The sequence below is a fragment of the Meles meles genome, chromosome 16, assembly GCF_922984935.1.
Source record: "Meles meles chromosome 16, mMelMel3.1 paternal haplotype, whole genome shotgun sequence".
Classification (NCBI taxonomy): domain Eukaryota; kingdom Metazoa; phylum Chordata; class Mammalia; order Carnivora; family Mustelidae; genus Meles; species Meles meles.
Window position 1 is genome coordinate 56344583 of NC_060081.1, and position 69453 is coordinate 56414035.

Genomic DNA, 69453 nt, shown 5'->3' on the forward strand with positions numbered 1-69453 from the left:
AAAGAGTGAAGAAACAATTAAATATCAGATGAATTATGCATGAATTAACAAATTATGAGTTATCAGGATGAGGTCTTGTGGGGAGAGAAACAGGAGATTGAGGAAGTCGTCTGGGATATGGGATCCTCAGGTCTCCCTCGGGATGGATGCCCCTGCACAGTCGTCTCAGGGTTCCTTTCCGGACACATCGCGAGTTGCTTAGCAACTGGTCGCCCGGCCCTCCGCTACCATTAGAGGGCGCGCGGGCGGGGAGACGTGAACGCGCACGCGTGCGCGGCGCGGACCGGCGAGGGCAGCACGTCACTTCCTGTTTCTTTAAGGGAACGTGGCTTTTCCCTGCAGCGCCCGTCTTCCCGTCTGCGTCTCCGCTGCGCCGGCAGGAGCTGGAGTCGGACCCCGAGCGCAGCGTCGCCATGGACTCGGCCCTCAGCGACCCGCACAACGGCAGCGCGGAGGCAGGCGGCGCAGCCAACGGCACGACGCGGCCACCTTCCACGCCCGAGGGCATCGCGCTGGCCTACGGCAGCCTCCTGCTCATGGCGCTGCTGCCCATCTTCTTCGGTGCCCTGCGCTCGGTGCGCTGCGCCCGCGGCAAGGTAGGGTCGGAGGCAAAACCGCGCGCGCTTTCCATCTCCCACCTGGGACATGACTGATACGGACCCTCCTTCCCGCCCTTGGCGGGACAGACCCCTCCTCTCCCCAGACACTGATCCTTCACGGCATGGATCACCACCGCTTCCCCATCCTGAGCGCATATCCGGGAGCTGGCCCTGGGTGCTCCGGGATCTGACACCTCCCCTCACAGGGACCGGCTTCTGCCCCGACTCGGACCCTGACACATTCCTGCCTCTGTCCGTCATGCTGCAAACACTGTCAGCCTCATACCGGGATTCGAGCAGTGTATTATTCTGAGCCTACTGGCCCCAGCGAGGCCGGCCTCACCCTCTGCTCTGGCTGCTTATCCCATATGGGACACCTCATCTTGGGTTCTGGGTCAACCCCCGTCTGTACCTGATGGCGCGCTGGTCCTGACAACTGAGTGGTACAGTCCCCTTTCATTCCTCCGTTCGGAACCCTGCCTCATCCACCCTAGGGCAAATTCTGGCATCCTGAAACTGTGACACCTGTCTAGCTGGAATCTGTGACCCGTAGTGTACTCTTCTAAAACCTCCAGATCAGGCCCTTGAGCCACCTCAAAAAAATTAAACCAAAGATATAGCCGCAGCTCAGGCACCAGTTTTTTGCTTCACTTCTCAGACCAGTTTCACTCAACCAGTCCTTCAGAACCTGGCACCACAGTGCCTCTCTTTTTAACCAGGCATAGACCCCTTCTTTTGCTGGTTTGGTCTTCCTGACTGGTAGACACTCCCAGTCTTGGACCTGTCCTAGCCTGAGCCCAGACCCTGTTCCCAACTCCTCACCCTGTTCCCACCCCCCAGACCCTGACCCTACCTTGTAGTTTTTCTCTCTGTGCTCCCTAAGACAGTCCCTCCACCAAATTGAGCTCACCTACTGAGCTGTTGTTGGGCTCCCTTATGAGACCAGGCGAGACCCATTCCTGATCGTCCTCAACATATGTCCCATTGGACACCTAGAAGGACCCCATCATCTCCCCCTCTCTCCATCTTCTTCCCTATTAAGTCCTCTCCAACCCCTTGAACCGATTGCTTCTCACTTCCTGGCACCCTTTCCCCTCCTAATCTGTAGCTCCTCCCCAACCAAAACCTGAAGCTGAACCTAAGCGGAAGCTGTCTTACCCGAAGAGGGCAGGTCCACATGGCAGCTGCCACTTTTGAAACTGCTCAAGTGCAGGTTTTCAAACCATTACACAACTTGAGGTCTGCCACCTTCCTTACCCAAGATCAGAGAACTCTCTGTTGGGTCCTTCTTTGGACAGACACAAAGGGAAATAGTCAGGGCTTAGATGGTCCTATTTGCCTTTCCATTCTGCCTCTTCTAAGCAGGGTTCAGGCGTCTGACTTTACTTTTTGCTGAGATTGTGATCTCAGGGTTGTGAGTCTGAGCCCTGCGTCTGTCTTTGTGCCAAGTATGGAATCTGCTTGGGGTTCTCTCCCTCTCTGTCCCTCCTGCTCATGCTTGTGCACTTTCTCTCTTCCTCTCTCTTGCTCTCAAATAAACAAATCTTTTTTTTTTTTTTTTGAGATTTTATTTATTTATTTGACAGGGAGAGAGAGAGAGAGACAGTGAGAGAGGGAATACAAGCAGAGGAAGCGGGAGAGGGAGAAACAGGCTTCTCACAGATCAGGGAGCCCGATGTGGGGCTCGATCCCAGGACACTGGGATCATGATCTGAGCCAAAGGCAGATGCTTAATGACTGAGCCACCCAGGCACCCCTCAAATAAATAAATCTTTAAAGAAAAAAGACAGCTGAAGAGTTGGCCAAAGCTCTGGTGTGGCGGGAACAGAAGGTGCGCATTGAAGAGAGCTCTCCATCCACCATGGCCTCTAGAATACCTTGCCCATCATCTCCTGCAGGCTGCGTGAAATTGCAGACAGCCAGACCCACCACCAATAACAGGATGTTTTGAAATTTGCAAAGCCTTCACCGTCTTTGATTCTCCCAGCAACTGAATGTTACAGATGGAACCAGTTTTATTTTCTTTGTCTTAACGGAGAAAGAAACTGAGGGTCAAAGAAATGACTACTCCTGATCCCTCTGCCAATAAGGGGCAGAACTAGGTGTTGCTAAACCTAGTCCAAGGCTGTCCTTGATATATGTGCCTCTAAAGACCCACACAAGTGGCATTTGGGCCTAGTTTCCCCCTAGGAAAATACAAAATACAAAAGGCAGCAACTCCCTTTTTCTACCCTGAGTCATGTTTCCCAGTCATGTGGCGAGGAGAGAGAAAAGTTAGTGTGGGGGCCCGGGAGTTTTGATTTCCCACCAGTGTTAGACCTTAAAGCCAGCTGAGAGAGGGCATGTGAGGACAGAATTCTCTCTGGAGCCAAGTTGTCCATAACAGGCAGGGCAAATTGTGAAATCATGGGGAGAAGAAGGTGGAGCATCCAGGAGTGTGTTGGGAAGAAGTAGCCGTGGGAGGAGCAGTCTTAGAGGGGTGCCCATCCCTCTTAGAGACCTGTGTTCCCAGAAGGGAGCAAATCCCAACCCAAGCAATAGCTGGGGATCAAATTACTTCAGAGGCCCTTGGCCTGTAACTCAGAGGAGCCCCTCAGCCAACTGGACTGGGCTTCTGCTCTGTGCCAGGCCCTGGGCTTGGTACCAGGGGTGCTGGGACAACAAATGCCAGGCCTTGTCTTCCCAGAGCTCAGTGCCCCACGGAAAACCAGATGTGTAAGCCGCCAACTAAACCGAATCCTGATACACCTTCCAGAGGAGGCCGAAGCTGCCTTTGCAAAGATGGGCGAAAGTTCAGCAGGCGGAACAGGAGAGAGGGAGGCATGGCTTTGCAGGGTGCATTCAGAGGGGCAGCGAGCAGTGCAATGCGAGCGCCCGGGGCAGGGCCTTGGAGGCCATAACAGAAAGATGTTCAGGCAGCCTGCAGCCTTTCTGCATGATAGAATCCTGAAGGCAACACAGTAGTTCATCTTCATAGCTACAAAATGACCACACACTTGTAAAAAAAAAAAAAAAATTCCAAGCCATGCAGAAGTATAAAGGAAAAGCCAAAGCCTCCTCAGTACCACTCCTTGAAGGAACCCAGTTAGCTCTTTGGTGTGTAATCTTCCAGAACTTTTCTATGTACATATAAATGTGTGTGTGCCTGTGTGTATACACAGATGTAAATTTATTTTTATAGCAGTGGGATTTTATAGTACATACTGCTCTGCAATTTGATGTGTGTGTGTGTGTGTGTGTTTTAATGCTGTGTCATGGTCATTTTCCTGTCCATACCTGCAGATCTGCCTCATTATTTTATGTCAGGGAGGGTAAGTAACACATGCCTGTAATACAGAATTTCAGAGGTGCAGAGGGCATGGCGAACGCCTCCATCCCACCCAGCTACCCAGCTTCCCTCCCCAGAGGCACCCCCCATTACCTGTTTCTTGGATATCCAAGAAGTTCTGTGCCTTTACAAATAAATAGTCATATGCTTTCCCTGCATTTTTGTAGTATAACTTACATTTTGTTATAAATCCACTTTTTGGCACCTGGCTCTTTTCACCAAGTATATGTTGGAGATCAGGATATCCGTGCGCATGGAGTGGTCATGTTCTTCGACAGATCTGTGGGATCCAACCTGTGTCCCACAATTTGTTTAGAGCACTGGTCTCAGAGTGTGATCGCTGGACCAGCAGCAACAGCCAGAGCCTCACCTGGGAGCTGGTTCAAAACGCAGATTCTGAGTTAGGGCCTAGCAGTCTGTTTTCACAAGCCCTCCTGACAGTTCTTCTAGGTGCTCATGTGAGAACCTCAGATTTAGAGTTCTCCACGGGTTGTTCAGATGGGTGTCAGTCTTTTGCTATGACAAGCCATGCTGAAATTCATCCCCTTATAGGTTTGTTATTTCACACTTGTTTGTATTCATAGGATTTTTTTTTTTTTGGAAATTGATTTGTTGGGTCACAGGCCATGTGCATGTTTGATTTAGATGGATCTTACCAAATTACGCACCCTCGAGGTTGTATAAGTTTATACGCCTGCCAGCAGTGACCTTAGTTCCTGTGGTAATGGCTGTGCGACAGTCCAGTCCCAGGGCTTTCTGAGCCAGACTGGGGGATCCAGTCAGGTCTAGGCTTCACAAAGAGCTCCTGGCAGAGTCAGTGATGGGCGGGAGGGAGAAAAGGAAGGAGGCTGGTGAGGTGTTTACCATGAAGGCTGCAGTGGGGCACCGGATTTGGTGGGGGGAGAGGGTGCCAGTTTGAGTTCTAGAAATGCTTAGGAAGCAGAGTCATGGTGAGGTGAGTGGGTGAGTGTGGTGGAAAGAGGAGGAGACCCTGGGGTCTCCATCTGGGGTGACATGAACAGAATGGTCCACAAGTCCCAGATCATTTCTAGGACATGGCCTGGAAGCAGCACTCCCAGAGCTCGGGCCGAGCCAATGACTCGAAGCGGGGCATCTGTCTTCCCTTGCTGCTTTTGCTTCCGCCCTGATAACTGAACGTCTACAGTGTCACTGGAAGCTAAATTTATTTCGGCTATTTGTGTCAGCTTCTCTCTCTCTCTCTCTCTCTCTCTCTCACACACATACATACACACACACACACACACACACAGACATACACTCTTTCTCTCTCACTAATTACGTTTGTGTTTTGGGAGCTATTGCATTTGCTTAAGAACAACTGGTTTGAAAACCCACTTCGAATGGGTGGAGAATCCTAACAACTTTTTATATTTTTGTAACAACAAAGGTTAACTGTTTGGGGGGGGGTGTTTGTGAGGGGTGGAGCAGAGCGAGAGAGAATCTTAAGCAGGCTCCATGCCCAGTGCAGAGCCCAACATGGGGCTCCATCTCATGGTCATGACCTGAGCCGAAATCTGGAGTCAGATGCTTAACCGACTGAGCCACCCAGGCACCCCAAAGGTTGATTATTACATTGTCACAAGCTCCCTGAGCATCTTGTCACAACTTGCTAGCAGAAATTTCCAGGTAGGAAAGGTAGAGGTCATCTAGGAAGTAGTGGCTAAGAGTTGGGACACTGGGGGCACCTGGGGGGCTCAGTGGGTTAAAGCCTCTGTCCAGCTCAGGTCATGATCTCGGGGTCCTGGGATCAACCCCCGTATCAGGCTCTCTGCTCAGCAGCGAGCCGGCTTCCCCCTCTCTTTCTGCCTGCCTCTCTGCCTACTTGTCATCTGTCTGTCAAATAAATAAACAAAATCTTTAAAAAAAAATAAAAAAGAGTTGTGTGGGACACTGGAACCAGACTGCCTCTGTTTGAATCCAGGCTCCACCACTCACCAGCTGTGTGACCTTAAGCAAGTTACTTTATCTCCCTGAGCTTCAGTTTCCTCATCTGTAAAGGGGAGCTTTTAAAAATACCTGCTTCATAGAGTTTTTGTGAGGATGAAATCACATATAGCACCTAGAGCAAGCCTTCGTACATAGAACGCTCTCTGTAAGTGTTATCTTTATTACTGTTACTGTCAGATTTCCAGTCTCGCATTCTGACTCAGCATGGCGGCATGGATATTTACACAGTCACCCATGGAGGAGCCAGAGTCCTTTGTATAGTGGGATATGTGTCTAACCTTGGCTTGTCATCAAGTAATTTTAAGCTTCTTTCCACCCAAGATACAGGGCTGAATTGAAAGGAATATGTGGGGGACACCTGGGTGGTTCATTTGGTTAAGCATCTGCCTTCGGCTCAGGTCATGATCCCAGGGTCCCGGGATCAAGTCCCACATCGGGCTTCCTGCTCAGTGGGGAGTCTGCTTCTCCCTCTGCCTGCTGCTCCCCCTGTTGTGCTTGCTCGCTCTTTCTCTCTGACAAATAAATAAATAAAACCTTTTTCTTAAAGATTTTATTTATTTATTTGACAGAGATCACAAGTAGGCAGAGAGAGAAGGGAAACAGTCTCCCCTCTGAGCAGAGAGCCGATTCGGGGCTCGATCCCAGGACCCGGGGATCATGACCTGAGCTGAAGGCAGAGGCTTTAACCCACTGAGCCACCCAGGCGCCCCTGAATAAATAAAATCTTTTTTAAAAAGGGGGGAAAGGAAAGGAAAGGAAGAAAGGAATATGTGGAAATGAGCCATAACACTGGTTTGTAGGTGAGACCAGAATCCCCTGTGCTTTGCACCTGCAGGTCCCTCTGCCTCCTGTTTCCCTGCCTTGTACACAAAGTGAATTCCTCAACTCTGTATATATTTGGCTCCTACACCCTACCAGAACCCATGCTTGACCTTCAAGCCTTTGCCTAAGTGCTATCTGCTTTCTTGTGATTCTTTATATACCACTACTACTACTACTACTACTACTACTACTACTACTACTTATAATAATACAGAGTCTAGACAGCTCGTGTGACAGCTCAAGGCACAATACTAAGTATTTCCAATGCAAAAGTCATAGAATCCTGGGGCGCCTGAGTGGCTCAGTTGGTTAAGTGTCTGCCCTAAGCTCAGGTCATGGTCTCAGCATCCTGGGATCAAGCATTGTTGAGTCTGCCTCTCCTCTCCCTCTGCCTCTCCCCGCCCTCCTGGCTTGTGCACATCTCTCTCTCAAATAAATAAATAAAAATCTTGAAAAAAAAAAAAAAGTCATAGAATCCTGAAATTCACCATACAGCTGAGGAGTTTGAGGCTCTGAGAGAGAGAAATAACATTCCTGGGCCCCACAGCTGGAAATAGGCAGAGCTGGAAGTCACTTTCTGACATCAGAGCCCTCTCCCATCCATTTGGCACTCAGGCTGGGTACCGCAGCAGTATACGCCTTGTTTTGTCACGTGTCACGCTGTATTGTGATGTTCTCTCTGCATGTCAGGGTCTTGGCCTGCCTGCCTGTGGACTCTGAGATGAATAACTGCCTAATTTACGTTTGGGCCTCTGCTCCTGCTACAGGGACATACATTGAACTTGTGGAGGTACACAGAGGGGTGGGGAAATTTTCCCCAGCCCCACAGCACACTGCTGCCAAAAGCAGACACCCAGGGCTGGGGGAGATGGAGGGAGTCAGTACTCACCCCACCCCTTCTAGCAGAGCTGCCCCTGGATACTCCGGAAAGGAGGGTCTCCCTCCTGGCCACCTCAGTCAGGCACATGCTGGGGTTTGGTGAAAGGCCTCCCCCCTCCCCCTCTCCCCAACAGTCCCAGCTCCTCATACACAGTTACAGCACTTCACAGTTTGCCAGGCTGTTCCGCATCCTATATCTCATTTAGTTGAAATCTCTCGGCCCTTTTAGAGGTAAATAAAGCTAGAGACTGTGATCCTGTTTGACAGAGGAGTAAACTGAGACTCCGAGAGCAAAGGATGTGCCTCAGTCACCCAGCAAGCTGTTTACTAGAGCACCGAATGCCTTTATCGTACTTTATGTGTATCGTTTGCGTGCATGTGAATTTTATCTGCAGGAAAAATTCCCTGAAGTGGAAGTGCTTGGTCAAAGGTGTATGCACTTGTGATTTTGACAGATACTGTCAGTGTGCTCTCTGCAGGAAGACCGGTTTACCCTCCTGAGGGTACCAAGGGTCAGCACCTTGTTTCCCCGTAGCCTCACCAGCTCAGTCTGTTACCCAGCGTGGGGACTTCCGCCATTCTGACAGATGAAAACTGGAATCTCAGTGCACTTCACTTCGAGCTTCTCTTATTAAGAGTGAGGGTAGAGGGGCGCCTGGGTGGCTCAGTGGGTTAAAGCCTCTGCCTTTCGCTCAGGTCATGATCTCGGGGTCCTGGGATTGAGGCCCACATCAGGCTGTCTGCTCGGCAGGGAGCCTGCTTCCCCCTCTCTGCCTGCCTCTCTGTCTACTTGTGATCTCTCTCTGTCAAATAAATAAATAAAATCTTTTTAAAAAAGAAAGTAAGTAAGTAAGTTAGTTTTATGGCAGGGGCGGGTTTTTTTTTTTTTTTAATATTTTATTTATTTGACAGAGAGAAATCACAACTAGGCAGAGAGGCAGGCGGAGAGAGAGGAGGAAGCAGGCTCCCCACGGAGCAGAGAGCCCGATGTGGGGCTCGATCCCAGGACTCTGGGATCATGACCTGAGCCGAAGGCCGAGGCTTTAACCCACTGAGCCACCCAGGCGCCCCATGGGGCGGTTTTTTCAGTCTGTTAAGTGTCTGTCTTTGGCTCAGGTCATGATCACAGGGTCCTGGGATCGAGCCCCACATCGGGCTCCCTGCTTCGCGGAAAGCCTGCTTCTCCCTCTCCCACTCCCACTGCTTGTGTTCCCTCTCTCGCTGTGTCTCTCTGTCAAATAAATAAATAAAATCCTTTAAAAAAAAAAAAGTTCTCTGGCTGGAATTCTATGAAGTTGATAAAATCCCTATTCTGTGCTGTTGCTCCACTCCCAGTTTTTCCCTTTTTTAAAGTACTGAAATTATTTTGAGTACATCCAGGCTTTTTCATGTAAATATTTCTCCTCTGTTGTGTCCTTACCCAAAGCACATTGTCGCCAACTGTAGCATCTGCCACTGTGGATTTAATTGTGGCTTTTACTCTTAACAGATTCAGTTTCCCCCATCAAATTTCTTAAGTGTAAGTTCTGTCAGGATTTGCTTCTCCTTGCAGTTGGCGTCTGCCGTGTACAGTTTCAGTTGCTGTCAGTTTTATCAGTTGTTGGGTTGTTTCTGCTCAGACCTATTGGATATCAAATTCACCGTGTTTACCTGGCAGCTAATCCATAAGGAAACTGGGAATAGTTCTCATGAGGTCTAGGACTGCTCTGGTGTCACAGTGTCCAGGGTTTTCTCTCAATTATTCCATGCCACAACTGCCTCTGCCATCACTCTTGTCCCCAGATGCGCCACACGTGCACTGCTGGGGCCCAGATGGCCCTCGTGCAAAATGGCAGGGTGAAGTATCTTGCCCCAGGGCGGGCAGAGGGAACCGCATTGCCAAAGCCTGGGGTCGGGAAGATGTGGTGGGAGGATAAATGAGCCCCAGCCCCAGAGGCCAAAACTGCACCTCCGACTCACAGGCACCTTTCTTGTCTGCTCTAGAACGCCTCAGACATGCCGGAGACTATCACCAGCCGGGACGCCGCCCGCTTTCCCATCATCGCCAGCTGCACACTCTTGGGGCTCTATCTCTTTTTCAAAGTAAGTCCTTTGCCACCCGTTGTGTTATTTGGTTTAAATAACTTTGTTTTGTTTTGTTTTTCCCATCACAGGAGATACGCATGTTCATTTGTAGAAAATAAAGAACAAGGGGAAATAAAGTCCTAATAATTCACCTCTAGACCGACTGCCTACACAGAGATAACCACCGATGGTGTTTAGGACTCTTTCCCATAGCCATTATTTCTTTTCTCTGTGTGGCTTTTTTGTTTTGTTTTCAGGATACCATTTTGGTTCGCACTGTACTGTTTATGCTGGGACGGGGTATAGCTTGTGTTCCAATGCGCCTCTACCATACTAATTGCCTTTTTTTTTTTCTTTAATTTACCGAGGTTTATTTTCCCAATAAAAGTTACACAGGCTCAGTGTTGAAAACGTGGAAAACACAGAAAAATAAAAAGGGGAAAACAGCAGTCATCCAAAACCCCACTACCAGAGACAATCACAGATTCCCTTTGGAGGTGTGTCCTTGCGCTGTTTTCCCGGTGCATGGTTTCTCCGTAGCTGTGGCCACGTGGCGTACTCAGTTTTGTAGCTGCTGCTTTCACTCCCCATTAATAACATCATAAGCATTCTCTCATGTTAACTGCAAACTCTTCTGAAGCTTTTCTTTTTTTTTCCTTCTTTTTTTTTTTTTTTTTTAACTATAACACATACTATTTTCTGATTATGGAAGTAAGATATGCAGAAAACTTTTAAAGAGCAGGGGGGGAAATATGCAGAGGTAACAGTCACTATTAACGTTTGGGCATGTCTCCTTTCAGGCTTTTAATAAGCATGCTTTCCACATAACTGTGATCCTATCCTAGCTGTAGTGTTGTGTCCTGTGTTTTTGCAGTCGTGCCTCACAAGCGCTTTTCCCCTGGTCACTGAAAAGCTCTCAAGGACGACTTTTAATTCACGTGTTAAAAACACAGGTAGATGGCGAAAAAAAAACATTTTCGGTCTAAGGGAAGATGTAAATGAGTCATAATCTTCTCCCCAGTGTAGTTTCTCCTGGATCTTCCGCATAGATCTATGTTTATGTTCAAATTTAAAAACAAATATATGTATGAGATACAGGGTGTTTACCGTAGAGATATTTTTCTATCTGTGCAGTCACGTCTGCCTCCTTAATCTTAATACCTGCCTGTGGCTCTGTTTTATGGCTGCGCCTCTGAGGGATATCTGGCGCTGGGATGTCATAGCGGTGCTGCCTCGAGCACCAGCCCCGGGGTACAGGATCTCGGCCTGGGCACGTGTGTTCAAGTGTATTTGCAGTAGGAGGACCAGGTCACGTAGCATCTCCATTTGTAGTTTGAACAGATAGTTCCAAGTCCCCGCAAAAGATGGCGCCCTTTTCCATTTCCCCGGATCGGGAGCAGTAGGCTGGCTACCTTGACTCTCACCAGCATGGGGTGGCATCAGAATTGCTCATCTTTGCCAATCTGTGAGTCCACGATGTAATATTGAACACCTGCTTCCTGTCCCATCGTTCCCTCGCTGTTGGATCAGAACTGCTTCTCAATGGTTTCAGAATCCCCCATAGGCAGGTTGACCACAGCTCACCTCCAGCACCTCCCCCCGCCCCACTTTAAACAAAAGAAGTCATTCAGATTTTTACTCTTACAAGCCAGAGTGCATCAAGTAACATTAGGTTTTCACGGATTTTTTTTTTCCTGGACCTTGGGTGAAGAGTTGGATTTATTCCATGCTTTGGTTCATAGCATCCCGTCATCAGTCCATGCCAGGCACCCCTCTACCCCTAGTGCCCACCTCCATGTCCCATCTCCATGTCCCTGTCCACAAGAAACACCTGCTCTGATGTGTTTGCTTTGTCTTCAGATGTGTGTCTCCTTATAAAACATATGGTGTCGGTCTGTCTGTGTCTACTGAGAGTGCAGCTTCCATTTACAGAGCTGTGCGGTGCATCTCCCTCTGTTTGCCCTTTCTCTCCCCTGTACTTTGGAGATCTCTCTGAGGCCGTCTGCACATCTGGCCCATTGCCTCCAGCTTAGCTTTTGGCAGAGATTTCTCAGGTCTCTGCTGTGCTGAGTGCCAGGGATACATCCCCAGGCCCTTGCCTCAAGACCCTCTAACATTTTTAATGCTTAGGATTCTTTCCTTCAGCTAGGTTCTCTCAGAAAGAAATTTCTGGCAGTGGAGGGTAGGGGCATTTTTCTTTAAGCCACTCGATGCTCAGCCTGTCCCCCACTGCAGGCGGGTAAGCCCCAGCCTGCCGTGCACCAGAGGACATACCTCTTACTCATGTCTCTAGAGGGTCCACACTGGGATTTCTGGAGGCGGCGACCCGGACAACACAGCCAACAGATTCCTCCCAAACTCCAGGCTGGTGGCTTGTGAATTGGTTTTCTGAATGGTGGGTTCCCTCGGCCCCTTTCCTCCCCACCGCCACCCCAGGTGGGACGTTTCTCAACGTCATAAAAATTATCTGATTCCACCTCATTTAAAACTGATTGCTCTGAGGCAGCTTACAAAAATCATACCCAGCAGCATAAGCATAAAAAAGTAAAGGAAGAAATGGGAGTGAAAGAGAAAATTAAAATAGGATAAAACAAAGCCTTGGGTGAGGACCATACCCTGAACTCAGGCCGTAAACTTGAGAGACATGTACTTTTGATGCTCTGATACTGGTGTCGCTCTGCACTTCTAGCAGCTAAAGCACAGAGAAAGCCAGGCTTGGTGAGACGGGGTGCCCAGTCCATAGGCCGCACAGTCCAGCCAACTCGCTGTAAGTTGCAGCCAGAGAGATTGCCCAGGGAAGGAGCAGTGGGAAGGAGCACTACTGAGAGGTAGACCACATCGTCATAAAACATGGTCCACGGGCCTATGAAGTATGTTCATAGGGCTTTTTCTTTTCTTTTTTTTTTTTTTTAAAGATTTTATTTGTTCATTTGACAGAGAGAGAGAGATCACAAGTAGAGAGGTAGGCAGAGAGAGAGAGAGAGATTGAAGCAGGCTCCCTGCGGAGCAGAGAGCCCGATGCGGGGCTCGATCCCAGGACCCTGAGATCATGACCTGAGCCGAAGGCAGCGGCTTAATCCACTGAGCCACCCAGGCGCCCCCATAGGGCTTTTTCTTACAGTAGTCACATTCTAGGCCACTGCTTTGCTCATCCATCCATTCTGCAAACATTTACTGAGTGCCTGCTATATGCAAGGCCCCGAGTGAGAAAAACTGACCATCCCTGCCCTCCAGGAGTCTCTTGTTAATTGGTGGAGATGGACACCAGTCAGTCACATCGATAAATGTGAAGCTACAGTCCTGGGAAGTGCTGTAGAAGCAAGGCGTAGCAACAGGAAAGCACAGAAGAGCCCCCCAGCTAGCATGAACCTCTGCCCCTGCCCCACTCCCACCTCCAACAGCAGCACCTTCACTTACCTCACTGCTCAGCCGGCCGCAAACCCAGGGAGCTGTCCTCCCTGCACTTGTAGTCAAGGGCACTGTCCTCTGTCCGCCAGAGTCTGCAGTACCCTCCTCACCGGGCTGTCTGCTTCCACCTCGCCCTGGGCAGTCTGTCTCCCACACAGCAGCACAGGAATCCTCTCAGGCCATCCAGTCATGTCACAGCCCTGCCCTCAGTCTCCAGTACTGGCCTGACTCACCCAAAGGAATCTAGTTTTTCTCATGGCACTGTAGGGTCTCTCTGCCTCTCAGTGGTCCCAGCCTCATCTCCTGACACCGGCCCCTTACTCTCTCAGCTCTAGGCTCACAGGCCCTGACTCTTCACCACATACATAAGCAACATACCCACCTCAGGACCTTTGCACTCACCTTTCTCTCTGCCCCAGATGCTCTCCCCCTCGAATACCCTCACAGTGGCTCCCTCGCTTTGTTAAGGTTCTATTCCTGAACGAGGTATCTTCCCATTGAGAAACTTCCAGTGACCACCAGTCTAGAAGAGCCACTCTCCCCTCTTCTGTCTCTTTGCCCTGCTCTGCTTTTCTTCTGAGGACCCATCACCACTTGACAATATATTACATACTCGTATCTTTTGAGATTCTTTCTCTCTTGCTGGCACATAAACTTCATGGGGGCAGGGACTTTGATGCCTCATTTCTTGCTGTGTCCCCAGAGTTCACAGATGCCGTTAATATAGTAGGCAGTCAGTACATGTGAGCTGAGTTAACGAGGGGTGGTTGTGTCAAGGAAGGCTGCTCCGAGCTGAGAGTTGAAGAAAGAAAGGTGGGGAGAATGTCCAGGGCAGCAGAAGAGCGTGTGCACAGGCCAGCTGCCTAGTGGTGGGGCTACGGCACAGGCAGGGCCCTCAGAAAGGCTGGTGTCGCCCCAATGTGCTGTGAGCCGCAGCTGAGAAGGTCTGTGGTGGCCATCAGGGGCTGAGGCCCAGGGAGGGTGTGGGCCTCGACCTTGTGAAGGTGAGGCTTTAAGCAGGGGAGCAGTGTGGGCAGACAGGCTTTAAACAGATTCTGTAAGGGCCTCCTTGAGAGCGCCCGGTGCCCCTGTGCCCCATACCACAGCACATGAATCCCTCCCAGCCAGAGACCCTCAGGAGAGCAAACTCAGGAGAAGATGACTGTGGAAGGAGATGGCAGAGCCTTCCCCAGAGTCCAGGATTCCCAGCAGTGACAGGCGGCTTTGGAGTATCACGAAAGAGAACATTTCCCAGTTCCACTTGACAGTAAGACTGAGAAGCAGCAGGCAGGGTCTGCTGTCACAGCTTCTAGCCATCACCATGGGACGAGTCCTCCAGAAGACCATCATGTAGACGATGGGGCAGGGCACATGCAACTTACAAGTAGTGTGCTTGGGGCCTTGGTAGCCACCATAGGGGGCTCTCTAGATTTTTGAGCAGGGAGAAGGAAACTTGGAAGAGTGCATTCTGAGGCTCCCTTGGGGGGTTGCACTCAGGACTGTCCTCCCCCATGATTCCATGCCAGGACTCTGAGCACAGACATAGTATTGCCTGTCTCTAGTGTGAGCCCCCAGGCACACACAGACTCCTTTGGGTCCCTCCGGGGGCCTGAGGTTCCTCCCTTTTCTTCTGTAGCCGCAGAAGCTAGAAGGCCCCTAGCACTGTCTGATTTCCCCATAGCCACGAGCAACCCTGACTTCCTGTTTCTTTTTTTATTTCTGCCTCAGATATTCTCCCAGGAGTACATCAACCTCTTGCTGTCCATGTATTTCTTCGTGCTGGGGATCCTGGCCCTGTCCCACACCATCAGGTCAGAAGGCATCTCTGCAACATTTGAAGCAGCTTTCTCAGGAGCCAGTACAGGGTCCTGGATGAGAACATGACCTTTGGCGTCATTCAGAGCCAGGTTTGAATCCTGGCTGTACAACCCAAGGGCTTCTTTCCCCTGCGGTACAGCGTGGGTGAGCTAGAACAACACCCGTAACCTCTGCGCCACAGTCCCATCCCAGGGACTGACAAGAGTATCCAGAGGGTGTTTCCCACCACCACAGTTGTTGGGAAGGTTAATCACATCGTAGTACCAGGATGTCACTTGTCACGGTGCTAAGACGGTAACAGCAGCGACACCTGCCAGGTGTTACAGGCCGCTGGCACCTCGTGGTAAGCCCGGCTTCTCATGCATGATCTTGTTTGCTGCTGAGAGAGGTGCAGTAGAGTGAGAAGTTAGGAGTACAGCCTCTGGAATTTGGTTACCTGAATTTGAATCCAGACTCTGCTACTTAATAGCCCTGTGACTTGGGGCAAGTCACTTAATCTCTCTGGCCTCAATTTCCTCAGCTGAATGTGGAGGAAAATAACCAAACCTTCCTCATGAGTCATGGGAAAGCTTTTAGCCCAGTATCTGGCACCTAATGTGTCCAGTAACTGTTAACTGTCGTCGTTACTATTACTTCCTGTGCTAACCTGCCAGGTAACTTACAAGGTTAGCTTTTGCTTTTATTTATTTATTTTACCTACTTATTTATGTATTTATTTGAGAGAGACAGACAGAGACGGACGGCAAGAGAGGGAACACAGGCAGGGGGAGTGTGAGAGAGAGAAGCAATTTCCTGCTAAGCAGGGAGCCCGATGCAGGGCTTGATCCCAGGACCCTGGGATCATGACCCCAGCCGAAGGCAGACACTTAATGACTGAGCCACCCAGGTGCCCTTAGCTTTTGCTTTTAATCTTCTGTTATCTTTGGAAACTGAAACGCAAAGAGATTAAGGAGTTTGCCAAGATCGCACAATGGATAAGCAGCAGAGCCAAGATTCAAACCCAGATCTGAGTGTCCCCAGAGCCATTTTCCCATTGCCACCTGCTCAGACGGGCACGTGCTGTGTCTGTCCAGTGCGGATGAAGGACCTAGGCTGGGACCCTGAAGGGGCGCTGCTCTTCATGTCATGGACAGGCCAGTTCTCCATGTGTTGTAAACATTTGGCATTCCCTAGCCCTGTTTACGAAATGGGAGTTATGTCCCCAGTTTGCCCCCTAGCTTGTGACTACAAAAGTTTCCCTGCCTGTTTCCATCTGGTCCCTTCAGGTGAATACAGTGTCGGGTTGAGAACCACTGACCATAAGGTGGCCAGTAGACTATGGACATTCCCAGAAGGAAGGAACGCAGCTAAAAGTCAGCCTTGAAGGGTGGGGAAACCTGGAAGAGGCATGAAGGAGAGGGGAAAGCTAGGAGTAGAAGGTTTGTGCACAGTGAAAGTGCATTCGGGATCTTTCTGCAGTAGTCAGAGAGGAAGCACCTGGCCTGCTCACAAAAGGCATCGAAAGCCAGTTGGGTTTGGCCTTGTTTCCCTAGGCACATTAGCAGGACATTGTGGTACTCAAGAGCGTGGGTTCAGGAGATGTTGGCCCTGGAACCGAGGCCTGGCTCTGCCAGCTCAATAATTTGTGTAAGCTTCTCAAGCCCTCTGAGCATCAGTTCCTATAAAACAGAGACACTAAAAACAAACAAACAAACAAAACATGGAGACACTGCGAGCACCTCCTCACCAGGGCGTGGGAAGGATCAGGTGAGCCACGACTATAACATGGCTCGAGCACCGTGCCAGGTGCACCGTGAGTTGTGCTTCTGGTCCAAGATCATACAGCTGGGACTGGAATTCTGGTCTTTTGACTGAGTTCAGTGTTGTCTTCAACTCTACCTGCCCTTTCCCCATACAGTCTTGTTCTGGCCATCTTATAAGAATTTTAGTCCAGCCCCCGTCCTAAAAAATAAAGGCCCAGAGAACCTACCTGAGTGACTTGGACCTCACAAAACTGTGGCAGACCCAACCTCACAGGGCAGAGCTCTCTGATGGATCTGGGGGACGGTGGGGCCAGTCACTTCCAGGCACTGGGACCCCTCCTTCCCCATGCTGATTAGGGTACCCCTAATTCTCATCCATCCCACCCCTTCATCTGTGAGAGGCTTGAGATTCCTGGGCCTGCCCATGACCCAACCACCACCTCAGAGAACCGAGTGTATTTTATCTGTCTTTTTTAACTAATTCATAATTTTGACCGGTAGAAATTATTATTTTTTTATTTAAAATTTTTTAAAAGATTTTATTTATTTGATAGATTACAAGTAGGCAGAGAGGCAGGCAGAAAGAGAGAGAGGAGGAAGCAGGCTCCCCACGGAGCAGAGAGTCCGATGTGGGGCTCAATCCCAGGACCCTGAGATCATGACCTGAGCTGAAGGCAGAGGCTTTAACCCACTGAGCCACCCAGGCGCCCCGACTGGTAGAAATTATTGACAGAGAACCAATAGCAACTGAAACTGCACATGATAAAATAGATTAGTGACTAAAACTTAACAGAAGAATCATCTTCTTGATGAAATTTATAGCACAATATTGGACCTGGCAAAATCAGACCTCGTAAACACAACGGGTAACCGTGGGCAGGAGGGGCGCTCGCCACACAGCATCAGAGCTGTCCTGATAAAAAATCTCATACTGACCAAAAATGGTGGGATAAGAGAAATTGTTCTGAGAAATTTACATGGAAAAAAACTGAATCAGATGCACATAATTTGAGCAAAAAGGGAGGAAAGCATAATTTAATCATGTTATATGGAAAGGTGAACCAAAAACTATTTTTCTTTTTCAGTCAGATTGAGTTTTCTGAAATACTTTCTCAAAGAAAGTCTACAGTGTAGTTAGAATTTCCATGAGCTGTTTATATCCACAAACTGGGAGGCAGACCTCTGTCAGGATCCAAACCAGAGGGTCCGAAGGTGGGGTTCAGGGAAGGCGAGGCCCTGAGGGGTTGTGTAACCACCGGGATTCATGGCTGGTAGAGGCTGGGGGTTTGAGCCCAGGTCTGTCTGACTTCACGGCCCATATTCTTCCCAGTTTGGCAGGAGTGAGGGGGGAACAGATTATAGAGGGTGGGCTGGCCACTGCTTCCCAGCAGTCCTTCGGTCCCCAGAGGACTGGGGGAACAGACCTGACGAGGGACTGGAAGAGCCTGGCCCCGAGCCAAGTCAGCCCCTGGTGGGAATTCTCGTGGATCTTTCCACCCCTGCTGCCACCCCCGAGCCTGCCGCCTGCCTTCACCTTGTGCAGCCACCAAGATTTACAAGCCCACGCCGGAAGCCTTCCTGCCAAGGGAACCTCAGCTTATTTTTATCATCTCTGAGCTCACACCCCATCCAGCTGACCTTTAGAGGGAAAAGGACCCATAAGGTCAAAATCTACCACCCTAAGAAAAAAAGGTCAGTTTTTTTGTCGACCCTTGCTTTCCACTCCAGGGGAGAAGGACACCAGGATGTGGTTTCCTAGCAGGAAGCAGTGACCTTTAGGTTTGATGTGAGCCATGAGGGCTGGAGAGAGTCTCTGCCTGCTGCAGAGGTCTGCCTTCAGAGGCGCTCAGTGAGCATTTACCAGCTGCCACCCAGGCCCCAGGCCTGCCATGGGTAGGGGAAGGTGGTGAGACAGGCCCCCACTCTCAAGTTCAGGCTCACCGGCCAGGTTGCTTGACTCTTGCCCTGCATTATCCGGAGACCCTTTTTTGCTCGGGATAACCAAGTCATCAGTCCAGAGAGTTCTTACCTGAAGTCAAAGCGGCAATTAAGCTTACAGGTTGCCAAGCATTCATTTAATCATCTTAATAACTAAGGGAAAGATCTTATTGTAGTGTTCCAAATGAGGAAACAGTTGCACAGAACAGTTAAGTAACTTCCCAAAGATCACACAGCTAATCAGTGGCAGAGTCAGGATTTGAATCCAGGAAGTCTGGCTCTGGAGCCACTGCACTCTGCCGGTTGAGAAGTGAAACATCAAGCTCCTAAGGAAGAGGCCGGTCTGCAGTGAAGGTCTTAGCTCCTCGGGCCTTTTCTCTGTCTCTGCCCACACGCTCTGGCCAGGATCTCCCAGAAGTGATTCAGCAAACCGAGCTGATGGTAGCTTCCAGCCTCATCTCTCCCAGCTTCTGCCCCCCACTTCTCAGAGCCCTCCTGTGGAAGCCCACTCCTCGTTGCCTACTTGTTTGCGCCACATTTGGGTTCACAGGGCTCTCTTGTTTGTGCCACAGCCCTGCAGACGGGGAACCTGTTTGACAAGTGGGGAACAGGCCCTGGAAACGTTCTTAAGTCCACATCTTCTTTCTCCAACCACCAGGGTCTTAGAAAGGGAGCTCTCTTTCCCTGCCTTTCTGCTGTGCCCTAGGTACCTCTTGGCCTGCCTCTGTTTACCTGCCAGTTGGGAGCACCATTCTGGATTTGCCCACCTCGTCAGTCACCGTCAGGCTGATCCAGTGCTGCCAAATGCTTTTGAGCTCGGTCTCTGGACAAGTGCCAGCATTGACGGACACTCAGAGTTCTTATTTACATCCCTGTTGTGGGTCCAGAGTTGGGCTAAGCCTCTCCCCTACCTTCTCGCTTACCTTCACAGCAACGGTTTGAGACAGGTGGTATTGTTACTCCCACGTAGAGCTAAGGAGATGAGCCACTGCGGTGACTCGCCCACAGCCATACCGCTAGCATATGGCAGGGTAATCTTCTGGGCTGAGCTGCCCCCGGGGCCAGGCTGGACCAGGAGGCCCTGATTTGTTCATCTTTGTCTGAAGGTGATCCAGAAAAGAAAGTTTCTGTTCCCTGCCTGGCCAAGGCACAGAGTACGCCGGGTGATCTGAGACCATTTTCCAGAGATGAGTCTAGCCCATCCTGAGCAGCAGAGGCCTCTTGGAAGGAGTGAATGTGAGGTGCTCCTCCCCCTTCCACCTCGGGGCTGTGATTCATCGAGCTGATTGAGTCCAGCTGAGTTTATAAAACACTCAGGCCTGACAAGTCATGGAGTTGGGGGTAGGCAGTAACCGTCAGATCATCTGACTTGATAGGTGTGGAAGAGTCGAGGACTATGCATTCTTGACAAGGGACTCACAGAGCGTGCACGGACCAGACTCTGGCATCCGTTCCTGTTCTAAAGCTGCATTTTACATGGAAGTCTGGCCCAGCTTTGTGTTTCTTGGACGAGAACCAAGAGGCAGGGTGGAAGCACTAGGATTCCAGAGACCTGTGTTTGAGTCCCTGCTCAGACGGGGAGTCAGCCCTGGGCAGTCCCTTACTCTCTCACGGCTTCCGTTTCCACCTGTGAAATAGGGCTGGTAACTCCTCCCCGTCAAGAGGACTCCCCATCAGGGCAGCTGTGAGGGTGCCGGGAGGAAGGACCTGTGAATGGGCACTTCTGGGATGGTGTTGGGGCTGCGGTAGCCCATGGGGGTCCTGTTTGCCGACCTGCTTTGTCTTTCCTTCCAGCCCCTTCATGAATAAGTTTTTTCCAGCCAACTTTCCAAATCGACAGTACCAACTGCTCTTCACACAGGGCTCTGGAGAGAACAAGGAAGGTCAGTGCCGCCTGCTTTCCCTGGCCTTGGGGGTCTCTCCCCTCTCTTCCCCTTTGTCTCCAATATCAGGGTTCTCCACTAGAGCAAGGGATGGAAAAGTGGGCTCTGCAGTCACATTGCCTGGGTGGGAACCCAGCTCTACTGCTGCCTACACGGGGGGCTCTGGGTGAATGCCTTTACCTCCGAGTTGTTTTGTTTGTTCCAGCTGTAAAATGAAGACGATATAGCTGGTACCTCCCTCACAGCACGTTGTTAGGACTGGGGGTCAGTGATGAGGGACGCACTCAGCACACGGCCTGGCCCACGGCAGCACGCGGTGATGTTGGCCAGCGTAACTCCTTGTATCATACCTGTATGTAATGTGATGACTCTCCCACCTGAGACCTGGAACAGGGCTTCTTTGTTTAAAAAAAAAAAAATGAAAACTCTGGGACCTTGGGAAAAGCCTGGGCTTTGGGGGTTGGTTTGGGTAGGAGTACTGGTGCTGTAACACAATTGGCGAGGGCTTGACCAAATGAAAAGTATTTCTTTTTTTTTTTTTTTAAAGATTTATTTATTTGACAGAGATTACAAGTAGGCAGAGAGAGAGAGAGGAGGAAGCAGGCTCCCCGCTAAGCAGAGAGCCCGATGCGGGGCTCGATCCCAGGACCCTGGGATCATGACCTGAGCTGAAGGCAGAGGCTTTAACCCGCTGAGCCACCCAGGCGCCCCATGAAAAGTATTTCTTGCATCAAAGTCTGAGCTTGGGAATGTCTCTCTCTCTTATGGGTGCCTGCCACATTCTGCCTTATTCCCAGAGAGGGGTGACTTTTAGTCATTCCTTTTCACATCTCAAGTGCGTCTGTGCCCAAGAGATGATTGTTGAACTTTAAAAAAAAAAAAAGCTAAGCTTGCACCACGGAGTCTTTGAGGTCCAAGGCTCCATCTTTCTTGTGCTCTGTCACATTCGGGTGACTCTTAGGCCCCAAATGGTGTACTGTCACCATATCATGGGTCCGTTTAGCTATAGGGCACGTCAGAAGATGTGGCCATGAGCCGATTGGCTTCACATCCAGTTAAAAATCACCACGGTGCTTCCTGAAAATAATACTATACTATGTTAACTAACTTGAATTAAAACCCAAAAAAAAATTCCCCAGGATGCCGTCACCTGAGAGGAGAGAACAAAAATTGGGGCCAACCAGCAGTCCATTCCACTCTGGAATCTGAAAGAAATGGCTGCGCTCTCTCACCCGGGCAAGCCCCACCACCTTCCTGGGCTTCCTCACTGGGAAACTTGGAAGTGATAGGGAAAGTCTGCCTCAGGGCCCCCCTCAGGAGAACACAGGATTCCCTCCTGCTTTCTCTCCAGGCCTCCAGCTGTTACCTTCTTCCTCTTCCTCTTTCGCTGGTGATGTAGGGCTGCCAGCAACCTTCTTGCTTTCCTTTGATGGCAAAGTAGGAAGATTCCCAAATGGACCGGGACCTAGCTGAAGGCCTGGGTAGCAGCTGGCATTGACTGAGCACCCACTGTGTGCCAGGCACTGTGCTGAGTGTTTCGTGAGGACCACTTCCCCTGCTCCCCCGAGCAGCCCTGTGGGGGAGGTGCCGCAGTCCCCTCCCTACAGAGGAGGAGACTGAAGCTCAGAGAGGGAACTGCCTCCCCCAAGGTCACCCAGCTACAAATGCAGAGTCCGTGCTTCTGACACCATGGACCACCTCACACTGACCCCGCACCAGGCCTGTGTTCTCTCTGGGCCTCCACTCCCTCCTCTAGGAAATCGGGGTGGGGAGGGGGTGCTGGGGAGGCTCTGACAGTGCCCACAGCCATGCCCTCCTCCGTCCAGGGGCTGACAGGTGGGAGGGGCAGCCCCGCCCCGGGGAGTGGACTTACCTGGCCTCTCTGCCCAGAGATCATCAATTATGAGTTTGACGCCAAGGACCTGGTATGCCTGGGCCTGAGCAGCATCGTTGGCGTCTGGTACCTGCTGAGGAAGGTAAGGAGCCAGGTCCTGGGGCAGGATGAGGGGAGCATGAGAGAGGACGCGGGGGCAGGGTAGACAGACAGCCGATCTCACTCCCACCTTTCCCCAGCACTGGATTGCCAACAATCTCTTTGGCCTGGCCTTCTCCCTTAATGGGGTGGAGCTCTTGCACCTGAACAACGTCAGCACCGGCTGCATCCTGCTGGGTGGACTCTTCATCTACGATGTCTTCTGGGTGAGTGGGGCTGGGGCACAAAGGGCCCCTTGCCAGGCGCCTGGGTGGCTCAGTTGGTTAAGCATCTGCCTTCGGCCCGGGTCATGATCTCAGAGTCCTGGGATTGAGCCCCACATCAGGCTCCCTGCTCAGTGGGGAGTCTGCTCCCTCTGTGCTCTCTCTCCCTCTCTCAAATAAATAAATAAGTAATTTTTTTTTAAGGGGGTTTGCTTGCCTCCTCTGTCCCTGTCTTGCGGCAGTCATCTGATGGAAGGCGGCTGCCTCAGCCTGGGAAGTAAGACCCCAGAGCAGGTCTTCTCTGGGCCACTTGCCCTTGTCTGTGAAACAAACAAGAGAGCAGATTCCCCACGTGGCCGAGAGCCCACCCTGTGCCCCAAGCCTTCTAGCCACCCTCACTTCTTCTCCCAGTGGTCCTGGCAGAGCTGTTCCTTTCCTCTTTCTTTCTGGCAAGCAAGTTGGGACCCAGAGAAGTTGAGGCAGAGGAGGTTAATACTGGTGAATGGGCCCAGTGCAGGCACCAGTCTGAGGACAGAGGCTGCTGGGGGCAGCACATTCTGGCACACACCGGCCCCTCACGTGCCACGCTCACTCCCAACAGGCATCACTGAGGGATCAGGGGCAGCCTCACTTCGGCACCTTTCCCTGGCCTCAGGCAGCCTCTTTCCCCCTTGAGTGGATAGTGCTGGAGGACTTCATGGTGCTAGAGGCCTTCATCTCCTAGGAGGAGCAGAGCCCTGAACATATAGGAGACCTAGCCTGGGCCATCAGAGGCCCTTTCCCAGCTCCTTCAAATTGCCCTGTTTATTGCCCAGAACCAGGAGTCCCACAAGGTATCCCTATGACCAAAATCAGTAGCCACCTAATCTCGGCTTCACATCTACTCTGGAGTAGCTCATCACTCCCTGCCCCTCTCCCTGTGGGTCTCAGGCAGCATTGTGTCAGGAGTCCCTAGGACAGGGGCACGTGGGTGGCTCAGTCAATTAACCATCTGACTCTTAGTTTCGGCTCAGGTCATAATCTCAGGGCCTTGAGATCGAGCCCTGCATCAGGCTCTGAGCTGAGAGAGGAGTCTCCTGGAGTTTCTCTCTCTCTCTCCCTCACTCCGCCCATCTCCACGTGCTCTCCCTCTCTCTAAAATAAGTCTTTAAAAAAAGCGGGGGGGGGGGGGGAACGCCTGGGTTGCTCAGTGGGTTAAGCCTCTCCCTTCAGCTCAGGTCATGATCTCAGGGTCCTAGCATCGAGCCCCGCATCGGACTCTCTGCTCAGCAGGGAGCCTCCTTCCCCCTCTCTCTATCTGCCTGCCTCTCTGCCTACTTGTGACCTCTGTCTGTCAAATAAATAAATAAAAATCGGGGCGCCTGGGTGGCTCAGTGGGTTAAGCCGCTGCCTTCGGCTCAGGTCATGATCTCAGGGTCCTGGGATCGAGTCCCGCATCGGGCTCTCTGCTCAGCAGGGAACCTGCTTCCCTCTCTCTCTCTGCCTGCCTGTCTACTTGTGATCTCTCTCTGTCAAATAAATAAATAAAATCTTTTAAAAAAATAAATAAATTAATAAATAAATAAAAATCTTTTAAAAAAAGAAGATAAAAAGAAATAAAAGAAAAGGAGTTCCTCGGACAGTGTTCCTTTCCCGTCTGGCCCTCTGCCTATAGACTCCTGTCTTCTCCTAGGTATTTGGCACCAACGTGATGGTGACAGTGGCCAAGTCCTTTGAGGCACCAATAAAATGTAAGTGACCACATCCTCCATGGGGAGCCCCTCTCTTTCCACCTCATGGCCCTTCCCTCCTCGTGGTCCCCGTTTTGGTCCACACCTCTCCCTTGGCTCTTCCACATGCGTCTCTTCCGCCTCCACGCTGTCCTGTGTCTCCAGCCTGGTTTCCGTCCCCTCTTTGATTCATCTGACTGTGTTCACACGCAGCCACGCTCTGCCCAGGCCCTGGCGTCCTGCTGCTTGGCCCCAGTGTAGTGTGTAATGGGAGGAGACAGAGGAGCTGTCTAACAGGGCCTGCAGCGGGGTCCGCGGGGGCTCTCGGGAAAAGAGGTTCCACACTGAGGCCCGAAGCCGCTCACTGGGCACCCTAGCCAGCACGGTCTGTCCCGCACCCCTCACACGGCTCAGATTTCGTTCTTCCATGTAGCTACCGTTGTTTATAAAGATGAGAAAATCCAGTGATGGGCATCTAGGCATCAGTGAGCAGCACAGAAGTATCATCCCTCTCTGTAGCAGGCCCGCAGCACAGCGTCTCAGCCATGCATTACCGACCCTCACCAAGTGCAGTCACCAAGAGCTGACTGGCTTTGGTGTCCACCCCACCGTCTTCAGCGCGGCCACCTGTCCCTGCAGCTCATTGCCTCGTGGTCCCAAGCTAGCTGCCACAGCTCCTAGTACTGACTCCTCATTCAGCCATGCCCAGAGGCAGAGAGAAGGAACTTCATGCCTCTGTAGAGAAGGAGTTTTTCCCCCGCAGGCCCAAACCCAAACTGGTATTGGGGGCGGCAGGGGAGGAAGCGTGATCAGGTTTGAGTTTAAGGCTCAGACCACTCAAGGGTCCCCTCCTGGGATTACAAGACCCAAAGAAGAGGATAGAATGAGTAAGGCTGATAGCAAGAGAGTCTTGTTGGCAAGGCCTTGGTCTTGGGAAGCGAGCACCATGGGCACTGGGCAGCCAGGGTAAAGCTGGCCTCAGAGGATCGAGAAAGAACTATTGTCCTCCAAGTCTTGCTGCTGCTGCAGATGGGCCTCCATGAGCTGGACAGACACTGCTGGATGCACACTGCCCCCAGGTGTGATGGTCCCAGCTCATGACTGGAGGGAAACAAGTTTCTGCCAGCTTTGGTTTGAATAAAACCAATGGGCCCATGAGCCAGGCCCTCCTGCTGGGGAGATGGAGGATCACAATGCACAGGCCTGGGTCACGGCCCTCCTCAGTGTCTGGGAGCAGAGTATTTGAGTTGGCAGCCCCCCAGAACCAGGGGTGTAAAAGCAAGGCCGTTCTGTGGCAGGAGAACAGGTGCTGGGCCAGCCAGGGCGGCCCCTGGTCCCCACGTGCCATCATAGATGAAGCCAGTCCGGGTGCCAGGAAAGCTTTCATGAAGGATAAAGAACATGTGTTCACCAAGGAAGCAGGGGCAGAGCAGGCCTTTGAAAGAGAGAACAGGGCTTCAGCGAAGGGCAGAGGCAGGGAAATACACGGAGGGCCCTGGGAGCAGAGGATTGGGGAGGGAACGTGGCTGAGTTTAGGAGAGCAGCAGAAAAGAGACCGGATTTGGGAAGCCAAGAGTATCATTCCAGGAAGCCTGGACTGCCCAGGGGGCAGTGAATGAGCCATTGGAAGGCTCTGAAGAGGGCAATGACACCGTCACACTTGGGTTCTGGCATGGGGAGAAGGCCCATTGCCCTCAACTGCTAGGCATGGTGCTCAAGCAGGATAGCAGAGTGCTTAAGCTGGGCTGCCTGGATTGGAATCTCAGATATGACACTAGCTGGTTGCGTGGCCTTAGGCAAGATCTTCATTCACCTCTCTGGGCCCTGGTTTTCACATCCGCCTCTTAGAATTGAATGGTACCAGGACTGGGAAGATCGAATGTGGGGATCTGTAAATCACAGTGACTGAGCACTCGGGGCGGGAAGAAGTAGGTGGCGAAGGGCATCTGTGTGTTCATTAGGGAGGCACAGGCTCACCTAGAACCCCCGGCGTACTTCTGCTTACGTATCCTTGGCCTGAGCTGGGTCATGTGGCCACCCCTAGCTGGAAGGGAAGTCGGGAATTCAGGGGCCAGGGTTGTCCAGATTGCCCCAGCCTTGTGCCACTGGATCCATCCCCTGGGAAGGCTGCTGCACCCCAAGTCAGAACTGGGTTGGTAAAGAAGGCATGGGGTGATAGTTAACAATGTGTGCAAATCATCTCGATTTTCACAACTCTGTGGAGTCAGTTCTCTTGTACCCGTGCACAGGTAAGAAAACTGAGGCACAGAGCAGCTAAGTAACCTGTGCAAAGTCACAGAGCAGAGCCAAGATTCAGACTCATGCAGTCTCACCTTGGAGCCCTAAGTGCTCTTCTGCTCACAGGCGCTATGGAGGGGCGCCTGGACGGCTCCGTCGGCTGAGGTCACGATCTCAGGGAGCCTGCCTTTCCCTCTCCCTCCACCTCCCTGCTCTCCCTTGTGCTCCCTAGCTCTCTTTCTCAAATAAATATTAAAAAGAAAAAAACAGCAAGGCGCTATGGATGAGAGCCAGTTCCACCACCTCTTGCCATTAACTGAGCACAGAGGAGGTGTCTCTGTCCATCTGTGACTGACTGTCTAAACAAGTGGGCCAGCATGATCTCTGAGTGAGGGGCTCTACGTAGGGAGTTTGTAGGAGTTTGGCACATCCAGGAAGAGCCAGGCTTCCCTTTGCCGCAGAGCAAGGCCACCACCTGTCCCCACCCTCGCCAGAGTGAGATGGAAAGCCGAGTAGATGTCAGCACTGTGTGGGCTCTTTGGTCCCTTTCATCTGTGTGGCTTTACGGTCGATCCCACATCACCAGAGGCTTCCATAGCTACCAAAGAGCACTGGAATGGTGTGTTGTGTGAGTTCTAGCTCCATAAAGGCAGACAGCGTTTGATCTAGGTGACCCTAGATTCGTCCCCCTCTAACCCACTGTGGTTCCAGGTGGAGACTTTGCCCTTCAGCCTGTCCCCGTCCTCTTGCCTCCACGCTTGCCCATCTTTAAATGCAGGTGTGTGCATTTCATGCAACAGAGGTGGGGGGATAGACAGTCTGAATCCGCCTCTCACCAGTTCCTCGCATCCCTGCCTCCCCCCACAGTGGTGTTTCCCCAGGACCTGCTGGAGAAGGGCCTCGAAGCGGACAACTTTGCCATGCTGGGACTCGGAGATATCGTCATTCCGGGTGAGCGGGCCAGGGTGGGAGCCCTGGTGCCAGTGGTGGAGGGACCTGAGAGGATGGGGGGAAGGGGAGGAGAAGGAGGAGTACTGCGATGCAGCGTCACCAATGGGAGTGGGGAAGGGACGGAGATCCCGGACACCCAGCCCCGTGTCAGCCCAGGGTTGAGCAACAGTCACATGCCAGGTGCTGAGCTGGGCAGCTGGGGCGGGGGCGTGGCGGTGGCGCAGGAGGACAGCAGTGAGCAAGACCGTCCTCACGGAGCTTCTGGTCCGACTGAATAGTCCTTACTCCAGAACAGCTAAAAGAAGTGTCTGTGACAGACTGAAGTACGTTCTGTGAGAAGCACATCTCGTGAGCCTTCACGCGCGGGCCTGCCCCTTGCCAGTGTTTCCGAGGAGGACCGATGTGCCAGGACTGCCACCGTCCCCAGGCTCCTCCTCCCCCGGTCCCAGGGACAGCGTGCCTGCATGCACAGACGTGGAGTACCACGAGCAGGCACTCCTGTCCTCTCGGCAAAGGGCTTGTCCACGGGAGCAGACCGCAGAGCCGTCCACACGTGGGTGCTCATCGGTGCACCTGGGCTCCGGGCGCACAGCCCTGGGGGCCCGCAGCCTGGCCTGACCCTGGGGCTGCCTCAGCTGCCAGCCCAAAGCCTAGGGGCAAAGCCGAGCTGCTGCTCTGCAGACCGCTGCCGTGGCTGATCCAGGATGTGTGTGTCTGCAGATCTGGGCCTGGTGACAGGTATCCGAAGGGCACACTTGTTCCTGTAGTCCAGAGGCTCAGAGTCTAAGGATGAGAAGCACCCCTGGTGCTTGCTTAAAGGAAGGAAGTGCGGAGCAAATGAAAAGCCAACCGAGGTTTCACTCTAAGAAGTGGTGGCAATTTTAATATTCTGGGATGGTGGCACAGCCACTTCCCTTGCGACACTTTGGTGTTGTGTGGCCGTGAAGGAGAGGTGATCTCTTACCAGCGAGGAAACTGAGGCCTGGAAGTAAAGGGACTTTCATAGCTTCATGCACTAGCAAGGCCCTAGCCCGGGTCACCCATCTGCAGAAAAAGCCTCCCCTGTCAGAAATGGCCCGTAACAGTAATGGCAGCAGTAGGCAGGTGATCGCCCCAGCCTCCGTGGCTCTCAGGCACCTGCTGGGCGCCCGCCCCCGGGCCAGCTGCTTCTCCTACATTGTCGCTTTGCTGCTCCTCAAAGCCCAGTGAGGTAAAGGTATTTCCATTTTACAGATGAGCTAACCGAGGCTCAAATAGACTTGCTCGAGTTCCTGGGCACGTGGGGATGGTCTTGAACGTAAGACTCTCCATAACTCGCAGGGTTGTGAGGCCGGGGCAGGGGGCGCGCAGCTCCATCGGGCAGAAGAAGTCGAGTCCTGGAAAGCAGCCAGCTCGCTGTGCAGGGCATGGGCTGTGCCAGACATCCCCACAGCTTCCCCAGTGTTCTGGGTGGTCATGGTTCTGGACTTGGGGTGTGCACAGGACACCCCTGCGTGTACCTACGTATCTAAGTCTTCCAGTGATTTCAGTAGCTGAAAGTCGACTGCACCCTCGCAGCGCCCCAGTGACGTCCCTCAAAGAATGGGCTGCCGCAGAGCACTGCTGTGAGGACCAGGTGCCTGACAGGCGGTAAAGGCTCTGAGTTGGAGAACAGTTGTAGAATTCGTCCGCCAGGGGGATGCTGAGTCCCCGGCTTTGTTTCCAGAAAGGTGGCATTTGTCGTCCCTCTCCAGCCACCCACTCCCTCCTCACACACAGTCCCCAGGTCTCTGGGGAGACTCCCTCACTTCCTGATTTAACATCAGTCATCTGCTGAGGCGCCTGGCTGGCTCGGTGGAGCGTGCAACTCTTGATCTCACGGTTGTAGGTTCGAGCTCCACATCGGGTATATAGCTTGCTTAAGGATAGACTCTTTCAAAATAAATAAATAATAAAGTAAGTCCTATGGTGCCAGTCAGTGCTTCTGATCAGCTCAGCCCTTGCCTTGTCTGAGCCCTGAGACCAGCAGGGAGACAGACACACATGGTCGTCGTATGTGAGTAGCATACAGAGGCCGGCTGGGCTGGCTGTGTCTTCGAGAGTCTTGGGCTTTTGGGGTGTCTGGGCTGGGGTTGGAAGTGCCAGGAGGGGTGCAGTGGGTGGGCAGAGTGAGTCATCCTCCCCCGCCCTCCGGCAGAGCCTCCTGATGATCCGCTTGCCCCTTCTCCGCCCTCCAGCTAAGCAGTTGCCGCCAGGCCTGTTCCCAGAATCTGTTTAGGTTGTTCCCCTGCTCGGAATTCTTCCATATGTTCCCTCACTCAGGGAAGAGACCCAGTTCCTCCTTGCGCCCTACAGCCCCACTTGGCTGGTCCCTCCCCTGCATCTCCTGCTCTGGGCCGCAGCCTTCCTGGCTCCTTGACCCATGCCACACCCTAACCCCTCTTCCCTCAGGACCTTTGCATGTGCTGTTCCCTCTCCCTGGCAAGTGTCACTTCCTTAAAGAAGCCCTTCTTCCTCTTCCCCCCACGTCCCCTCGCCTGGCATATCCCCAGATATACCTTCCCATGACATAGAAAGCACCCTTTCACAGTTAGGGTCTCAGAGTGAATTTCGTTCCTGTTTGATCGGCATGTCCACCTCCCGTCAACGTAGGTTGAGTTCTGTGGGTGCAGTGGTTTTGCTTCCTGTTGTCTACAGGGCCTGGTACTTAGAAAGCCTCCAAACATTTGGGTAGATGGGCCCAGTGTGACACAGTAGGGTGCTATGAGGTCAGTGTAGTCCCAGACCAGAGCTAACTCCTGGGACCTTCTTACTGTTCTGAGGAAGCCTGATGGTAGAGAGACAGGATTTCTGCTGGCGGTGGGCAGGGTTGTCCCAGTGACTGCTCCATGACTGGGAACACCAGGTTGAGGGTTGAGTGTTCGTTCACTACCCCACCCCTCCCCCCCATCCCAGGCGGGAGACTCCATCCCCAGGCCTTCCCGAGGTGCTGGCTTCCCTGCTACTAACCCTGGCTCTCTGCCCGCAGGGATCTTCATTGCCTTGCTGCTACGGTTTGACATCAGGTAAGCTACTTGGAAACTCTAGCCCTCAAGCTCCATTAAGTGGGGGGTCTTCCCTGGGCAGGGTACCCCAGGGGTTCCTTGGTGGCTTTCAGGAGCCTAGAAGAGGTGACCTCTAATGAGACCTTCCGCCGCCATAGCGGTGGATTAAATCAGCGATTCTGATTTATCTGCACTTTGACGTACTGAGTGTTCAAAGACCCTGTGGCCAAAAAGAAGAAAAGGATCCACTCCCAGTGGATTTAAACCCAGAAGGTCCTAGTGGTACTCATAGTGCTTTCTCACTGCGTGACCTTGGCAAGTGATCTGACCTTTCTGGGCTAAGGTTTCTCATTCTTAACTTTTGTGGTAAACAAAAGCTCAGACCTTGGCATTACCAGGAAAACCTGGAGGGAGCGCTGAGCACAGGGCCACAGAGACCCAACTGCAGTCCAGTCGTCATCATGCATTATCAGCCCAGGCTCAGGTCACTGTGTCCCAGCTTCTCTGGCTGCTCCCTGCGTGCTCCCCTCACTCAGATTTTTGGAGTCCATTGTGGAAACTGAGCACGGAGTGGGAAGGGGGCCAACTTCCAGCTTCCAGCGGGAAAGGTTGCACTGTTAATGCAGCTGGGCGTGCTACCAGTAGGTGGCGCGGGCTTCCCTGTGGAAAGTTCGCCGTATGTGCACTGAATTTCAAGGTGGTTTGTGAACTTTATTCTTAATCTCCTTGTGCCTCATAATTGCAAAAGCAGTAATAGTGTTGACAGTGGCAACAAGAAACTGTACCAGTGTCTCTGAAATCGGGTTTGTCTGTGAAACTTGCCTCTGCTTAAGTCCACGGGCTTAGACATCCTTTGGGAGGGACTTGGCCAGTCAGTAAATAGAGGCACGTCTGTGCCAGCCAGCTGTACTTCTGGCTGTGCAGAGGTGACGCAAAGAGAACCCACGAGCGTCACTGGGCCACTGGCTAGCGACACAAAGTCACGTTTGGCTGCCAGCACCCTCAGAAGCAATTCCTCATTCCTAGCCTGGATGGGCAGGATCGGCCAGCCTTTCCAAGCTGGTTCGGGAATCTGTGCTGCATGCCCACAGTGGTCGGCTTCACCCCAGGCTCCGCGGCAGCAGAACCCCCAGGGTGCCCACAGCTCCGGGCTCAGCAGCAGCTGGGGTGGGGGAGAGGGGAAGCCGAGGGCATTATGCTGGGTGCCAGGGACACAAAGAGGTCACAGAGCTGAGGTCATGAAGGGGAGTCTGGTAACGGCAGTGTGATTCAGTCCTGAGGCTGCTCTCACACGGCTCTCGCCTCCTGGAAGCCCCGGGCACTTTATCCATGTGGTCAGCAGCCACTGCTCTGGAAAGGAGGAAGTCAGCGGTGCAGCTTCTGCAGCAGTGTTGCCCAAAGCGTGACTCGCAGCTTCACCGGGGTGGTTTCTCAAAATGCAGATTCCTGGACTTTGCCCCAGACCTAGTCAGTCAGACTCCCTGGGGAATTGGACCTGGATTTTTTTGTTCTGGGGGGTTTTTTGTAAGCTCTCTAGGTGATTTGTATGCTAACTAAGGTCTTAAAGCCACCGCTTTAGGTTATGGCCCTTGATATTCAGTCACTGAGGAGATGGATCACGGTTTTCCCGTTTTGCAGATGAATAAATGGAGGCCTAAGGAAGGAAAGTGACTTGTCCAAAGACCTATAGCTGGGACAGTCCCGGGATGCATGCCCAGTGCCAGCCTTTCAGCCATCGCACACCTCCAGGGTCTTCCCCAGCTCCCCCCTCCGAAGAGATGGCGCTCCTCCCTTGCCGGCAACTAACCCTCCTCCTCTTTCTCCCCACACCTTCCTGAAGCTTAAAGAAGAACACCCACACCTACTTCTACACCAGCTTTGCAGCCTACATCTTCGGCCTGGGCCTCACCATCTTCATCATGCACATCTTCAAGCATGCCCAGGTGAGCGGGGCCGTACTGCGTGCCGGGGAGGGGGGGCGGGGGGATGCGTGGAGAGTGCTCCCACTGTGGCTAGCAGGGACTTCCGTATGTAGGGCTTGTTTGTTGTGACATGCGCAAGCAGTCCAGGAGTAGATTGCTCCCCAGCAGTATCAGTGGGGGCACACGTCTGTGACCCTTGGCCTTTGACCTGCGGCCGTCGCAGGATGCCAGTAGCTGGTCCAGGTAGCACAGGCATGTGAGTGGCAAGGGGGAGGAGCACAGATACCAGCCATGCTTGTTGCCTTCATCAGGAAGGCAGAACCTTTCCCAGGACCCTCTTGGCAGATTGCTGCTCTCATCTCATGGGCCAGATCAGTGTCTTGTGGCGCCCACCACAGGGAGTCTAAGAAAGGGGCTCTGGCTTCTGCACCTCCGTAGTGGGGCAGACGGAACAGTATTGGGGTGGATGTTGGGTGTTCTGGCCCAGTGCCCACCTTACCAGATGAGTGATAAGGTGTCAGGGCCACGCTCCTCTGATTCTCCAGGCAGTCCAGCCTCTGCCCTCTCCTCCCAGCATGGTGGGTAGTGAGCTGCCGCAAAGTGAATCAGAGTGGGATGAAGGCTGAGAGCGGTCATTGTGGCCCGAAGAGGGTAAGACCGAGAGGGGACAGCCAGCAGACAGGATTACTGTCTACTGGAAATTAGAGCATGTCCCATGTGCCAGGCTCTGCCGAGTTCTTCATGGCGGTCCTCATGAGCGGATGAGGGGGCTGGAGGTTATGTGCCACACGGCCAGCATGTGGTAGAGCCAGGATCCAAACCTGTGTCACGTGGCATCCAAGCCCAGGCTCTGGGCCCCTGGCAGTGGGAAAGGCCGGGTGGAATGAGGGCTGAAGGGACACAGGTGGGAGGAAGTCCACACTCCTCCATCTGTTCACTGCAGGGCTCTGGGCAGCTTGCTGAAGTTATGCTTGATTTCCCTCGGTGATTAATTTTTTAAAAAATTGGGATAGTAATAGTAGCCAGCTTGGGGCTTTTTGAGGATGTAATGAGTTAGTATAAGGAGAGTGCTCAGAATTTTGCCTGGCCCAGGTGGTATTCGCTGTTGTTGGCACTGTCCCCTCCATCCTCCACTCCCTCTGGTCTCCCCCTTCCCAGGGCCACCAGCCACTGAGAAACTGAGAATTCATCACAGTAGCTGTTCGTTGAGCAGTTACTGTGTGGCAGGCACTATGCTAAACTCTTTTGCTCATTAACTCACTTACTCTCTATCGTATCCGTGATACTTAAAACAAAGTAGATAGTAGTATTCTCTCATTCTACAGAAGGTCCAAGGTCCAGGGTCCCCCCCAGCCTATAGGTGGAGAAACCAAGAATCAGTGAGAAACCACCTCTCATTCATTTCTATTCCAAATAGCCTAGGGAGCTGTGTCAGCCAAGAGTGACACTCAACAAGGAGGTCACCGAGTTATTTGGACCTGGCTTGGGAGACTAGCTTAGAGGCCTCTGGGAAGTCTACTGCTCCCAGCCCCATCTGTTCCAATCTGAGCGCCATTCCCCCCGTGGCCACCAGGTGGCAGCTTTGCCTTCTGCCTGGCTTGGACTCTGTGGACCCCATTGGGCACTCCCGCACTGGCTGGAGAGGTCCTCTGTGTGGGGACGCTGTAGCCCAGAGAGAAGATGAGAGACAGAGCCCTCTTTAAGAGACAGAGGTACTTAAAGCCACATCCTAGCCAACCGTGTGAGGAGGACAGTCCTTTCCCTCTTCTGATCCTCAGTCTCATTGTCTGCAAAGTGGGTGTGAGGAGGCATTTTGAGAAATTAAATTCTAATAAGTTTATATTTGCTTTATTTTCTGTTCCATCTATTTGGGTTTTTTTTTTTTTCTTTTTAAGATTTTTTTTATTTATTTGACAGAGACAGTGAAAGAGGGAACACAAGCAGGGGGAGTGACAGAGGGAGAAGCAGACTCCCTGCTGAGCAAGGAGCCTGGTGTGGGGCTTGATCCTAGGATCCTGGGATCATGACCTGAGCCGAAGGCAGTCGCTTAACCAACTGAGCCACTCAGGCTCCCTATTTGGGCTTTACCATCATTATTTTCTTTCTACTTTTTGGTGTTTTTTTCTGGTGACCCTTGGATGCTGAACCTGAGCCAAAGGTTGAAGCTTAACTGACTGAGCCACCCACGTGCCCCTCTTTTTCTGGCTTCTTAACTTGACAGCTAAAATTATTTCAAGTCTTGTTTTCTAATAAATGCACCTAGAGTTATGTTATAAATCTCCCTCTGAGTACTCCTTTGGCTGCCTCTTACATATTTTGGTGTAGACTTTTGTCATTGTCATTTCTGTTGCCATCCAAAAGGCCTAAAACCTGACCTACGCAAAGCCTAACTCATAGCAGATACCCGATACAGTGGGAGAAACTCTGCCACTTTTACATACTTCATGTGACCTTGGACAAGTCCTTATCCCTATCTAGGTCTCAGATTATGTTTTTAGCTCCAAGGGTAGTACGTATGAAGTAGTGTGGCTCACAAGCCACACATGGCAGGTGCCAAGAAATGGTCTGAAGGTCAGGCTTGGCGGGCTCTAGAGCCCTGTTCTCTGACCTCACTTGCTTTAGGAGTGGGGTCTCCTCACCCTTACCCCAGTTATCTCCAAAACACCCTCTTAACTTCGTGAGCACCTATGAGGAAGCCATTTGCTTAGTACTTACCAGGACCTCTTCTGAACGCCAGGAATAGAGCAGTGACCAAGACAGTCGTGGACCCTGCCCTCATGAAGGTGACAGCCTAGCAGCAGAGAGACTGAAGTCTGTAATGGCAGAGCGATGTCCCGCTCCGGACTGCCAGAGAATGCTGCAGGGAATGGCAGGGGACCTGGAGGGTAGGCAACAAGAGGGCCTGGCTCCCTGCCAGGGAAGGCTTCCCCAAAAAAGTAGCAGGGGAGCAGAAGCCCGAAGGAGGAGGAGTCTAGGCAGAGGTGGGAAGAGCATCACAAGCAGCAGAAACTGCATGTGCAGAGGTCCTGTGGCTAGAGGTGACAAGGAAGACCAAAACAAGGTTATTATGGGGTGCCTGGGTGGCTCAGTCGGTTAAGTGTCTGCCTTCAGCTCAGGCCATGATCCCAGCATACTGGGATCGAGCCCCATATCAGGCTTCCTGATTGGTGGAGAGCCTGCTTCTCCTTCTCCCTCTGCCTGCCGCTCTGCCTATTTGTACTCTCTATCTCTCTGTGTCAAATAAATAAGTAATCTTTTAAAAAAAAAAGAAGAAGAAGAAGGTCATTTTCGCCAGAGTAGAGCAAGTCAGGTAATATTGGAGAAGGAAGCAGGATCACATCTCACGGGGGACTTTAGGCCACTGGGAGCACTAGAGGTCACAGAGGGTTGAACAGTAATGTTCAACTTTCAGGGGCGACAGGGAAAGGAATAGCTTTAGAATCCAATATGCCTGAAGTCCAGTCCCCGGTTGACCATTTAGATATCTGAGGCCTATACTGTCCCCTGTCCTCCCAAAGCATCAGCCTTCCTCGTGTGAACAAGGAGGGTGGTCATAGGGCATGTAGAGATGGACTGAAATGTTCCTCAGGAGGCTGAGCTTAGGCTAGCATACGCCGCAGGCTCTCCGTCCTGTCCTCTAAACCCAGCTTCACCAGGACTCTCCGCCCAGGCTCTAGAGCTGGACTGCCTAGGTTGTCTTACTGTAACGGCATCTGACAGCATCTCCTGGAGCAAACTTCCACCCCAGCTGAGGGAAGCAGAATCCCTGGGAGTAGGGTGGACCCAGGAGGTTGCTTGACTGAACCTGATGTCCCAGGACATTAAGATCCTGCCAGCCAGACACTAAGATACCCTTAAAGCCCTGCATCCTTGCATTCCCTCCCAGGGACGAGCAGCTCTGTTCAGAGGGTCAGGAGCCCCAGGTGTAGGCCCAGGCACCCACTGACTAGCTCTGGGAACCTGAGCAGTCATTCCCCGGAGAAGGTTGGAATGATGGTCATGGCCCTGAACAGCTGCGCTGCCCAGCAGTTGGTCACCAGCTCTGTTCTCTCACAGCCTGCCCTCTTGTACCTGGTCCCTGCCTGCATTGGCTTTCCTGTTCTGGTGGCACTGGCAAAGGGGGAAGTGACGGAGATGTTCAGGTAAGGCAGGGCGGGGGGCAGACACCTGCACGGCACAGGTGCACCCGCAAGCAGTCCATGGAGCCTGCGGGGGCTGCTTGTACACGTCTCCAGGGGAACGTTGTTCCTGCCACCGGCCCCACCCCTTGTCCTTTCTGCCAGCATGTGGGTGCCTGGCCTGTGGCACCAGCGGGAACCTTTCTGTGGGGCTGGGAGCCAGGGGAGAGCAGCCCCCACATCCAGATGCCTGCTGGGTCTTCGGAAGGGACTGGCTGGTGTAGTTCCCTCCCGCCCCAGGGTGCCCCAGTGTCAGAAGCCCCAGGTTCCCAGCCTGCCTGTTACACCATGTGACTTCAGGCAAGTCTTTCCCTTTCCCAGCCTCAGCTTTCCCATGTGAGTAATAGGGAGGATCCTAGTGTGGTAGGAGGTGCCCCAGATTGGAAATCAGGTGTCAGTCCCTGTTGAGCCGCCTCAGTGGCTCTCACCCATAGCTCTGTCTCAGCGAATGTCTCACTTGCACTCATACCCCTTCCCCGTGGCCATATGCACTTCTGCCACACCCTGTGCCCAGCCCCACCCGTAGCCCACGGCCTGCGTGACTCCAACAGGTGTCTGCTCCCCAGCACCACTGACCCCGCCTGCCAGGGACCCAGAAATAGCTGCCAACTGCAGTTGAAGCTGCCCACTCGGGGGCCTTCCGCCCAGCTCCACCTGCCTGGCCTCCAGGTTGTCCCTCGAGTGCCTGCCAGGGCCATCTGTGCACCTGGCTGCCTGCAGGGGAACCTGTGACTCACCCCTCCCCCGTACCTGCCTCTGCCCTCCCTGTCTTGCCTAGAAGCCCCAGGCTCCCAAGCTGCCTGCCCATATCTCCTTGCTGGCAAAGCCCTGTGGATTCTGAGGCTAGGCTGGGGGGTGACCTTGGGGGCAGAGCTGGGGACGGATGGGGTCTGATCCCTGAGCTCAGCACCTATCCTCATCCTCTGGCTCGTCCATTCTCAGCCACACCCCTGCCTTGGGGTCACCATCCCCCCATCAGTCCCAGTCCTGTTGAGTCCACATAGGGGCAAGCTCTAAACCCCCAGAGCAAGGGCACCTGCTCAGTGCTTGCTTTCCGTAACTGTTCTGCCACATGGGCACTCTCTGCCCCTCTGCCCCTGCCCCCAGGAGGTTCTCGGGTTGAGATGAAAGAGCGGGTTGTCTCTCTTTCTCCAGCTCTCTCCCTAATTCTCCACCTTATCTTTTGTTTTACTTTATCCTTGAGAGGTACTCTCTTTTTTTTTTTTATTCACTTAGCTCACACACTCACATGGCTCAAAATTTCATGACCAGGAGAGGGAAAACCCCCTCACGCCGCAGCCACCCCAGAGCGCTGTCTCACAGACACCACAGCACGCGTGCGCGTTCCTGCACGGACGGAAGCACCCTCGGAGCATTCTGCATCTGGATTTTTCACACAAACAGCAGGTCTCAGAGGTGTTTCTGCAGCAGCACCTGCACATCTCGAACATCCTTGCTCTTTTGCACAGCTGCATAGTGTCCCTTTGTATGGGGTGCATCTTTTTTTATACACCGAGTAAGTCCAGCTGCTTTCCCACTGAGTCTGAAAATGCAGAGGAAGATAAAAATAAGATATCTCTGCTCCCTGCTTCTTCCAGGAGAAGTCTCTATCCCCTTCCCTTCCCCCTAGTCTTTTCCTCTCCATCTCTTTTTTTCTGTCTCTCTGTCTCTCACACAGCTACGAGTCCTCGGCGGAAATCCTGCCTCACACCCCGAGGCTCACCCACTTCCCCACAGTCTCGGGCTCCCCCGCCAGCCTGGCCGACTCCATGCAGCAGAAGCTAGCTGGCCCTCGCCGCCGGCGCCCGCAGAATCCCAGCGCCATGTAATGCCTGGCAGGTGCCCACCTGCCTGCTTCCCCCCACTGCCCCGGGGCCCAAGGTAGGGCAGACACCCCAGCTCCAGTGGATGGGGCCGGGAGCATGGCCAGGGGCAGGCAGCAAGTCCTCCACTGTTACCAGGCAGTCACCACACGAAGCCTCAGGGCCGGGAGCTGGGCTCTAGAACCTCGTTGTCCTTGCCAGTGGTGTGGGCTTCATGTGAGAGAGCAGAGAGCAACGGCCCTCATCACCCAGGAGTAGATACTCTTATTGCTGGCCTCTATAAGAAACCCTGGGCAGATCACTTTGCTCTTCCAGAACCTCTCTCTGTTCATCTAAGTGGGCACATTCCTGCCTCCTGGGGTTGACCTGGGGAAGAGATACAGGTACTGTCCTTGGCATGAACTCAGTCGCTCAATAAATGGGGCCCATAGCAAGACCTGAGCCAGGGTGGCAGCCTTCGAGAGTGGCACCTTGCCACTTCCCTGAAGAGCAGCCCCCTGCCTGCCTGCGTCCTGGGGCTGAGTTGTTTGACACCTGCCACGCACCCTGGGAAGCAGCCCCCCTCCCGTAGCCTCATCCTGGCTGCCCCATTTTTTTCCCCACTCTCTCCAGTGGAAGGTCCAAGAAGCTTAAAGTTAATCCACCCAAGCCCAACCTCTCCTCCATCTGCCGCTGCCCTCCACTACCTCTTGACACCACCAGGCACAGAAAAAGGAGAGCAACCTGTCTGAGAAGGGCATACGGTGGGGCCGGGGCCAAGCCTGGAAGATGCTGGGCCGTGAATGCCAGGCTGGTGTTCCTTGTGTGCCCAGGGATTTTCCTGGGATGGTGGGGAGGTGGGGCCTGGAAGTTCTGTTCTCCCCCTCCTCTAAAGGTGTTGTTCTTATTGTTTTGTTTTTTTGGTCAGTTATGAGGAGTCAAATCCTAAGGATGCAGCAGCAGTGACAGAGGGATCCAAAGAGGCAACAGAGGCCTCGGCATCGAAGGGGCTGGAGAAGAAGGAGAAATGATACAGCTGGGGCCTGACCCTCTGAGGGCCAGGCCAGGCAGGCGGAGGCAGGCCAGTACAGGCCTGCGTGGGCAGAGGGCACCGGAGGCCGGGCAGTTCCAGCAGAGGGGTGGGGGCGACAGGATCCCTCCTGCGGGGACTCCCACGGCCTGGTTCCCTCATCCCCCTTCTCTGGCCTTCCTCTGCCCCTTCTCATCCCCTGCAGGCAAAAGAAGCCCCAACTCCCCCACCCTCCCAGATGCCAGGCGGGAAAAGTGGGTCTGATTTTTAGATTTTTGTATTGTGGACTGACTTTGCCTTACATTAAAAATTCATCCCAGGATCCCCTGGGTAGCTCAGTCGGTTAAGTGTCCAACTCTTGATCTCAGGGTTGTGAGTTCAAGCCCCATCCATGGTTGGGGCTTGAGCTCCGTGCCCAGTGTGGAGCCCACTTAAAAAAAATGTCATCCCATTGCTCAGGTAGGCCACTGTGCCCCTGGAGGGGTTCTCTGCACCCAGCATCTTGCCTTTACTAGCTCTCACCCTGCCACTCAGAAACTTCCCTGGAAGCCCCTTCCTGGGAACTAGGAACTCACAACCTCAGGGAGAGACCCTGACCTCCAGGCCCTTCCATCTTCGTGGATGCAGGCCTAGTGCCCAGCTAGCTCTGCACGCCAGGGATGCCTCCTGCCAGCAGAGGGGGCCCACGAGCCCTCCTTCATTATCACCCCCGCGCCCCCCCACCCCCCATTTAGTTTTCTTCACCACATTCTTCCCAATACTTGGGTGCAGTGAGGCTGTTAGGTGCTCCGTGTATCGCCCACCTACCCTGGCGAGACAACAAGGGAGGGTACCAAGAAGCTGACCTGATTCAGCTAGAGGACCAGTATCTGCAAAGCTAGAGAAATGGGCAGGGCCCCATGGATCCCAGGGAAGAATTTAGATTTTATTCCCAGGCTGGCAGGAGCCAGGTCTTTATGGCTTCAGCTGGAGAGCACATGGACTCTAGGTCGCCCTGGAGATCACGGCCCCATCATTCCTATTCTGCTCATTCCCAGCATTCTTCCCAAAATGACTATGCAAGGCCAGAAGGATGCTGATGCTAGAAGCCACCCCCTCCGCACACTGAGGCCAGTCACAGCACAAGGACCAGGGCCCCTGAGAGGTTGGAATGGGAAGGAATGGGGCCCAGTGCAAGTTTGCTGAAGACAGCAAGGAGCCTGCAAGAATCCCCAGTGGACCAGGCAAGGGGGTGCCCAGCCCTTATCCACCTGCCTGGTGTGGGGTCACTGGGTAGAGAAAACAGGTGGAAGGCGGTGACCACCAGCCCAGGACTTGGGCCTCCAGCTCCCAACCCAGGACTCTCTCGTGCCCAAGCTTCAGGTTCAAAGGCTGAAAATAACTGGCTTCTAGACAGTTCGAAGGTGGCCAAAAGACAAGTATGAGTAGAGAATGGGAAGTATCCGTGTATTAAATTGTTTCCAAGCACCTCGCTCTAAGATTTCACCTCATTTCAGTGTTAGACTCCACGCACTAGTATGAGCCCCATTGTACAGATGAGACCATTGAGGTGGCTTACCACAGATGTGCACTTTACCTCAAGCAGTCCCTGTTGAATTCCCAAGTTCCTAAGGACTGTGCAGCTCCCCTCTAGGACCCTGGGCCCGAGTCCCTGGCTGGTGTTCTGGACACCTTTGAGATAGCTGCCCCACTTCTCTGGGCCTATAGAGACCGAAAGGAAGGCTAGGAAATCTCAAAGGTTTCTCCCAGCCGGGGGGTCCCTTTCAGGGGCTTCTCGGATCCCTGCCGACCCCTGCCACCTCCGGAGGGGAGGCCGTGTGGTCCTGGAACAAGGCCCCTCTGAGGGCAGCAGATGGGGCAGGCAGCCCAGGCACACAGCATGGTTGGCTCTGCGGCCCAGGGCCCACAAAGGCCTCATTGAGTCACCGCCGGCCCCCGGCGGAGGCTGAGGTGGCAGTGGCGCCGGGTGCCTGCCACCTAATGACCGGCCCGGCCCGGCCAGATGTTCCACAGACCTCGGCAGCGGCCATCCAGGGCCCGCCCGGCCAGCCGGCACCGCAGAGGCCACTCTAATTCCAATTAACCAACTTCAGCTGAGCAAACAGCGGGCAGCGGTGGCCCAGCCCGGGCGGTAGGCCCGGCCCGCAGAGCCTCCGAGTCTAGACTCCAGATGTGAACCGCCACCGCCAGAGTCCCATGGAAAAATGGCACCAGGCCGGGCATGGATTGAGCCTGCACGCTGGAGAGGTGGGGGTGGGTGGCTGGGCAGGGCTCTGGGTGGGCCTAGTGCCAGCCTCACCCCCGGGTGGGAGTGGATTCTTGGGAAACTGCTCCAAAATCCCCAGGTCCTGTCCCTGATTTGTTAGGTGTTCCCCTCTGGCCTCAGTCTCCCCTGGCTACAGGAGGTGGAAGGGGACTCCAAGGGGGAAGACCAGCCCTGCTGAAAGCCATAATACAATTTCATTTGTATTTAACATGTTTCTAGCAATATGTTACGTATTTTTGAAATATTTATTTAGTCGTTACAACAACCCCATAAGATAGTACCATCATTTTTACAGATAAAGGAAATGGCAGCAGAGAGAATTAAGTACCCAGGGGGGATTTGAACCCAGGATGCCTGGCTTCCAAGACCACGATGTTCACCACAGGTGCTGTTTGACATAAATCAGGCTGCTGGATTCCGGGTTCCCCTTCTTGGGAGCAGCGCTGGAGAAGAGGGTCAGCGTCTTGGCGGAGCAGGTCTGGCTTGCCATGCTGACTGGAGGGGCATGCCCACTCTATCCTGTTTCCTCAGCTGTGAAATGGGTAAGACCCTCCCAGGGCGGCTCCAACTTCTGGGGGTAAAGCCTCGAGATACCCTTTCAGGCCTAAACACCAGGAATGAGTTGTCACTGGTCAAGAAGCTGGGCACAGCAGGGAACACAATGTCAAGCGCTGAAACAGACTTGAAATGGCTGAACAGGGACGCCTGGGCGGCTCAGTAGATTAAGCCTCTGCCTTCAACTCAGGTCATGATCTCAGGGTCCTGGGATCTATCGAGCCCCCGCATCAGATTCTCTGCTCAGCAGGGAGCCTGCTTCTCTGCCTCCTTGAGATCTCTCTCTCTGCCAAATAAATAACCTTTAAAATTTTTAAAAAGAAAGGAAAAATGGCTGAACAAGTGAAAAATACCAAGTCAACACTTGGGACGGGAGTGGTGCCTCCGGTTCCCCCAATCTTGTCTGGGGTCCCCGAGAGGCAAGGCGAAAGCTTGCGAGATCCAGGAGGTCAGAGCTCATGCGTCCTTGCACAAATGGGAAGACTGAGCACTGCCCTCCCACCCCCAAAAGTCTCACAAGGAGTGGATACCGGGAGCTGCTCAGACCCGTCAGGCTTTCCCACCGCTGGGATTCCCTCAGCGACTCCAGGCCGGGTCTTGGGAGGCGGAGGCTGCATCCTGCCCGGGTGCGTCAGGAAGGGCCGAGCGGGAAGGAAGGCACCACCCCCACCCCCGCCGCGGCCACACCTGGGCTCCCCCAGCGGGCGGGGGGCGCGGGCCGGCGCCTGGCTCCAGCGAGTCTGGGCCGCCTCCCCGCGCCGCCCCGTGGGGGCCGCCAGATGGGCCGGCCGGCCGCCCAGCGACGCAGGCAGGAAACGGCCGCTGGGCTTGCCAGGGACGCGGCCGCGAGCGCCGGGGGCGGGGACCGCCCTGGGACCGCCCCCCTGAGGGGAGGGGCCGTCTAACCCTTGAGAGCCCTGACTCCCGGATCCGCCGCCGCTAGCTGGGTTCCCTTGGGCGAGGCCCTCCCCTTCTGTGTCCCCCAGTTTCCCCACCAGTGAAACGGGTCTGTTTATCCTAGCTCTTTTCTTTCTTTCTTTTTTTTTTTTAAGACAATTCTTTATTTTAGAGAGAGTGAGCAGGGGGAGGGGAAGTGGGAGAAGGAGACTAGCAGACTCCCCAGTGGGCAGGAAGCCCATATGGAGCTCCATCCCAGGACCCTGAGAGCATGACCCGAGCCCAAATCAAGAGTCACATGCCGGGGCGCCAGTGTGGCTCAGTGGGTTAAAGCCTCTGCCTTCAGCTCAGGTCGTGATCCCAGGGTCCTAAGATCGAGCCCCGATGCGAGCCCCGCATCATCGGGCTCTCTGCTCAGCGGGGAGCCTGCTTCCTCCTCTCTCTCTCTCTCTGCCTGCCTCTCTGCCTACTTGTGATTTCCGTCTGTCAATTAAATAAATAAAATCTTTTTTTAAAAGGGGGGGGTCACATGCCTAACCTGTGGAGGCATCCCGTAGCCCCTCCTACCTCTTCTCTTACCACTCTGTGACTGAGCAGTTTCTTGCTCTTCTGTTGCTTGGTTTCCTTACCCGGGAAATGGGGTGACCACGACGAGCCATTTCCACTGGAATACCAGCTCTGGGAGGGCTGAGCCATCCTCCCTACTGTTGTAACCTAGGGCCCAGCCCAGTGACCAAAAGATGAGGGCACTCAGTATTTGTTGAAAGTCCCAGGTCTGGGACAATCCCAGGGGCCTGCCTCATAGCAGGCACTTCATAAACGAACACACATTATCTTGGGTCTACCGCTCACCAGATGTAGAGCTGCAAGCTAGTGTCTTCTTGTCTCTGAGCCTGTTTCCCCATTCGCCTGGTGCGTCGCTGTGAGGATTGAGTGAGATAATCATGGGAAGCTTGCATAGCACGTCCAGGTCCTCAATAGATGGTATCTATGGAAGTATCCGCCAGATGTGTAAAAAGAGATACTCTTGGGGCGCCTGGGTGGCTCAGTGGGTTAAAGCCTCTGCCTTCGGCTCAGGTCATGATCCCAGGGTCCTGGGATCGAGCCCCACATCTGGTTCTCTGCTCCTCGGAGAGCCTGCTTCCTCCTCTCCCTATCTGCCTCCCTGCCTACCTGTGATCTGTCTCTCTCTCTGTCAAATAAATAAATAAAATCTTAAAAAAAAAAAAGATACTATTCAGGTAAATGTGAGGGCAAATTGGGAGGAAATTTCTCTTGTATATGTATTCTTTTGTATATTTTCTATTTTCTTTTAAGATTTTATTTACTTATTTGTCAGAGAGAACATAGCAGGGGGAGTGGGAGAGACAGAAGCTGGCTCCCCACTGAGCAGGGAGCATAATGAAAGGTTCCATGGATCCCAGGATCCTGGGATCATGACCTGAGCTGAAGACAGAGGCTTAACAGACTGAGCCACACAGGCGCCCCTGTATATTTTGTATTTGTTAAATTTTGAGCCAGGTGAACATAGTTTTCAAAAACAAATACAATGGAAACAATACAGATATAACTGAGAATAAAAAGAAATCCAGCCCTAGCAGAACGAAGTATTAACTATGACTTCCATGTGACAAGGAGGCATCTAAAAATCAGAGAGGGTCTGAAGCTGCACAGGGTCACAAAGGACTAGGAAGTGGCAAAGATGCAATTTGAATGGCAGTTTGTTGGACTCCAAATTAAATACAGAGACGAGGGATCACTGCTTCCAGGAGCGATCCCAGGCTGAGTAGAGGGGAAAGGCCAGCTGAGTGAGAAAGAGTGAGAGAAAGAGGAAAAGGTGAGCAAGTCCAATAGGCCAGGCCAAGGAGCGTAGCCAGGCCAGGCAGTGGGGATGCAGTGGGGAGCCAAGGAAGGATTCTAAGCAGGGTGACATAGTCCTTTCTAAGCTTTAGAAATGGAGGTCAGGAAGCCAGGAGTGGGGCTGCAGGCCCCAGATGATGATGTTGAGTGATGAAAGGGCAAGGGCCATGGACGTGAATGGACAAGAGAGACTGGGAACTCAAAGCCAGCCAGCGATGGACCCACACCCATCCCGATGTCCCTCCACAGCATGGCAAAGCCACAAACCCAGGAGTCCCAACTCCCCTTATCAATGTCCTTTCCCCTGAAGGTTATTCAGCCCACACCAGTCTCAACCTTAAAAATGTCCTAAGACCCCTGAAGCAGTCCTGGGCCTCATGAAGTGCTAGGAAAACCCTAGGTTTCCAGGCACCTGGGTGGCTCAGTTGGTTAAGCATCTGTCTTCAGCTCAGGTCATGATCCCGGTGTCCTGGGATGGAGTCCCAGGCTCCCTGCTCAGTGGGGAGTCAGCTTCTCCCTCTGCCCCTCCTCCCACTCATTCTCCCAATCTCTTTCTCCCTCTCCCTCTCTCTCTCTCAAATGATAAATAAATATAATCTTAAAAAAAAAAAAAAAAAGCCTAGGGGTGCCTGGGTGGCTCAGTGGGTTAAAGCCTCTGCCTTCTGCTCAGGTCATGATCTCAGGGTCCTGGGATGCAGCCCCACATCAGGCTCTCTGCTCAGCAGGGAGCCTGCTTCCCTCTCTCTCTGCCTGCCTCTCTGTCTGCTTGTGATCTCTCTCTCTCTGTGTCAAATAAATAAAATCTAAAAAAAAAAAAGCCTAGATCTCCAGCATCTTTGAGCTGAAGCGGCCCAGGACCAGAGTGCTGAGCGGGGATGGTGTCAGCACCTCCTACCAAGAGGCTCTGGGCCAAAGGCCTGACTCGTGTTTGCATGTGCTTGGCATGTAGCTGATGCTCCACAATTTGGGGGGAACTTTATGTGCGTGAACCTGCACGTACAGTCAGCCTAGGGGCCTGGAGCACACCCTTCCCTGCAGGCACCCAAGTGTCCAATCCCTACTGGTCAGTGTACAGAGAAATCTGCACTGGAAGAAGAAGAAAAAGAGCAGCTACCTTGGGGCGCCCGGGTGGCTCAGTTGGTTGAGTGTTTCTGCTTCCACTCAGGTCACGTTCCTGGGGTCCTGGGACTGACCCCTGTGGCAGGCTCCCTGCTCAGCGGGGAGTCTACTTCTCCTTCTCCCTCTGCCCGCCTGCTCACTCTCGTGCTCTTGCTCTCTCAAATAAATAAATAAAATCCTGAAAAAAAAAAGGAGCTTCCTTTATTGAGCATTTACTGTGTGCCAACCATCACTCCAAGTGTTTACATGAATTAGATCCCTAAACCTCACCTCACCCTCCACGTGGCGAGTCTCCATTACACAGACAGGACGGAAGAGACAGAAGGGACCTGCACAGACAGCGATCCAACAGCGTGCCCAAGCTCTGGGCTCACATGTGGCCACCACCCCTTGTAATTTTTTTTCTGTCATTAAATACTCATTTACAAAAACCTTTTATTATCCAGAAGTTATATGCATACCTTGGAGAAAATTAGAATATGTATTTTTTTAAAAAGGGAAAATAAAGCAGTATATTCCTGCCACCCAGAGATCATTGCTGTTGACACTTTAACATAGATTTCAGATTTTTTTTTGATGCTTATTATGTCTTTTTTGTAACGCAAATTGTATCTAACTGCGCATCTATTTTGACATCTAGTTTGTTTCCACAGTTAGACTTTCCCCTTCCCATTTTGGTCAGCAGGCCTCTCATCTAATACCCTGACTGCATCCAACATTTTTTGTTATTTAAAGGTGGACCAGGTGAGACAAACAGGCTATCTGCATCTGAAGGCAGACCCCCGCAAGGCGGATGAGGCCCGCGGTGAGCCCTTCCTCCCTCCCCTCTGCACCCCGCCCGTCCAGGACCTGGGAGAGTTGAGGGGCCAGGCCCTGCACCCTCCGGGGAGCAGCCCTGCCGGGCGGGTGGGGATTGAAGGTGGGGGGCAGGACCCAGAGAAGAACGAGCCCCTTGGCTCTGCAAACAAGGCCTCCATGTTCCTGTCCCTCGCAGGCAAGGTGCCCACCCTTGCTGCTAAGAGCTGGGTGCCCACCGTTTCTCTGGCTCCCCCAGGGTCCAGTGAGGGCCCTGAAATGGGGGAGGAGAAGTGGAGGTGCACAACAGATGCGGGGTGGGAAGAGAGAAACCCCTGGGGCCAAGGCTGGGAAGCCAGCTGCCAAAGTGTGGAGTTGGGGCAGTTGGGGCAGGCGCCGAGCCTCCCCCCAGCCAGTCCTTTCTGCAGGAGGGATCCTCTCTGCTTCTCTGGAGCGTGTGTGTGTGTGTGTGTGTGTGTGTGTGTGTGTGTGCGCGCGCGTGTGTGCGCGCGCGTGCGCGCGCGCATGCAAGAGAGAGAGAGAGAGAGAATGAGTATGTTCTTGGGAGAATCCCTGTGCGTCCGGGTCTGCACGACTGTGCAGAATCGTGAGGGTGCTGATGTCGTCTGTGGATGGTGTTGTGGACGTTTCCCTGCCTGGCTGCATGGACGTGTATTGTGTATTTTAAGTATGTGTGCCTGGGCACGTGGGTAGCTCAGTCAGTTAGGCGTCTACCTCCCACTCAGGTCATGATCCCAGGGTCATGGGATGGAGCCCTCCCCTGGGTTCCCTGCTCAGTGGAGAGTCTGCATCTCCCTCTGTCTGCCACTCCCCCTGCTTGTGGTGTCTCTCATTCGCTCTTCCTCAAATAAATAAAATCTTTAAAGAAAAGAAAAGAAAAAAAGCGGGGCGCCTGGGTGGCTCAGTGGATTAAGCCGCTGCCTTCGGCTCAGGTCAGGATCTCAGGGTCCTGAGATCGAGCCCCACGTCGGGCTCTCTGCTCCACAGGGAGCCTGCTTCCTCCTCTCTCTCTGCTGCCTCTCTGCCTACTTGTGATCTCTCTCTGTTAAATAAAATAAAAAAAATTAAAAAAAAAAAAAAGTGTGTGTCTGTGAGAACATTTGTGAGTAAATGTCTGCATTGATGTATGTGCGTGAGAGAGAGAGAGAGCAGGATCATGCGTGACTGGAAGGGCGTCTGGGCTTGTAAAAAGGTTTTTGGAAAGGCTCAGCCCTGAGGAGCTTCTACAACCTTCCTCCCGCTCTCCCATGTGTAAGTCCGTGTTCCAGGTCTCATTCTCTGGCCCCTGCTCCCCTCTGCACAGGTCACTCAGAAGCCTCAGTTCTCTCATCCGTGAGACACAGATACGTTGTCACTGGACATCGTTGTCGTTCTGATCACTCCTACTCTCCCCACCACCTGCCTCCCCTCCAAACGCTGGCTCGGCCTTTCTGCTCCTGCCAAATTGATGATATCTTTGTCTCTTAAACTTAAAACCTGCTTTTCCCAATTTGCTCACCGACTCTTGGCTAATCCCCCTGGATTTACCTAGGACAGATTTTACAAGAATGAAAGAGCCATTCAAGGAACAGCCGGGAAAATGCCCCCACAGAGCGGCTGATCCCAAGCAGAGCGAGGCTCTGATTTAAACTGTTCAGGCCCAAATGTGCACACTGTCAACTGAGAGGGGGAAAAGCGGGGGGGGGGGGGGGGGTTGTCCTTGAAAAAAATCTTTTTGTTTTCAGTTTGTGTCTCTCTCAAGCCCCACAGGATGGAGATGTCCTAAAATAAGAAATTAAACAAGAGGGGAAATCCCATTATCTAGGTTTTTTTAAATGGGCCCCTTAGGGTTCCACGGGGACCCCCCCCTTCCCAGCTGCTGTGTGGTCCAGGCCTGAGAACGCCAAGCCCCCGGCCCTGGGGCCCGCGCCCACCCACCACCTAGCCTCAGCGGCGGTTTCCCAGGATTCACATGGTAATGAAGGCATCCATCTTCTCCCAGACACACACTGGGCCTTCCGACCCTCCCAGGCCCCCCGCACAATGGCCCCCAGTGCCTTGGCCTGCCACCTGTTGGACTTTCCCAGGGAAGGGAGGGAGAGGGTGGAGAAGAGCCCCTTCCTCCCAGTCCCCAGCCCCATTTGCCCCCGGTCCTGGGAGTCAGATGTAGAGGGCGCCCATGTCTTCAACTGCACACACACACACACACACACCCGCTCAGCAGTCTAAGCTCTCAGTTTCCTCATCGGCAAAATGGAGGCGATGGTACTTGGGTCCCAGTGTGGCTGGAAGGATTCCCTGGGGAATGGCGCTAAGCTCCAGTCTCCGGGAAGCATGGGCTGTGGGCAGCAAAGAGCCTGCCAGATGACAAACTGTCAGTCATCACTGCATCCTTGTCACAGTGTGTCCCCACCAAAGCCCTTTGGAGCGGATCCCATTTGCAGGAGAGGATGAGGAGGCCCGGGGAAGATGGACTGAGTGCCCCACGCACCATCGTCCCTCGGAGCAACCGAGCCACGACTGTAATCTAGTTCTGCCCCAGCCCAGAGCCTGAAGTCTTAACCATATTAGATCCGTACCACCATCATTATCACCGTCACAATTACTGAGCGAGATAATGATCTGGAAAAGGTCACAGAAAGTCCTTAAAGAAGCTAGGAAGGGAAGAAGGCCTACCTGTTACTCATCTCTATCTCCCCAGGACTTGGCCAGACAGCCTGGCACACAGTAGGGGCCTAATAACTGAGGACTGAGCGGGGGAGGTAACTGAGAATCGAAGCACCCGTCTTTATTCTCTGGGTAGTGGAGTCGGCTTCCTCATCTCCTACAATCTGCTGAGCATCTCCCACCCGCCAGGCCCTATGCCCTGCCTGGTTTCAAACTGTCTCCGCACTGCTTACTCTGACGCGGGGCTCCATGCCTGGACCCTAGGATCATGACCTGAGCTGAAGGCAGACACTTAACGACTGAATCACCCAGGGGCCCCTCGCTGCCTCTTTAAATGGAGTCTTGGGGGCGCCTGGCTGGCTTAGTCCCTCCCGCACGCCACTCTTGAGCTCAGGATCCTGAGTTCAAGCCCACACTGGGGGAAGAGCTGACCTAAATAAATAAATAAATAAAGGTATTATCTATTCAAATAAATAAATAATAAATAAACGGAGCCTTGGAAATCACTAGATTCTGCCCCCACCATCCCTGCTGCTCTCCGGTACAGAAATTGCCTTCCTGCAGCTTGCCCAAATCCAGCACCCCTGGCACACATTTGAATATTCAGAGGTTTCCTCAGCATTCATGAGGGCAGGGATAAGATTAAGAATGATTTTAATTTGGGGGCACCTGGGTGGCTCAGTGTGTTAAAGCCTCTGCCTTCGGCTCAGGTCATGATCCCAGGGTCCTGGGATGGAGCCCTGCATCAGGCTCTCTGCTCAGCGGGAGCCTGCTTCCACCTCTCTATCTGCCTGCCTCTCTGCCTACTTGTGATCTGTCAAATAAATAAATAAAAACTTTTAAAAAAAAGAATGATTTTAATTTTGTTTAGAGCTGACCTATATTTCCAAATTCTCTACAATGGTTGTTATCATTTTAATCAGATTTTATACAAAAAATAGCTTGTTATGAAAAAACAGATCATACAGAAGTACATACAATGAAAAGGGAAGGTCCGCCTTCGGTCTGAGGGCCCTGCTTATATGAAGTATCCAGAATAGGCAAAGCTAGAGGCAGAAAGTAGATACTAAGTTAGTGGCCAGGGGCTGAGAGGTTGGGCAAATGGAGCATGATTGCTAATACGAGCAGGATTTCTTTTTCTTTAGAACATTTTGATGAAAATGTCCTACAATGAATTGTCATGAAGGTTGTACAGGTCCAGGATGGACTGAGAACCACTGAGTTGTACACTTCAAACGGGTGCATTGTATAATATGTGAATTGTAACTCAATAAAGCTGTTGGGGGGGGGGAGGAAATTCTAGAGAGACCCTTGTCTTTGAGCCCCTGGCCTGGCGGGAGGGGTGGTGGTGGCATTCACTACCTCCAAGGGCCACCCCCTTCTGGGGCCTACTTCCAGATGGTTCTGATTCTTGGGTGCAGTTCTCAGACTCAGCGTCCACAGGGGTCTCCAAACCACACAGTCCCTCCTGGGATACAGCCCTCCCCCTTCATCTTGTTTGGGTCTAGACCTCTCCCCTTTACATTTTCATTTCACTTTTGAATACATAATACATGCTTACAGCATAATATTGTGAGAGTGTGGACATCTCACTTATCCTCTTTAGAAGCAGAGAGGTGATCGGTCTCAAAGTGAGATATAAGCCAACTCGAAACAGGTGTATGATCTTGTTTCTTTTCTTTTTTGTCTTTTAATTAATTCATTATTTTTTTAAAAGATTTTATTCATTTGTTTGAGAGAGAGACCACACAAGCGAGGCAAGGGGCCGAGGGAGAGAGACAAGCCTACTCCCCCCTGAGCAGGGAGCCCAATATGGGGCTCACTCAACCCCAGAACCCCAGGATCATGACTTGAACCCAAGGCAGATACTTAACCGCTCAACCGACTGAGCCACCCAGGTGCCTTTCTTTGAATTAAAAAAAATTTTTTTTTCTTTTTAAAATGTAAGTGGTGGGGCGCCTGGGTGGCTCAGTGGCTTGGGCCTCTGCCTTCGGCTCAGGTCATGATTCCAGGGCCCTGGGATCCAGCCCGGCATCGGGCTCTCTGCTCAGTGGGGAGCCTGCTTCCCCCCCCCACCCGCCTGCCTCTCTGCCTACTTGTGATCTCTCTCTCTCTGCCAAATAAATAAAGAAAATCTTTTAAAATAAATAAAATGTAAGTGGTTGACAGTCTACGCATACTGTGGGGTTTATTTCCACTTAACAATGTACCTTGGAGATCTTAGCAAATGCGGATAGCAGGCGGCTTCTTCTCTTTTACAGCAGCTTGCATTCCGTTATATGGAGAGAACATTCTTAATTCAAGCAGTCCCCTAGTGATGAGCACATGGGTTTTTTCCAATTGTCTGTTCTTCCTGTGGGTACATCATTTCCCACATCAGAGTGTGTCCTTAGTATAAATTCCTCAAAGTGAAAGTGCTGTCTCATGATTTCCCGGGGCCGCATGGTATTTCATAGTTTATTTAACCATTCTCCTTTTGATGAACGCTTAGATCGTTTCCAATTGGTTGCTCTTATGAACAAATCTGCTGTGAGCACTTTATACATGCCTCTCAGACCCCTTTGGTAATGTGTTAGAAGCTGTGGGTCCTTCCCTCCACCACCACCACCAAAAAAAAAAAGCACCAAACTCACCCACCTTTGAAACCTACCCGGAAGCTAACTAATCTAAACCAAGGGCTGTCGTTATTCAAATGAAGAAACACACTGTCCCGGTGGGCAGGACCACGCCTCACACGGGGGGGGGGGGGGGGGGGTGCAGTAAACTGGCAGTAGTAGCAAGAGAGTTGTTGAGATTCGGCACAGAGTCAGTTCATAGTCCTCTCAGCTCAGAACCTTCCCATATGGGGTGCCTGGGTGGCTCAGTCATTGGGTGTCTGCCTTCCGCTCAGGTCAAGATCCGGGGTCCTAGGATGGAGCCCCACATCTGGCTCCCTGCTTGTTGGGAAGCCCGCTTCTCCCTCTCCCACTCCTCCTGCTTCTGTTCCCTCTCTCACTGTCAAATAAATAAATAAAATCTTTAAAACAAAAAACCTTGGGGCGCCTGGGTGGCTCAGTGGGTTAAAGCCTCTGCCTTCGGCTCAGGTCATGATCTCAGGGTCTTGGGATCGAGCCCCGCATCGGGCTCTCTGCTCTGCAGGGAGCCTGCTTCCTCCTCTCTCTCTGCCTGCCTCTCTGCCTAGTTGTGATTTCTCTCTGTCAAATAAATAAAATATTAAAAAAATAAAAATAAAAAAAAACAAAAAACAAAAAACCTTCCCATGGCTCCTGCCTCACCCAGAGTAAACACGAGTCCTCACTCTGGTCTACATGACAGCAGCTATGCCCAACCCCCACTCCCCCATGTCTCCCTGACTTCACTTCCTAGCATCCTCCTCCTTGCTCCGCAGGCTAAAGTCACACTGACTTCTTGAGCACACCAGGCACCCTTCTTAGTCTTAGCCTCAGGCCCTTTGCACTGGTTGTGACTTCTGCAAGGAATGTTTTTCCCCTGATAGCAGAAGGATGTGAGAAAACAAGTTCTTCACTGAAATACCACCTTCTCAGAGAGGACTTTGCTGACACACACACACCCCACCCCACCCCCCGCCAAATCCCAGCCTCCCTATCCCCTCCTTTCTTGACTTATTTTTCTCCATAATATTTATCACCATTTAGGATAATATATATTGCACTGACCCTGTCCATTGTGTGTCCCTCTCCCAAATACAAACTCCCAGGACAGGGACTCCTGTCTGCTGTGTTCGTGGCAAGAGTCCGCGCTAGGTAGGCACTCCCCAGATACAGGTCGATGAAGTGAAAGAAGGTTCCTCTGGCGCTTAGCCCACAGGAAGAGAAAACAGGTGCGGTGTCCAGGAACCCACATGCTCTGAGAATCCTGAACTCCAACCCCTAGCCCTGCCACAAAATTGCCGTCACCTTCCCGAGTCCCTTATCTACTTCAGGCCCGCCGTGCTCATCCTCCCTCAACTGGAAGCGGTACTTAGCGCCACTTCTGCACGGGACGGGGGGCTGTGACAACTTAAATAAGTTAAAGATTTAAAGCTCGATAAATGCTTAATAAATGTCTGCCAGCATTGCTGCTATGATGACGGTGGCGGCGGCGGTGTACCTCTGGGGGTGCGCACTGACGCGCCCACCTGTCCACCTGCAGGCTGCCGCACGAATACCGGAGGCTGGCGGGGGAAGGGCAGGGGGCAGGGAGCTCGGCCCAGATTCCTCTCCCGCACTTTACAGCCCGAGAGTGGGACCGGTGGGGGCGGGCCGAGAGATACACAACTTGCCCCAGAGAAGCCCTCAGACACCGTCGTCTCCCCCTTCCCGGTCGTCCCCCGGCGGTGGACACCCCAGCCGCACCTTGCTCGCCGCACGCCCTCGGCCGCCGCAGGGGGAGGGCGGCGGGAGAGCAAGCTGGGTTTTCCCAGGCTCCCCCCATCCCGCGAACATCTGGCCGCGAACATCTGCCCCGAGCCTTTGTCGCCGGGCCCCAGGCCGGCCTCGCACCCATCTGCCTGCGCCCCCTCCCCCCGGGGCGGTACCCGAAGCCCCCGGCCCCGCCCGCCAGGCTTGGTTCCCACGGGTCAAGCGCGGGAAGCCGGGCGGCCCATCTGCCTGGCGCTGCAGATCCAGCCGCCAGGCGTCCCCAAGGGGCGGGGCGCCGTGCCCAGGAATGCCTTTCAGGCGGGTGCGCGCCCCCAACAAAGCCTAGGGTGCGGGGCCTCTCCTGCCCGGCTGGGTCCGCCGTCCCCGCCCCGGGCTGCCGGTCCAAAGGGCTGCCGGCGCTCCTCCCCGCCTCCTGCTCTTCTCGCCCGGCCCACCGGCCGACCTGCTCGCCTCCCGCCCCCACCACCTCTGCAGTCCGCACCCGCGGGTGCCCGTGCCCTTGCGCACCCCTCCGCCTCTAGCCCCCAGGTCCGCAACTGCGGGGCCCGGCTGCCCGGAGATGCCCCGGTCTCTCGTTGCTCGTCTAATTTGTTTTGTGAAATGTAAAAATTATTGAGAAATAACAGCGATTTGTATTCCTAACACCAGGTTCCCACCGCCCAGAGCTAGCGATTGTGGGCATTCGCTGTATTTAGTCCCCCTTCATCTTCGTTAAAAAATAAAACTCTAGGGGCGCCTGGGTGGCTCAGTGGATTAAGCCGCTGCCTTCGGCTCAGGTCATGATCTCAGGGTCCTGGGATCGAGCCCCGCATCGGGCTCTCTGCTCCGCGGGGAGCCTGCTTCCTCCTCTCTCTCTCTCTGCCTGCCTCTCTGCTTACTTGTGATCTCTCTCTGTCAAATCAATAAAATAAAATCTTTAAAAAATAAATAAATAAATAAATAAATAAATAAAATAAAAAAATAAAACTCTAGGGGCGCCTGGGTGGCTCAGTGGGTTAAAGCCTCTGCCTTCCGCTCAGGGATGATCTCAGGGTCCTGGGATCGAGTCCTGCATGGGGCTCTCTGCTCAGCAGGGAGCCTGCTTACCCCCCCCCCCCCCCCCCCCCGCCTGCCTCTCTGCCTGCTTGTGATCTCTGTCAAATAAATAAATAAAATCTTTTAAAAAAAAAATTAAAAAAATAAAACTCTAGAGATGGTGCTGACCTTGTAACCAGGGCCCCTGCCCTTTTCTCCGAGACTTTTTGCCACCTCCTCCCCAACTGGCACCATGACAGGACACGTTTCCTCATACTTGTACTACACATAAATGTGGGAGCGTTGCTTGTGTGCATTTCTGTTTGTTTGTTTTTTTAATTTTAAGATTTCGGGGCGCCTGGGTGGCTCAGTGGGTTAAGCCGCTGCCTTCGGCTCAAGTCATGATCTCAGGGTCCTGGGATCGAGCCCCGCATCGGGCTCTCTGCTCAGTGGGGAGCCTGCTTCCTCCTCTCTCTCTCTCTGCCTGCCTCTCTGCCTACTTGTGATCTCTCTCTGTCAAATAAATAAATAAAATCCTTTTAATTTTAAGATTTTATTTATTTATTTGACAGAGAGAGAGAGCACAAGTAGGCAGAGCGGTAGGGAGAGGTAGAAGCAGGCTTCTCGCTGAGCAGAGAGCCTGGGGTGGAGGGGGGTGGCTCAAGGGTTCCATCCCAGGACCCTAGGATCAGATCATGACTTGAGCTGAAGGAAGCTGCTTAACCGACTGAGCCACCCAGGTGCCCTTGTGTTTATGCGTTTTAAAGAACCATTCTGCAGGTTCCGTAAGCAACATCAGATTTTGCGTGTATCCAGCAGAATACACATGGGACTCATTCATTCCCATGAACTGCTGTCTGTTGATGGGGCACCGCTGTTTTCTTTGCCCATTCTGTGGGGGGTACACGTAGAGAGTTTTCCATTTGCTGCTGCTTTGGGCACAGCAGCCATGGTCGTGCCCATGTCTTTGGTGTCTTGTGCGCAGGACTTCGAGGGGAATGTCCGTGGAGTGAACTGCTGGATCAGAGGGTGCTCCAATGTTCACTTTTGCTCAATATTGCCAAATTTGGCTCGGAAGTGATCTTACCAGTTTACACACTCACCCGTAGGGGATGAGGGTAGTTTTCCCACATCCTTACCACATTGTATATTATCAGACTTCCAGGCTTTTGCAGTTTGATGTGGCAGCTGGGTCCCTTGTGCGTCCCAGATGTGCAAATGCTAGGACTCAGGGGCATCTGCCTGGCCCTTCCTCCCCTTTTGTCTTCTCGGCGGGACAGGGCTACCGCCTCCTCCTCCAAGAAGGCCCTCCCTGACCTCGCTTGGCGATCTGAGGTCCCTCCCGGGCCATGCTTTCCCAGCCCCTTGTGCAACCCCATCAGGGCACTGAGCATTGGCAAGTGACCTGTTCCCCCGCCAAACTGGGAACTCCCCAGGCAGGCCCAGGTTTGCAGGGCCACTGGGCAGGCTGCCTGTTTTGTGGAGCACAAAGGGGTGAAGGGGTTACAGAACGTATCCTCAGGAAGGCTTCATCTTCTCAAAATAAAGGGCTCCTCTAAGTCCTGCAAAGCACCCCCTTGGGGCGGCAACAGCTCAGATTTCAGATTTCGGTGGCAACCGGTCCGCAGTGTGTGGACACAGCAGCCAGGAACGAACCACCTGGCCAGAGTTGTTCACTTCCACTCGGTCACTCCCAACTGAACGCGGCTCCCTGAAAAGCACGAACCCACATCTTGTTCTTTCACTGCTATGCCTAGCACAGAGCAGTGCACGCTAATGGTTTATGGAATGAGTGGTTGGCACTTAATGGTCCTAAAGTTTTGTAATTCCGTGGCGGAGCATATACCCAGTTGCTTAACAGGGGTTACCTGGAGGAGAGGTGGAAGAGTCATGGCACTAATAACAACCAGAGTCGGGGCATCTGGCTGGCTCAGTTGATGGAGCCTGTGACTCTTAATCTCAGGGTCATGAGTTCAAGCCCCATGTTGGGCCAGAAGCCCACTTAAAAAAGGGGGGTGGGTAGGGCAATAATCACGACTAGAATCTATTGAATGTGAACTTTGCCAGGCACTGTTCTAAGCTCTTTACATGGCTTAACTTATTTAAGCCTCATAGATTTGGGAACCCGTACCACCCTCACGGTCACAGGTGGGGATTCTGAGACAGGAGGACGGGAAGTGACTTGTGGTCCCACAGCTCATCAGCGGTGGCAGGATGTCACCCTGGGCTCTTTGGCTCTCTGAGAGACCTCACTCTGCAGTCTTCTAGGAAAACGGTCCCTTTCTCCCTTAAGTGTTTCTGAAACGTCACTTCCTTTCAACCAGAAGCTTCTGCTTTTTCATCAGCAAAAAATAATAAGCCTTTTTAAAGACTTAAGATATTGTCATGAGTCATAGTGTTTGAGGAGGATAGCCACTCCTGCGACCTGAGGCAAGGGCGCAGCAGCGGGAGGTGCCACCCCCTAGCAACCGGGTACTTCGGGTTGGGGTGAGCTGAGAGGGTGGGGACTGCTCCAGGCTCTTCTGGGCAGGGAGGGAACAGGGCTGGTCCTGAGAGGCACACCCTCCCCAGGTTCCAGGTTCCGGGCCCTCCGGCAGGTGCGTGGAAGGCAGGTGAGTCAGGGGAGGGCTTGGCTGGGCACCAGGCAGGAGAGGTAGGAGAGGTGTGACTTCTGGGAGGGGCCCTCTGGAGCCTCCAGTCCACCCCCCTCTGAGGGAGGTCACGGGGTGGGGGGGGCACTGAAACCGCTCCCAGTCCTCTTGCCCAGTCTCCCCCATTCCACTTCTAGCCCTGCATGAGCCTTGTGGCAGGGGCAGGGGTCTCTGCCCGGCTCTGCCAGGGCCCCAACTTGGGCGCTTTTGGCTGGTGGCGCGGCGTTAGCCTGTGGCTTGCAGGTCCCACACCTCTGGCCTGGACAAGGCTCAGGCCTGCATTGTCTGGCCTGAGTTCCTGGGGTCTGGGTGCATATGGTCGAGTGGTGTGTGGTGTGTGTCCTCGGGGTTTCTGCAGGATTCTGAAGTGTGTGTGTGTGTGTGTGTGTGTGTGTTGTAGGGAGGCAACGTCTATACCTAAGAAGCCTAAGGTGGGAGGAGGCAGTATGGGAGCTTGAATTGAACTGGGAGAGGTGGGCGGAGGTCTGCTGTGTACAGAAGATGCTGCTCTGTCGATTTGCCTGGGGCTGTCTTCTCCAAGGACGCCGGCACGGCGTGTCAGCACCTTGGTGCGAGTGTGTGTTGTGTTTGGCGAACGCGCGTTGCTGAGCAGGGTGTGTGCGTCTGTGTGCCGCGTACGTGGAGGGTGTCGTGGTGGTGTGCTGCCTTAGCGTGGCTGTCAGGTGTGATCATCGGGCGTTGGGATGTGTTGCCTCCTTGGTCCCTGCACATTCATGGGCGTCTTGGTGGTACAGCCTTACATGGTGCGCCGTGACGTCAGCGTGCTGGTTGTACGCACGGTGCGTAGCTGCATCGTGTGCGTCGGCGGGCTGCTCTGGTGGTTGTGTGTAGGGAGGTGTGGCTGTCCCGTGGACTTGGCGGTTTCGGCACGTGTGCTGTGTAGGCTGCGTAGAAGTGCCCCTCTGTGTCGCTTCGTGGGTGTGAGTGTGGGCAGCGTGTGTTTGTGCAGCCCGGCGGGTCTGGCCTGGGCTGAGTGACCTGAGATGGGAGCTCCCTGGGCCCTGACTGCCCTTCTTCTCAGCCCCTGAGACCCCAGGATAGCAGTGGTCCTTTGTCAGGCCACAGGAAGTCCCCACCCCCTCCATCTGCAGGGGACCCAGGGAGGGGCCCAGACTGGCGGGCTCCAGCCTCCCTGGCCATTGTTCTGGGACCTCTTTGGAAAACAGGGTGAGAGGCAAAAGGTGGACCTGAGCCTGGACCCCTGTCCTCCCTGAAATGACCCAGGAGTCCAGCAAAGAACCCCTGGGGAGGAGGGTCAGCAGCAGATGGGGAAACTGAGGTCCAGCATGAGAAAGGGACTTGGCAGAGGGTTCACAGCTGTTAAGGACAGAGAACTTGAAGCTTCCACACCCTCACGTGCCCATTCAGGGCCCCCGTGGGGCTTAGGGGACAAAGAAATGAAACCCCTGGAAAGACACACATCTGTGTTCTGGTTCCCATTTCTGAGTACTTACCATGTGCGGAGGACTGACGCAGTGTCATAACTGTAGGTTAAGTTGAAATGTTGTCCCCGTTTTGTACATGAGGAAACCGCGGGCCATTGATTCAACAGATACTACAGCTACTACTCTAAATTACTCTCTTCTAGGTACCAGGCTGTGTGACTTTGACATCACTGATCATTAATGCAATTTCACAACTGTTTTTTTTTTTAAAGATTTTATTTATTTATTTGACAGAGAGAGATCACAAGTAGGCAGAGAGGCAAGCAGAGAGAGAGAGGAGGAAGCAGGCTCCCCACCAAGCAGAGAGCCCGATGCGGGACTCGATCCCAGGACCCTGGGATCATGACCTGAGCCGAAGGCAGAGGCTTAAACCACTGAGCCACCCAGGCGCCCCTCTTTTTTTGTTTTTTAAGTGGTCTCTCTGCCCAACACGGGTCTCAAACTCACAACCCTGAGATCAAGAATTGCACGCTCTACCAACTGAGCCAGCCAGGCATCTCCTGTGCTATGTGATATTGAGCAAGTCCCTCACCCCCTCTGGGCTAGGTCCTGTGCTTAGCTCTAGGGACATAGCAGTGACCAAAGGAGCCACAGTTCCTGACTTCCTAGAGCTCACAGCCCAGGGAGAGCGGGCGTGGTGGAAGATGAACAATGCCCAAGAAAACAACCATCATTTCAGGTGGAGATAAATTCTATGAATAATTAAGCCCAGGAGAATGTGCACGAAAGTGAATACCCAAGGCAGGTTCTAGGAAGGCCTCTGAGGAGGTGACATTTAACCTGAGGTGACATTTAACCTGCTCCTGGTCTTGTAGTAAAGGAGGCCTGTGGCCTGTGAGAGGAAGGGCGGGGCAGGTGGTGAGGTCTGTAGCTGTGGGCAGGGGCGGCAGGCTGGGAGGGGTTTGGATTTTATTCTTAGTGTGATGGGCAGAGAGGCAGTGTTGGCAGAGACACGGTTCTGGGGGTAGAGTGTGTGTGTGTGTTTTGGGGGGGAGGGGGGCCTTGTCGTCTCCTGTTACAAGGGAGGGGGCGGGGACAGTCAGAGCCAAAGGTCTCTCCCCCGCAGCTCCAGCAGTCCCAGCCCAGAGGCGCCGGCCTGGCGGCTGGAAGACCATGCTGTGGGCACATCTGGGGAACAGCTGCCGGGCCAGGGCCAGAGCGGGTCACGTGACCCAGGCGGGCCGCCCTGGAGCCTACAAGGCCAAGACTTGGGAGGGGCAGTGGTGAACATGCCGGACATGAACCCGCATCAAAAAGGATGCACTCTGCAGTGGAGACACGCATGCACGCAAGTCCCTCAGCCCCACACAGCCACTGCCCCGGGGAGCCAGACCCCCTAGATTCAATGCCACATCCCAGCTGTGTGATCTGCAGCAAATCACTCAACTTCTCTGGGCCTCAGTGGCCTCAGTGGGAAAGGGAACATAACATTACTCCTTAGGTCATGGGTTGTTTTTCTTCGTTGGACAAATATTCCCTGGGTGTCTCCTGGGTGCCAGACACTGCACTGAGCCCCGGGTTACAGCGGGGAAGAGGACAGTGTGGTCCCTGCCCCTCCTGAGCTCACTGTCTTTGGTTAAAACTTGTAACCATGCCTGATGCAGTACGAGCACTTAGAAAACGGGAGTCCCTGAGCCCTGGAGGCCACAGGAGGGTACTTGAAGGCAGATAGGGAAATATGGGGACAGAGAAATAATGTCACCTCTGGGCTAAGCATTATCTCCACTTCACAGATGAGGAAACAGGTACAACTGGCTCCTGGTAGAGGAGCCAGGATTTGAAGGTATGAAGGGCCGTGCTCCCTCTTCCTCTCTGGCCCCAGTATTCCCATCTGTGAAATGGCACGTGATAGTAATACCGCCACTGCCAGCCCCAGGGAGGAGCTGGGGAAATCAGACAGTGCCAAGGATGTGTGAAGGGCTTCCAAAGAGACCCCTGGCATGAACCCTGGGTTGGGACCATGGGGGTTCTTTTAATGAGTCCTTCAAATTTCCTGGCCACTGAAAGAGGAGTCTGTTTTTCTCAGCTGACCTGGTATGTAGGACTGGGAGAAGACTGCCCCCCTGCTCAGGGCACACCCTGAGGGAGAGGGCACATAAAATGCCCATTTGGCAACCAGATAAACAGACAGTCTTTATTTAAACTCCTTGTCAGGCCTTAAAAATGTAAGAGACGATAACCGATGTCTGGGAGTACCAAACATTTTCTGGAAAGGAATGAAGCCAACTTTTCCCCATGGGCCTGGGATGGGTGTGAGTATAGGAGGGTCTCACTATTTCAATTGTGAAGTTTGAAGCAAGCACAGAGAAGAGAACATTTCAGAGGGTCTGGAAGCCCATCTCACAGAGCTCCCTCAAAACCCACAGAGCTCCCCCAAAACTCCTGGAAGTAACCCAATGGGTCCCAGCTGTGTGGCCTGGAATTGGCCAGTTGCTATGCCCATCCACTGTTTAGTGAGCATCTACTATGTACCAAGACCGTGGCAGGCACTTTACCAGCCTAATCTCAATGACTCCCCACAGTGACCTAGGGAAGTGGGAACTTCTGTTATTTTGCCAGTGGGGAAGCAGAGGCTCAGAGAGGTGAAGGGTGTTCCTTCAGGTACAGTATAATACGGATTTGCAGCCTGAGCTGTTGGACCGTGAACCCTAGCCCTTTCCATTTTTCCACAGTCAGCTCTTTCTCTTCAATTTGTCAAAGTTTGTCCAGACACCAGTGGCCCCACCTGTCTTCATTCAGGCCATTTCTTCTTGTGCCTTTCCTACATAGAATGCCCAGAGGATAAGTCACCTCCTCTAGGAAGCCATTCTGATTTCCTCCAAGATAGATGTCTTCCTTTCTTTGTGTTTCTAAGGCACCTAGTGGGAAATTTCTCAATATAGTTTCAATGTGAGAATAATTCCTTTCTATGGCCCCGTGGCCAGCACAGGACCTGGCAGGAGGTGGGTGTTTGTGACTGTTAAATGCACTTAACTATTGGGGGTCCTAACTGTCCCTTGACTTTCTTTCTCTCCTGTTTGTCTGCAGAGTGTCATTGACATTCAATCTCAACCTGACTAGGAGTCAGGCTAGAGGGAGGTACACTAAACATTTGGAGCTGGCTTTTTATGACACAAAGTAGTACATGAATACATATTTGTATAAAAATATATTAAAGGGGCGCCTGGGTGGCTCAGTGGTTTAGGCTTCTGCCTTCGGCTCGGGTCGTGGTCTCGGGGTCCTGGGATCGAGCCCCGCGTCGGGCTCTCTGCTCGGTGGGGAGCCTGCTTCCCCCTCTCTCTCTGCCTGCTCTCTGCCTACTTGTGATCTCTCTCTCTGTCAAATAAATAAATTCTTTAAAAAATATGTATATATTAAAGGGGCACCTGGGTGGCTCAGTGGGTTAAGCCTCTGCCTTCAGCTCAGGTCATGATCTCAGGGTCCTGGGATCAAGCCCGGCATCGGGCTCCTTGCTCAGTGGGGAGCCTGCTTCTCTCTCTGCCTCTGCCTGCCTGTCTGCCTACTTGTGCTCTCTCTCTCTCTGTCAAGTAAACAAATAAATAAAATCTTTAAAAATATATATATATATTTGAATATATATATATGCATATATATATATTCAAGAGGGCACCTTGGTGGCTCAGTTGGTTAAGTTTCTGCCTTCGGCTCAGGTCATGATCCCTGGGTCGTGGGATCAAGCCCCACATCAGGCTCCCTGCTCAGTGGGGAGTCTGCTTATCCCTCTCTCTCTGCCCCTTTCCACTGTTCCTGCTTGCTTTCTCTCTCTCTCAAATAAATAAAATTTAAACACACACACACACACACACACATATATTCAGGAAATAACCATGTGTAATGGATCACAGACTGAAATGTAAAACCTAACACTATGAAACGTCTGGAAAATATAGGAGGAGAAAATCTTTGTGATTTTGAGTGAGGCAGAGATTTCTTAGATATGACAAGAAAAGCGTGATCTATAAAATTTTTGAAAATTGATACACTGGATTTCAACAAAATTTAAAACTTCTGTTCTTCAAAAGATACTGTTAAGAGGATGCAAAGAACAGACACAGGAAATAGTTGCAAATCATGTGTCTGGCGATTTGTGTCCAAAATATATAAAGAACTCTTATGACTCAATAAGAAGACAAATGAAAAGAAACAGCCAAAAGATTGATAGGTAGCACGAGGGACCTCTGTGATGAAACCATTCTGGGTCTTCATTATGGCAGTGGTCATGCGGATCTGCACGTGTGATAACATCACATAGAACTAAACACACGCACACAAGCATGTGTGTGTAAAGCTGGTGAAATGCAGCTGGTGAAATGCATTGCCAGATGCTACCTCAGGGAAACTGGGTGAAGGCTATAAGGGATCTCTCTATGTTGTTTCTTGAAACTACATGTGAGTCTACAATTACCTAATTTTTTTTTAAGGAGCAAGTGAATGACCCTTCACCTAAGACGATGTATGGTTGACATATAAACACACGAAAAGATGCTCAACATCTTTAGTCATTAGGAAAATGCAGATTAAAGCCGCAGTGTGATACCTTAACCCTTCTATCAGAATGGCCGAAAAAGACTGAGCATACCAACTCTTTGAGAGGCTATGGAGGAACTGGACCCTCAGTGCTGCTGATTGGAACAGACATGGAGGGACGCCCGGGTGGCTCAGTCAGCTGGCATCTGACTTTGGCTCAGGGCATGATTCCACGATCCTGGGATCGAGTCCCACATAGGGCTCCCGGCTCAGTGGGGAGCCCGCTTCTCCCTCCTCCTGCTTGTGCTCTCTCTTTCTCCCGGACAAATAAATAAGTAAAATCTTAAAAAAAAGAGAGAGAGAGAGAGAGAGAAATGTACATGGAATACCCACTTGGGAAAACAAGTTAGCAATTTCTTTTTTTTTTTTTTAATATTATTTTTTTCAAAGATTTTATTTATTTATTTGACAGAGAGAGAGAGAGAGATCACAAGTTGGCAGAGAGGCAGGCAGAGAGAGAGGAGGAAGCAGGCTCCCTGCGGAGCAGAGAGCCTGATGCGGGGCTCGATCCCAGGACCCTGAGATCATGACCTGAGCCGAAGGCAGCGGCTTAATCCACTGAGCCACCCAGGCGCCCAAGTTAGCAATTTCTTATAAAGTTACATAAATACTTTGTGACCCAGTCATTTCACTACTAAGTATTTGCCAAAGAGAAACAGAAGCATAGATTCATAGAAACACTTGTACACAAATGTTGAAAGCAGTTTTATTTGTCCTATCCCCAAACCACAAACAACCCAAACGTCCTGGACAAGTGAGTGGATAAGCAAATCCTGGCATATCCATATACCACTATTACTCAGCAATAACAAGGAATGGACACGGATGGATCTCAAAATAATTATGTGGAGTTAAAGAAACTAGGCTGAGGGGCGCCTGGGTGGCTCAGTGGGTTAAGCCTCTGCCTTTGGCTCAGGTCATGATCTCAGTGTCCTGGGATCTAGCTCCACATCAGGCTCTCCACTCTGTGGGGAGCCTGCTTCCCCCTCCCCCTCTGCCTGCCTCTCTGTCTACTTGTGATGTCTCTCTCTCTGTCAAAAAAAAAAAAAAAAAAAAGTTAAAAAAACTAGGCTGAAAAGTTATTTTTTGATAGGAAAGAAATAGTAAATACTCTATTCCAATCATATAAAATTCTAGAAAATGCAAACTAATCTATAGAGAAAGATGAGTGGTTGCTTGGACACTGGGTGGAAGGAGAAGGGAGGGAGGGATTAGGAGGGGCAGAGGAAAGCTTTTATTTTTAACTTTTTAAAAAGATTTTATTTATTTATTTGACAGACAGAGATCACAAGTAGGCAGAGAGGCAGGCAGAGAGAGAGGAGGAAGCAGGCTCCCTGCCGAGCAGAAAGCCGGAAGAGGGGGCTAGATCCCAGGACCCTGGGATCATGACCTGAGCAGAAGGCAGAGGCTTTAACCCACTGAGCCACCCAGCCGCCCCCAGGGGAAAGCTTTTATTTTATTTTATTTTTTTAAAGATTTTATTTATTTATTTGACAGACAGAGATCACAAGTAGGCAGAGAAGGAGGCAGAGAGCGAGAGAGAGAGAAGGGGAAGAAAGCTCCCTGCTGAGCAGAGAGCCTGACATGGGGCTCCATCCCAGGACCCTGAGATCATGACCTGAGCCAAAGGCAGAGGCCTAACCCACTGAGCCACCCAGGTGCCCCTATTTTAATTTGTTAAAAGTAATCTCCACCCTCAACTTGGGGTTTGAACTCACAATCCTGAGATCAAGAATCCTATGCTCCACCCACTAAGCCAGCCAGGCGGCCCTGTTGAGGTGAAATTTAAATTCTATAAAATGCACAAACGTATACAATCCAGTGTGTTTTGACTAATTCATGCACGGTGTACCACAAGCCTTATCATCGTATAGAACATTTTCATCATTCTAGAAAGTTCCCTCACACCCCTTCCGTGGCAACTCCCACCCTCCTCCCCCAGAAGCAACCACCATTTTGATTTCTTTCACCAAAGATTAGTTGTGCCCATTCTAGAACTTCATATAGGAGACATTACATAGTACTGTGTTTGAAATTTTTCTCACAGCTTGATTGCCTTTTTTTTAAAAAATTAATCCTCTCCCCCCAATTTTTTTTAATTAAAAAATTCATTTCCGGATATGCTTGCACTTGGGAGCAGTATATTTGCTTTTTCACGTATAAGAGGTTCTACCTTGACCCCCAGTCTAACACTTGGTCTCTCCACCAACAGTGGAATCTAGATATCTCTCAGCCTCACTTCCCACCTGCTGCATAGACATTCCACAGCATTGATGTTCCATTCATAGCCTGTATGTTTCACTTATAGTTCCTATAATGCCCCTGTTGATGGACATTTAGGTTACTTCAACCTCCCCTCTTGAAAATAGTACCTCAGTGAACATCCTTTGGCAGACATCTTTGTGTCTGTGTGTGTAGGTTCCTCTGGAATTGATGCCTACCAGTAGAATTGCTGGGTCAATTAATAAACACTGGGTAATGAATTAATATTCTAATTTCCTTGGCTGGTCATTGTCTTTCCAAGTCTTTAGCAATTGTTTTGCACAGCAAAATGTTCTCTTCAGTCATGGGAAGATTGCTAAACAAGGCTTAGGCTGTTTGGAGAGTTTAGGGGGTGTGGTAAAGGGGATGAGGAGTCTGGTTAATTAATTAGTAATGTCTCTCTCCTTTGAAGCTGGTCTCACTGATCAGTTTTCCTGGGTCCCTCATGTGGAGGCAGAAGCAGGGTTCACTGGCCCCTCCCCCAGACTTCTGTGGGAAAAGGAAACCTGCTATACCCAGTGAATTAATTGCTGGGGGTGGGGAGGAGGAGGAGGGTCCATAAACATAATACCAACTCTCTCCTTGGTGGGTACAGTATTTTAGTCCTGCTAAAGCTGTGTGCCCTTGGGTGGCTATTCTAAACTTCGGTGTCCCCCGTTTCTGGCCAGTCTAGGGCTCCGGAGCCGGACTGCCTACCCTGGCAGGAAGAAATCGCATTACACCACAGTGCCCCTGTTATAATAAAGCAGCCATTACAACAGCGATTGTTCTTGGGAGGCTTTTTGAGCCTCAGTTTCCTCCTTTGCATAAAGAAACCAAAGAGCCCCCTCTAGAGCTGTGGCCAGGATTACAGAAGTTAATAAAGGCAAAGGCTGCCCACACTGAAGTACACAGGGCCTTGCACGAACTAAGAGTTCAATAAACCGCTTCTGTCATTATCCAAACACCAGGCAAATACTCTATTAGGAATCAGAGAGGGCCGGAGACAACTAACTTTTTCACCCAGCTGCAGAGTTGGGATCAAATCTCCCCCGGCGGGAGGGGGAAGCCAGGGGTGCGGAGGAGGAGGTGAAGAAACGTCCCAGCGGTCTGAGGTGTGAGCCTGGGCGGGGGGGGGGGGGCGAGTCCCAGGTGTGGAGCAGGGGAGGTAAGGTGACCCTTGACCAGCGACCGCGCCCGCGAGGAGCGCATTCCCAGCTTCCCGCCAGAGGTCCGCAGGTGACTGGCGGAGCGCGGCGCAGTGGGGGAGCGCTCTAGCTGGGTTTGTCGTCTCCATGGCGACCGCCCGCGCGGCGCCAGCCTGACAGCCCGTCCCGGTTTTATGAATGGGTGACGTCACGGGCCTGGCGTCTAACGGTCTGAGCCGCTTGTTCAGACGCTGACACAGACCCGCCCGGGAGGTGGGGGGAGCACTCGAGCTCCGCAGCTGCCGCGCTGTGGGAGGGAGACCCTGATCGGAGGTCTTTGGAGGCAGGGAGGGAGAGGGGGACAGGAAACAGCCAAAAAAGGGAGAAAAATTCTAAAATCACTAGTTGATGCAGATTTGGGGCATTTTTGCAGGGGATGCAAATTTAGGATAGAATCAGGCCTTGCAGCCCCCCTCTGGGCGCCTTCTATCCAGTTCATGTCCCAGAAGATCGGCCCCCAATCCCCGAGGAAGACTTTCCCGAATTAGTTGCTCCCACCCGGAGGGGACTGGGTAAAGCCTCCCTGGTTCTAGGAATATTAACCGGCAACTTTCTCTGGGAATCGGGTAAGGGAGACCAGCTCTGGGGGGCAGAGTGTAAAGGAGGGCCCGCTTTAAGTTTCGGTCCAAAGAGCCGGGAGGTCAGGCTCCCAGAAGCCCGGGCTCTAGTCCTAGGCTCTCTAGATAACCCAGAGCGAGCCGCTTCCCCATCCGGGCCTCAGTTTCTCTCATCTGTAAAATGGAGCTGGAGAGTTGAGAAGATGAACCCGAGAAAAGTGATTCTTGAAGTCTTTTCGTTGTCGGCAATGCTTCCTTTGCGAGAAGCCCAAAGTAGCACTGGCCTCCACTAGCTACCCCGCCCCGAGCCTTCACACTCTGTTGCTGAGACTTGGGTTCCCTTTCCAAGGCCGCGAGGGTGCACTAGTGGAGCAGGAGGCGGGACCCAGAGGCACCGAGGCCACGCCTCTAGATCGCCCATTGGTTGCTTTTGAACCTCTGAGCCCGCCTCTGGCGGTGGGGGCGTGCGGGGCGGGCGAGCCGCGGCGCCTCTATAAAGACCGCTCCGGGGCTCTGCACTCGCATTCTACAGCCGTCTTTTCCCAACTTCTCGCACTTTGCTCTCGTCCGCCGCCTCCGTGCGCTTCGCCTCCCTTCTCTTACTCCGACGCCAGAATCATGAAGGTCGCCAGTGGCAGTGCCGCGGCTGCCGCGGGCCCCAGTTGCGCGCTGAAGGCCGGCAAGACCGCGGGAGGTGCGGGCGAGGTGGTGCGCTGTCTGTCCGAGCAGAGTGTGGCCATCTCGCGCTGTGCTGGGGGTGCTGGGGCGCGCCTGCCGGCCCTGCTCGACGAGCAGCAGGTGAACGTGCTGCTCTACGACATGAACGGCTGCTACTCGCGCCTCAAGGAGCTGGTGCCCACCCTGCCCCAGAACCGCAAGGTGAGCCGGGTGGAGATCCTCCAGCACGTCATCGACTACATCTGGGACCTGGAGTTGGAGCTGAACTCGGAATCCCAAGTCGGGACCGCCGGAGGCCGGGGTCTCCCTGCCCGGGCTCCGCTCAGCACCCTCAACGGCGAGATCAGCGCCCTGGCGGCCGAGGTGAGATCCGAACTGGAGAACGCGAGCGTTTTCTTTGTACGGATGGGTAAACTGAGGCCCAGAGAGGCGAGGGGTGGGTATTTGGCTCCACGTCGGCCCCATCCTTTCGGGCACCTGGCTATGCCTCGGAGATCAGAAAACACGCTCACTTCAAGTGTCCCCTGGGGAAGGGCTTGCAGCCTTGTCCCTTCCGATTGTCTCACCTCTCCTCCCTCTTTTTCACAGGCGGCATGTGTCCCGGCGGACGATCGCATCTTATGTCGCTGAAGCGCCTCTCTCCTGGACTGGCGGACCCCAGCCCTCCAGGGGGGCGAGAAGAATCCATGCTCTTTGATCCTGCAGAGCGCCTTGCCAGAGCTGGGGAGGCAAAAGATTGAGATCAGCGACCGTGGGGCGCTTGCTGGATCCAGCCCAGGGCCAGGGGACTGAGGAGGGCAGGATGACCCTCCTTCTGCACCTACCAGCCACCAGAGACTTGGGGGACCCCCAGTGTGTTTCTATTTTTTGAAAAGCAGACATTTTAAAAAATGGTCACGTTTGGTGCTTCTCAGATTTCTGAGGAAATTAATTGCTTTGTATTGTATATTACAATGATCACCAAGAATATTGTTTTACAATAGTTCTGTGGGGTGGTTTTTTTTTTTTGTTGTTGTTGTTATTAAACAAATACTTTAGACTGCGGTAAAGTTGCAGTGATTTCTTGGACTGA

At 52.7% G+C, this 69453-nt stretch overlaps 2 protein-coding genes across 9 annotated transcripts; both read left to right on the forward strand.

Annotated features, from left to right (window-relative positions):
• The first annotated feature begins 304 nt into the window (after positions 1 to 304).
• Positions 305 to 39836, forward strand: HM13 (histocompatibility minor 13). 8 transcript variants are annotated; one of them, XM_045980713.1, is made up of 14 exons: positions 305 to 596; positions 9580 to 9678; positions 14797 to 14879; positions 20361 to 20449; positions 22286 to 22425; positions 22523 to 22648; positions 24318 to 24375; positions 27460 to 27543; positions 30551 to 30587; positions 32407 to 32509; positions 36545 to 36630; positions 38345 to 38491; positions 39102 to 39278; positions 39397 to 39836. In XM_045980713.1, exons 1-14 carry the CDS (start codon positions 414 to 416, stop codon positions 39497 to 39499), a joined length of 1515 nt encoding a protein of 504 aa, XP_045836669.1. In that variant the 5' UTR covers positions 305 to 413; the 3' UTR covers positions 39500 to 39836. The 8 variants fall into 8 exon arrangements, 6 of the variants coding, with proteins under 6 accessions (XP_045836669.1, XP_045836670.1, XP_045836671.1 ...); XM_045980714.1 differs by having other exon boundaries at positions 22340 to 22425; XR_006815300.1 differs by lacking the exon at positions 39102 to 39278 and having other exon boundaries at positions 38345 to 38547; positions 39397 to 39507.
• A 28391-nt stretch (positions 39837 to 68227) lies between these two features.
• ID1 (inhibitor of DNA binding 1, HLH protein) lies at positions 68228 to 69430 on the forward strand. Its single transcript, XM_045981120.1, has 2 exons — positions 68228 to 68744; positions 68970 to 69430. The coding sequence occupies exons 1-2, from the start codon at positions 68322 to 68324 to the stop codon at positions 69009 to 69011; spliced, it is 465 nt and encodes a 154-aa protein (XP_045837076.1). The 5' UTR covers positions 68228 to 68321; the 3' UTR covers positions 69012 to 69430.
• The last annotated feature ends 23 nt before the right edge of the window (positions 69431 to 69453 follow it).

Coding starts and splice junctions, on each gene's coding strand:
- HM13 (XM_045980713.1), top strand. CDS start 414: ATGGACTCGGCCCTCAGCGACCCGCACAACGGCAGCGCGGAGGCAGGC. Junction 9,679..14,796: donor GGCTCTATCTCTTTTTCAAA/GTAAGTCCTTTG, acceptor TTTCTGCCTCAG/ATATTCTCCCAGGAGTACAT. Junction 30,588..32,406: donor CTGCTACGGTTTGACATCAG/GTAAGCTACTTG, acceptor ACCTTCCTGAAG/CTTAAAGAAGAACACCCACA.
- ID1 (XM_045981120.1), top strand. CDS start 68,322: ATGAAGGTCGCCAGTGGCAGTGCCGCGGCTGCCGCGGGCCCCAGTTGC. Junction 68,745..68,969: donor TCAGCGCCCTGGCGGCCGAG/GTGAGATCCGAA, acceptor TCTTTTTCACAG/GCGGCATGTGTCCCGGCGGA.